The sequence below is a fragment of the Haematobia irritans genome, chromosome 5 (genome assembly GCF_050003625.1).
Source record: "Haematobia irritans isolate KBUSLIRL chromosome 5, ASM5000362v1, whole genome shotgun sequence".
In the NCBI taxonomy this organism is placed as follows: domain Eukaryota; kingdom Metazoa; phylum Arthropoda; class Insecta; order Diptera; family Muscidae; genus Haematobia; species Haematobia irritans.
Window position 1 is genome coordinate 99,664,157 of NC_134401.1, and position 64,574 is coordinate 99,728,730.

General features: G+C 35.7%; 1 protein-coding gene across 1 annotated transcript; it reads left to right on the forward strand.

Moving 5' to 3' along the window:
• The first annotated feature begins 7,774 nt into the window (after positions 1 to 7,774).
• On the forward strand, positions 7,775 to 46,882 carry LOC142238790 (nose resistant to fluoxetine protein 6-like). The gene is made up of 11 exons (XM_075310513.1): positions 7,775 to 7,906; positions 14,671 to 15,129; positions 15,320 to 15,466; positions 24,816 to 25,188; positions 25,253 to 25,418; positions 30,604 to 30,683; positions 38,724 to 38,837; positions 42,587 to 42,924; positions 42,995 to 43,125; positions 46,520 to 46,628; positions 46,696 to 46,882. Exons 2-11 carry the CDS (start codon positions 14,691 to 14,693, stop codon positions 46,755 to 46,757), a joined length of 1,959 nt encoding a protein of 652 aa, XP_075166628.1. The 5' UTR covers positions 7,775 to 7,906; positions 14,671 to 14,690; the 3' UTR covers positions 46,758 to 46,882.
• The last annotated feature ends 17,692 nt before the right edge of the window (positions 46,883 to 64,574 follow it).

Consider the following 64,574-nt stretch of genomic DNA (forward strand, 5'->3'; position numbering starts at 1 on the left):
GGAAATTGTTTCCACAGCCAAGAATCTTGGTGTAGTATTGAATAGTAACTTGTCTTGGGGGGATCATATAAACTACATTGTTGGTCAGGCATATGCGAAATTAAGAACCTTATGGCACATACAGCGATTTACGCCGCTCAAGAAAAGGGTTATCTTAGAGTTATGTCTTGCCAGGATTGTTGTATGGAAGTGAACTATTTTCGGGTTGCGATGCCGGAAGCAGACGGAAGTTGAATGTCGTTTACAATAATATTGTGAGATACGTTTATGGATTGAGGCGCTTTGACCATATCACCAGACACAGGGAACTTCTTTATGATGTGTCATTCGATAACTTGTTGAGAATCCGACAACTTTCGTTTCTTCATAGAATTATTTATACGCGTGAACCTAGGTACCTATATGAGAGGCTTCGCTTCGCGAGGTTTAACAGGGGTAGGAAATTAGTTTCTTTACGGCATCGAAGTCTGGTTTCAACTTGGCATTTCTTCACACATGCGATAAGTGTCTGGAATGTACTCCCTCATAACATACAACGAAACAACAACACATTAGATTTTAAAAACATATTATTTTCCCATTATTCAAATTTATTATCAAACTAATCTTAACAGCATATGCTATATTTTCTTTTCCTTTTGTCTTAATAATTATAATCATTTAATAATTATGTTTGCACTTAATTTGTATAGCCACCACCATAGAATGGTGACGGGGGTATAATAAGTTTGTCATTCCGTTTGTAACACATCGAAATATCGATTTTCGACTATATAAAGTATTTATATTCTTGATCAGGGAGAAATTCTAAGACGATATAACGGTGTCCGTCTGTCTGTCTGTTGTAATCACGCTACAGTCTTCAATAATGAAGCAATCGTCCTGAAATTTTGCCCAAATTCGTCTTTTGTCTGCAAGCAGGTCAAGTTCGAAGATGGGCTATATAGGTCCAGGTTTTAATATAGTCCCCATATAAACCGATCTCCCGATTTGGGGTCTTGGGCTTATAGAAATCGAAGTTGTTATCCAATTTGCCTGAAATTTGAAATCCAGAGGTATTTTATGACCATAAAGAGGTGTGCCAAAAATGGTGAGTATCGGTCCATGTTTTGGTATAGCCCCCGTATAGACCGATCTCCCGATTTTACTTCTTGGGCTTATAGAAACCGCAGTTTTTATTCAATTTACCTGAAATTGGAAATCTGGAGGTATTGTAGGACCACAAATACGTGTGCCAAAAATTGTGAGTATCGGTCCATGTTTTGGTATGGTCTCCATATAAAACGACCTCCCGATTTGGGGTCTTGGGCTTATAGAAACCGTAGTTTTTATCCAATTTGTCTGAAATTGGAAATCTAGAGGTATTTTAGGACCATAGAGAGGTGTGCCGAAAATGGTGAGTATCGGTCCATATTTTGATATAGCCCCCATAAGAACGGTCTCCCGATTTAACCCCTTGGGTTTCTATAAACCGTAGTTTTTATCTGATTTGCCTGAAATTGTAAATATTCTGGTATTTTAGGCTCACAAAAACGTGTATCGGATTAAGTTTTTATCGGTCCATTTGGTAATGCCTCCATATAGGCCGACTTCACTTCTTGAGGGTGTAGAAGGCGCACTGATTATGAAAATTGCTTGAAACTCAATGTAAAATTTCCAGATTTTACTTCTACAGATTTAAGATTTCAAAACAAGACGTTATTTTATAATTTCCTTGCACACTTACAAGAGATGTTAATGATTCCTCTAAAACTCGAACAAGTATATACGGCCGTAAGTTCGGCCAGGCCGAAGCTTATGTACCCTCCATCATGGATTGCGTAGAAACTTCATCTAAACACTGCCATCCACAATCGAATTACTTAAGTTGCGGTAACGCTTGCCGATGGCAAGGTATCTTAAAACCTCCTAACACCATCTTCTAAATTGTATGTAAGTCCATACGTGGTATATATTAAATCAAAAAAGATCGATCCAATACGTATATAATTCAGTTTGACAAAGTAGACATAAAATTTTGACAAAATTTTCTACAGAAATAAAATTTTAACAAAATTTTCACAAAATTTTCTATAGAAATAAAAATTTTGACAAAATTTTCTATAGAAAGAAAATTTTGACAAAAATTTCTACAGAAATAAAATTTTGACAAAATTTTCTATATAAATAAAATTTTGACAAAATTTTCTATAGAAATAAAATTTTGGTAGATTATTTTTGGCTCTAGTGGCAACCATGATTATGAACCGATATCGACCAATTTTTGTTTGATTGGACCAATTTTGGTATGGTTGTTAGCGACCATATACTAACACCACGTGCCTAATTTGAACCGGATCGGATGAATTTTGCTCCTCCAAGAGGCTCCGGAGGTCAAATCTGGAGAATGTTTTATATGGGGGCTATATATAATTATGGACCGATATGGACCAATTCTGGCACGGTTGTTAAAGATCATATACTAACACCATGTTCCAAATTACAACCGGATTGGATGAAAATTGCTTCTCTTGGAGACTTCGCAAGCCAAATCTGGGGATCGGTTTGTATGGGGGCTATATATAATTATGAACCGATGTGGACCAATTTTTGCATGGTTGTTAGAGACCATATGCCAATATCATGTCCCAAATTTCAGGCGGGTCAGATGAAATTTGCTTCTCTTTGAGGATCCGCAACCCAAATCTGGGGATCGGTTTATATGGGCGCCATATATAATTATGGACCGATGTGGACCAATTTTTGCACGGTAGTTAGAGACCATATACCAATACAGTATACCAAATTTCAGCCGGATCGGATGCAATTTGCTCCTCTTTGAGGCTTCGCAAGCCAAATCTGGAGATCGGTTTATATGGGGTCTATATATAATTATGGACCGATGTGGACCAATTTTTGCATGGTTGTTAGAGACCATATACCAACATCATGTACCAAATTTTAGCCGGATCGGATGAAATTTGCTTTGAGGTTCCGCAATCCAAATCTGGGGATCGGTTTATATGGGGGCTATATATAATTATGGACCGATGTGGACCAATTTTTGCATGATTGTTAGAGACCATATACCAACACCATGTACCAAATTTCAGCCGGATCGGATGAAATATGCTTCTCTTAGATGCTCCACAAGCCAAATCTGGGGATCGGTTTATATGGGGGCTGTATATAATTAAGGACCGATATGGACCAATTTTTGCATGGTTGTCAGAGACCATATACCAACATCATGTACCAAATTACAGCCGGATCGGATGAAATTTTCTTCTCTTTGAGGCTCCGCAAGCCAAATCTGGGGATCAGTTTTTATGGGGGCTATATATAATTATGGACCGATGTGGACCAATTTTTGCATGGTTGTTAGAAACCATATACCAACACCATATACCAAATTTCAGCCGGATGGGATGAAATATGCTTCTGTTAGAGGCTCCACAAGCCAAATCTGAGGGTCCCTTTATATGGGGGCTATACGTAAAAGTGGACCGATATGGCCCATTTTCAATACCATCTGACCTACATCGATAGCAACTACTTGTGCCAAGTTTCAAGTCGATAGCTTGTTTCGTTCGGAAGTTAGCGTGATTTCAACAGACGGACGGACGGACGGACGGACGGACATGCTTAGATCGACTCAGAATTTCACCACGACACAGAAAAGTGAATGAAGATGCAATTAACCGGTCCACTTCTACGTATAGCCCCCATATAAAGGGACCCTCAGATTTGGCTTGTGGAGCCTCTAACAGAAGCATATTTCATCCGATCCGGCTGAAATTTGGTATATGGTGTTGGTATATGGTCTCTAACAACCATGCAAAAATTGGTCCATATCGGTCCTTAATTATATATAGCCCCCATATAAACCGATCCCCAGATTTGGCTTGTGGAGCATCTAAGAGAAGCATATTTCATCCGATCCGGCTGAAATTTGGTACATGGTGTTGGTATATGGTCTCTAACAATCATGCAAAAATTGGTCCACATCGGTCCATAATTATATATAGCCCCCATATAAACCGATCCCCAGATTTGGATTGCGGAACCTCAAAGAGAAGCAAATTTCATCCGATCCGGCTAAAATTTGGTACATGATGTTGGTATATGGTCTCTAACAACCACGCAGAAATTGGTGCACATCGGTCCATAATTATATATAGACCCCATATAAACCGATCTCCAGATATATATAGCCCCCATCTCCATAATTATATATAGCCCCCATAAAAACTGATCCCCAGATTTGGCTTGCGGAGCCTCAACGAGAAGAAAATTTCATCCGATCCGGCTGAAATTTGGTATATGGTGTTGGTATATGGTCTCTAACAACCATGCAAAAATTGGTCCATATCGGTCCTTAATTATATATAGCCCCCATATAAACCGATCCCCAGATTTGGCTTGTGGAGCATCTAAGAGAAGCATATTTCATCCGATCCGGCTGAAATTTGGTATATGGTGTTGGTATATGGTCTCTAACAATCATGCAAAAATTGGTCCACATCGGTCCATAATTATATATAGCCCCCATATAAACCGATCCCCAGATTTGGGTTGCGGAGCCTCAAAGAGAAGCAAATTTCATCCAATCCTCCTGAAATTTGGGACATGATATTGGTATATAGTCTCTAACAACCATGCAAAAATTGGTCCACATCGGTCGATAATTATATATAGACCCCATATAAACCGATCTCCAGATTTGGCTTGCGAAGCCTCAAAGAGGAGCAAATTGCATCCGATCCAGCTGAAATTTGGTACATGGTATTGGTATATGGTCTTTAACAACCGTGCAAAAATTGGTCCACATCGGTCCATAATTATATATGGCGCCCATATAAACCGATCCCCAGATTTGGGTTGCGGAGCCTCAAAGAGAAGCAAATTTCATTCGATCCGCCTGAAATTTGGGACATGATATTGGTATATGGTCTCTAACAACCATGCAAAAATTGGTCCACATCGGTTCATAATTATATATAGCCCCCATATAAACCGATCCCCAGATTTGGCTTGCGAAGTCTCCAAGAGAAGCAATTTTCATCCAATCCGGTTGTAATTGGGAACATGGTGTTAGTATATGATCTTTAACAACCGTGCCAGAATTGGTCCATATCGGTCCTTAATTATATATAGCCCCCATATAAAACATTCTCCAGATTTGACCTCCGGAGCCTCTTGGAGGAGCAAAATTCATCCGATCCGGTTCAAATTAGGCACGTGGTGTTAGTATATGGTCGCTAACAACCATACCAAAATTGGTCCAATCACACAAAAATTGGTCGATATCGGTTCATAATCATGGTTGCCACTAGAGCCAAAAATAATCTACCAAAATTTTATTTCTATAGAAAATTTTGTCAAAATTTTATTTCTATAGAAAATTTTGTCAAAATTTTATTTCTGTAGAAATTTTTGTCAAAATTTTCTTTCTATAGAAAATTTTGTCAAAATTTTTATTTCTATAGAAAATTTTGTGAAAATTTTGTTAAAATTTTATTTCTGTAGAAAATTTTGTCAAAATTTTATGTCTACTTTGTCAAACTGAATTATATACGTATTGGATCGATCTTTTTTGATTTAATATATACCACGTATGGTCTTACATACAATTTAGAAGATGGTGTTAGGAGGTTTTAAGATACCTTGCCATCGGCAAGCGTTACCGCAACTTAAGTAATTCGATTGTGGATGGCAGTGTTTAGATGAAGTTTCTACGCAATCCATGATGGAGGGTACATAAGCTTCGGCCTGGCCGAACTTACGGCCGTATATACTTGTTTTTTTTTTTTTAATTCAGCACATCTAAAATCCATAAGAAAAGTCATATATTATCAACTGTACATTTCCGGTGTAAACTAGTGTTATTAATGAAATAAACTTTCAATAAAAAAATATCGAGGTCGCTTTATATGGGGTCTATATACAATTATGAACAGATATGGACCAATTTTTGTGTGAGTGTAGATCGGTTTTTCTGAGGGGTATCCTATACCTATACACCGATATGGTTATTATAGCACAATGTACCTAATTTCAACTGAATCGGATGAAATTTGCTCCTCCAAGCGGCTCCAAAACCAAATCTGGGGATCGGTTTATATGGGGGCTATATATGATTATGGACCGATATGAACCAATTTTGGCTTGGTTGTTAAATATCATGTACTAACATCACGTACCAAATTTCAACCGGTTCGGATGAATTTTGCTTCTCCAAAAGGCTCCGAAGGTCAAATCTGGGAACCGGTTTATATGGGGGCTATGTATAATTAAGGACCGATATGGACCAATTTTTGCATGGTTCTTAGAGACCATATACCAACACCACGTACCAAGTTTCAAACGCATCGGATGAATTTTGCTCTTCCAAGAGATTCCGTAGTTCAAATCTGGGGATCCGTTTATATGGGGGCCATATATAATTATTAACCGATATGGACCAATTCTTGCATGGTTTTTAAAGACCAAATACTAACACCACGTACCAAATTTCAACCGGATCGGATAAATTTTGTTCATCCAAGAGACTCGGCAGGTCAAATCTGGGCATCGTTTTATATGGGGGCTATATATAATTATGGATCAATATGGACCAACTCTTGCATGGTTGTTAGAGACCATATACTAACAACCGGATCGGATTAAATTTGCTTTTCTAAGAGGCTCCGCAAGCCAAATCTGGGGTCGGTTTATATGGGGGCTATACGTAAAAGTGGTCCAATATGGCCCATTTCCAATACCATCCGATATACATCAATAACAACTACTTATGCCAAGTTTCAAGTCGATAGCTTGTTTCGTTCGAAAGTTAGCGTGATTTCAACAGACGGACGGAGAAGGTTAGATCGACTCAGAATTTCACCACGACCCAGAATATATATACTTTATGGGGTCTTATAGCAATATTTCGATGTGTTACAAACGGAATGACAAAGCCAATGTAGCCCCCATCCTATGGTGGATGGTATAAAAACATCGTATTCAGATATAGCCCCCTCTATATTAATATGTATCGAACGATGTTCAAGATTCAATTGCGGTAGTACACCAATTCTCTGGGATAGTTATCGTCGTCCAATTTCATTTTTTCCTGCTTGGTTAGATAATAATTTAATGAGATGAAAACATGATTATGTAAGTGTGTGCTTAATAAAGATTATTGACCAATTAGTTTTGTAAATGGAATACTGGAATACCCTAGAAATTAATTACACTAATTTACACTGAAAATGTACACTTGATGAGAGTCGACTTTTCTTCTGTATTTTGATCTGCTGAATTCGAAAAAAAATGTTTAAAAATTTTTTATGGAACAGTTTTTGAGATATCCCGTTATTTTTAGTTTTTCGCTCTTTTTTCACTAAACAAATTATATCTCGAGTTAGAAATGTCCGATTATATCGTTTTTCATACTTAAATTAAAGGTATTAAGATAATAATCGTTTACAATTGGATCTGTGATAAGTTAAGTGGTTAAAAAAATATCTATGAAAAGACCAAAAACAAAAAATATTTCTCTCCATGGTCATATAGACTCGAGATATAATTTGTTTAGTGAAAAAAGAGCGAAAAACTAAAAATAACGGGATATCTCAAAAACTGTTCCATAAAAAACTTTGTTAAATTTTTTTTCGAATTCAGAAGATCAAAATACATAAGAAAAGTTGACTCTCATCAAGTGTACATGATTTTTTTTTTGTAAACTAGTGTTATTTAATTATTAATATATTATTATGCAGTGCCCTTAGAAAGAACAGATGCAATTGTGATAGTTTATTTTGTCAGTTCGATTTTAAATGTTTACCTAGACACAATGGGAAGCGCATTCGTCTTTAAAAAATTGAATATCAAGCTTTTCTATTATTAGTGTTATTCAACTATTGTAACACAGAGAACGTTGATGGTAAGTAAATGCCTCTAAAAAGGGAAAGAAGGAGCTAAAGTCACCACGTGGTTAGGGTTCTGGACCCTCAGAATCACCTTTTGGGTCGATTTAGCCCTTTGTAGTCGTCCGTCCGTCTGTCGATCTATTTATTGTTTCCAAGATCTAAAAAATCTTACTATTTTCACACAGAAAGAAATATTGTGGTGTCGCCAAAGATGTCATTTCCTTAAAATACGAATGCGAATTTTGCTTAGTAAAATTTTTCTCTGATAAAGTTTTTCCTTATCATTTTTATGTTAGCCTGATATCAATGCAGGCTGGTTCAATGTCCAAATCATTTAAACTAGAAATTATTACAATATTTATTCGAGCTTATTGGACAGGAAGATTAAGGGAATTGGCATCATTAAGTTACTGAAAAGAAAATGCCAGATACCCATCTCGCAAGCCTGACTATACATATATGTTTCAGTGTTGGCCACTACACATTTCCATAGTCTTTAGCGAGATCTGGCCGGGTGAGATGATTCAATTTGGTTCTTTTATGTTAATTTCTTATGAAATTTACATACGAGAATTATTCTTCCCAAATTTAACCATTTTTCACCCGCACTGTGCATCATCTTTTCGTATAACTTTACAATAGTGTAGTAACAAATCGAAATCTAAAAATAAGATTGAGGGATTGTAAAGTTATGCGAAAAGATGATGCACAGTGCGGGTGAAAAATGGTTAAATTTAGGAAGAACCCTTTCAATGAAATCGTTTTGTCCTGAGAATTAAGTGACTCTACTTAAAAGTGGGTATATTTACCTGAAAGAAAATGACTTTAATAACTCAGAAAAATTCTTCAAAATTAATTAAATCGTCTTTAAATTTATTGACCGTTTAAAAATAGGAGGTGTTTTTCAATACCTTATTTTAAAGCGGGTTTTATACCCACCACCATAAAATGGTGACGGGGGTGTAATAAGTTTGTCATTCCGTTTGTAACACATCGAAATATCGATTTCCGACTATATAAAGTATATATATTCTTGATCAGGGAGAAATTCTAAGACGATATAGCCATGTCCGTCTGTCTGTCTGTCTGGCTGGCTGTCTGTTGTAATCACGCTACAGTCTTCAATAATAAAGCAATCGTGCTGAAATTTCGCACAAACTCGTCTTTTGTCTGCAGCCAGGTCAAGTTCGAAGATGGGCTATATCGGTTCAAGTTTTGATATAGTCCCCATATAAACCGATCTCCCGATTTGGGGTCTTGGGCTTATAAAAACCTTAAGTATTTTAGGACCACAAAGAGATGTGCCAAAAATGGTGAGTATCGGTCCATGTTTTGGTATAGCCCCCATATAGACCGATCTTCCGATTATATTTCTAGAGCTTCTAGAATCGGTAGTTTCTATCCAATCAGCCTGAAATTTGAAATCTAGAGGTATTTTAGCACCATAAACAGGTGTGCCAAAAATGGTGACTATCGGTTGATGTTTAGGTATAGCCCTCCATATAGACCGATTTCCCGATTTTACTTCTTGGGCTTCTAGAATCCGTAGTTATTATCCAATTTGGTTGAAATTTGAAATCTAGGGGTATTTTAGGACCATAAAGAGGTGTGCTAAAAATTGTGAGTATCGGTCCAGGTTTTGGTATATCCCCCATATAGACCGATCTCCCGATATGGGGTCTTGGGCTTATAGAATCCGTAGTTTTTATCCAATTTGCCTGAAATTGGAAATCTAGAGGTATTTTAGAACAATAAAGAGGTGTGCCGAAAATGGTGAGTATCGATCCATGTTTTGGTATAGCCCCCATATAGACCGATCTCCAGTTTTTACTTCTTGGGCGTCTAAAATCTGTAGTTTTTATGCAATTTGCCTGAAATTAGAAATCTAGAGGTATTTTAAACCCCTAAAGAGGTGTGCTGAAAATGATGAGTATCGGACCATGTTTTTATATAGCCTCCATATAGACCGATCTCCAGATTTTATTCTTGGGCTTATAGAAACCGTAGTTTTTATCCAACTTGCCTCAAATTGGAAATCTAGAGGTATTTTAGGTCCATAAAAAGGTATGCCGAAAATGGTGAGTATAGGTACATGTTTTGATATAGCCATCAGATAGACCGATCTCCCGATATTACTTTTTGGGCTTCTAGAAACCGTAATTGTTGTCCACTTTGCCTGAAATCGAAAATCTGGAGGTTTTTAGGAATATATGTTAAATAGGTGTGCAAGAAATGATTTTATTTTTTAGGCTTCTAGAATCCATAGTTTTTATCTATTTTGCCTGAAATGAGAAATCTAGAGGTATTTTAGGACCTTAAATATGAGAGCCGAAAATGGCGTGCATTGGTCCATGTTTTGGTTTATCACCCAAATTGACCGATCTCCCGATTTTACTTCTTGGGCTTTTAGAAACCATAGTTTTTATCAAATTTACATGAAATTTTAAATCTAGAATTATTTTAGGAACACAACACTGCAAAAAATATTGTCGTGGGGTCAAAGATTTCATGTCTTTAAAGTACGAATACAAATTTTACTTAGCATAGAAGACGCATTTCTCTAAAATAAAGTTATTTTCCTTGTCCAAAAGTCGATAAACTTTTCAATGAAGTCGTATTGTCCTTATAATTAAGTGATTTGACTTAAAAATGGGTATCTTAACATGAAAGAAAAAATTTATAGGCTTGACTTTAATAATTCAGAAAAATTCTTTAAATTTAATGAAATTGTCTTTAAATTTGTTGTCTTTTTGCATCTTGACTACAAAGCAAAAAATCGTTCAAATATAGGACATGTTTTTCAAAACTTTATTTTAAAGAAGTTTTTTACTTCAAACATAGCATAATTTCTACTGGAAGTCGAGCCCTAATTTGGAAAATAAAGTTGCCGTTAACTCGTTTTTAAAGGACTTTGATAGCATATGAAGAAAAAAAGCTGAGAAAGCGAAAAATTAAAATTTGCTTCCTAGAAGCAAGTACACAAAACCTAAATTTAAAAGAGAATTGTGTCTTAAAAGTATCCTTACTTGTATTCTCCGCTTCTTTGGCTCGGAATCAATACCAAATTTTTTAAAGTAAAGACAAAATCTTTGGAACCAAGTATGCTTTTTTTCAGTGAAAGAGGTGTGCCGAAAATGGTGAATATCGGTCCATGTGCATTGATAATGAAAATTGCTTGAAACCGAATTATAGCTTTTACTTCTGGTAATCATTTAAATAATGGGGGTAAAAATCTGCAGATGTTAGATTTCAAATCAAGGCGTTTTTTCATTGTTTTCTTGTACACTTGCACACGATGATTATGATTCCTCTAAAACTCAAATAAATATGGTTCTTATAAATCCAGAATCTGTACACTTCGGGAAGTGTACTGGTTGAACTGATCTGCTTGTCATCAAGTCCCCCTGAAATTTTCACAGGAAACTATAATATTTGATTCATGGTGGTGGGTATTTAAGATTCGGCCCGGCCGAACTTACTGCTTTATTTACTTGTTTTACTTGAAACGGAGAATAATTTCTATTTGAAGTCGGGTCTGAATTTGGAAATTTAAGTTGTCGTTAACAAATTTTTAAAGGACTTCAATAGCAGATGAAGAACAAAGCAGAAAAAAACGAATAAATTAAGTACATGCCGAAAATGAGATTCATTGCTGAAGCTTCGCGCGATTAACTTTCTTGACAGAGCACCTTTAGCAAATAAGTTTTTTAAGGACTTATGCAAAAATATTTTGCCAAAATTATTGTACCATGAAAACTGATACCGGTTCAAAACTATATACACAAAAGGTACTAAATCATTCGCAGAGGTACTAAATAATTCGCAGAGGTACTACTGTACTGTCCAGCGTGAAAAAGTATTGAAAAACAAGTAAGTAAAGTCTAAAGTCGGGCGGGGCCGACTATTTATATTATACCCGTCACCATTATGTATACCAAAATTTGTGTTACCATCTCAACTCCTTGAAATTTGTTGGGAGTTATTATCAAGGTTTATATTCCCATATACAAATATTTATATCTGAAACGATTTGGAGACTATTTTTTGTACTTATACAAAATCGCTAACACCCTGGTATGAAACACAATGTTAGTAAAGACAAGTAAGGAAAGTCTAAAGTCGGGCGGGGCCGACTATATTATACCCTGCACCACTTTGTAGATCTAAATTTTCGATACCATATCACATCCGTCAAATGTGTTGGGGGCTATATATAAAGGTTTGTCCCAAATACATAGATTTAAATATCACTAGATCTGGACAGAATTTGATAGACTTCTACAAAATCTATAGACTCAAAATTTAAGTCGGCTAATGCACTAGGGTGGAACACATTGTTAGTAAAAAAATATGGGAAACATTTAAATCTGAAGCAATTTTAAGGAAACTTCACAAAAGTTTATTTATGATTTATCGCTCGATATATATGTATTAGAAGTTTAGGAAAATTAGAGTCATTTTTACAACTTTTCGACTAAGCAGTGGCGATTTTACACGGAAAATGTTGGTATTTTGACCATTTTTGTCGAAATCAAAAAACATATATATAGGAGCTATATCTAAATCTGAACCGATTTCAACCAAATTTGGCACTCATAGCTACAATACTAATTCTATTCCCTGTGAAAAATTTCAACTAAATCGGAGTTAAAAATTGGCCTCTGTGGTCATATGAGTGTAAATCGGGCGAAAGCTATATATGGGAGATATATCGAACTCTGAACCGATTTCAACCAAATTTGGCACGCATAGCTACAATGCTAATTCTATTCCCTGTGCAAAATTTCAACTAAATCGGAGTTAAAAATTGGCCTCTGTGGTCATATGAGTGTAAATCGGGCGAAAGCTATATATGGGAGATATATCCAACTCTGTACCGATTTCAACCAAATTTGGCACGCATAGCTACAATACTAATTCTACTCCCTGTGCAAAATTTCAACTAAATCGGAGCAAACAATTGGCCTCTGTGGTCATATGAGTGTAAATCGGGCGAAAGCTATATATGGGAGATATATCTAAATCTGAACCGATTTCAACCAAATTTGGCACGTATAGCTACAATGCTAATTCTACTCCCTGTGCAAAATTTCAACTAAATCGGAGTTAAAAATTGGCCTCTGTGGTCATATGAGTGTAAATCGGGCGAAAGCTATATATGGGAGCTATATCTAAATCTGAACCGATTTGGCTGATATTTTGCAAGTTTTTCGAGACTCATAAAATATTCTGATGTACGGAATTTGAGGAAGATCGGTTGATATACACGCCAATTATGACCAGATCGGTGAAAAATATATATGGCAGCTATATCTAAATCTGAACCGATAGGGATCGTCATTGAGCCGAAACAGGACCCTATACCAAATTTTCGGACAATCGGACTAAAACTGCGAGCTGTACTTTGCACACAAAAATACACCAACAGACAGACGGACAGACCGACAGACAGACGGACATCGCTAAATCGACTCAGAATTTAATTCTATGCCGATCCCCATACTAAAAGGTTGGTCTATGATTACTCCTTCTTGGTGTTACATACAAATGCACAAACTTATTATACCCTGTACCACAGTAGTGGTGAAGGGTATAAATATGGGAAATATAAAGCTAGAGCAATTTTGATGTAATTGTACAAAATAGCATTTATGATTTATCGGGCGATACATATGTATTCGAGATATAGGACAATTTGAGTAATATTTAGAATTTTTGCTACTCAATTGTGGGTTGTATTATATTATTCGGGCGATATTTCCACAAGTTGGAGCTTTATTTAAAATGCGACCATTCTGTGGAAAGTTTGGCATTACAGTGTATAGGATATAACTACGATATGGGGAAATCATCACAGAATTTTGTGTAAAATGTGGGTATTTTGGCCATACATTTCGATGATTTTGTGCACATATTGTTAGCACTGTAAAATATTAGACTAAGCCAAGTTTGAGTAAGAACGGTTGATAAATAATGATTTTATGACCTAATTTGGCAAAATCGAGCGATACATATATACTAGAGAGCTATATCGAAATCTGAACCGATTTCGATAAAATTTTGCAGACTTAATTTCGATGATTTTGTGCACATATTGTTAGCACTGTAAAATATTAGACTAAGCCAAGTTTGAGTAAGAACGGTTGATAAATAATGATTTTATGACCTAATTTGGCAAAATCGAGCGATACATATATATATATAAGAGCTATATCGAAATCAGAACCGATTTCGATAAAATTTTGCAGACTTAAAGGGTGATGCAAAAGATTACTTTGTGCCACATTTGACGACGATCGGTTAGTAAAAAAGTGCAACGTAACCCCATTTGTCGAAATCGGGCGATACATATACAGCTGCGGGAGCTATATCTAAATTTGATCCGATTTCTTCCAAATTCAATAGCGTTCGTCCTTGTGCCCAAAAAAATGTCTGTACCAAATTTCATCAAAATCGGTTAAAAATTGCGACCGGAATCCTGTGAACAACAAATACATGGACAGACGGACGGACGGACACCAAACGCTAGATCGACTTAGGAGGTGATTCTGAGTCGATCGGTATATATTTTATGGGTTCTAAAATCAATATTTCTGTTAGGCACATTTTTTGGCAGATCAAACTTATTATAGCCTGACCACTATGTGGTTTAGGGTATAAATAGTCAATTAAAATTTAATTCAATAAATTTCGTGATTAAAAAAATATATAATTAAAATATAGCTTATTGTAGAATTATAGATATGATTGTAACCATTACTCTATTGATTATTTTCAGTTTCCCAATACCACCACAACATGCCCCTTTTATATGAAATGGACGACTATAAAGCATGCATGCAACAACCATCTAATACATATTGTCTGATTTATATGGAAATTCGATCAGATAATGATTCGACTTTATTGCATGAAATCAAGAAACACTACAATGCTTCTGTCTTCCATTTCCGCTATGATCAATTATATCGCGGTATGTGTACATCTAATATTAAAAGAAATCTCAAAAGTATTGCCACACATCAACAAGCTTCCGATTATCGCGCTACGCTATTAGAAACGGATAATATGCAATGGAATCGAAAGCTTTTTAAAATTTCCCAAAATCAAAAGTCGATTTCTCAATATCATCACCTTATACATACCCATTTAGATTCGGAAATGCAAAACAAATTCAATGTAAGTGTGAAGACTTTTGTTAGATACTGTGAAAACCCAGAGGAGCCCATAGAGAAAGGTAAGACGCGATAAAATAACAGGGTTAATGTCATGTCTACAATACACATGATGAGTGAGCCTACTTTAAGCTATTCTAAATGTCTAATCAATCCGAACACACCACTCAGTTCACACTAAGTTCAAAGCAGTAACAAATTATAACAAAAGTTTTCTCTATATTTTGGTTTCTGTTCCCATAATTCCAACAGGTTTTGGATACTCGTTTACTCTATATTTGTTGATAACCATTGTTGGTTTGAATTTATTTTCAACAATTTATGATTTTCACGCGAAATCACGTAATACCGAGAATGCCAAAAATCACAATTATTACGATAAGGACCACAAAACTAATGGTAAGTTGTTTATAATTTCTACTAAATATTTTTTTAAATCTATATATACAAAATTCAATCTATGTTTGTTTATTTGTTTGTTTGTTTATTTGTATGTTCCGAGTTGGTTCCAAAACGGCTGAACCGATTTACTTGAAACTTTCAGAGATCGTAGGGGGCGTTCATGTGGTGAAAATAGGGTACCTCATTTTTTGACACCTGGTCGCGGAGGGGGACCTCCCCTTTGTCGGTCTTTTTGAAAATTGGACCAAAGTTGACCGATTTGCTTGAAATTTTCATTGAAGGTTGGGGTTGGCATCTAGACAAAGATCCGCTACTTTATATTTCGATATTTGGTGGGGGAGGGGGACCTCCCCTTTGTTCGACTTTTTTTAAAGTACAGTGAAAAAACTAAAATTCTCTAAATTATCTGAGAGTTACAGAGAACATGCGGTGAGGTTATGGAATTAATATGGTGTACCTGATGATTTCATATGTGGACGGGGAGGGGGACCTCCCCTTGCCCTATTTTTTGAAACTTGGAATAAAATTATGCGATTTGCTTGAAATTTTCATTGAATGTTGGGGTTGGCATCTAGGCAAAAATCCGCTACATTATTTTTCGATATTTGGTCGGGGAGGAGGACCACCTATTTGCCCGACTTTTTTTTTAAAGTACAGTGAAAACAAAACTAAACTCCCCCGACTGGAATTTTACGGAAAAAATGGGTGAGGTTATGAAATTTATATCAGGTTCCTGATTTTTTAATATTTGGTCGGGGAAAAATAAAAGGGCATAGGGAGACATCCGCTTCTCTTAAGTATGTTACATACAGAGAAACTATTAAACTTTACCAAATTTACAGAGGACTGGGGAGAGGTTACGATAATAATAATAATAGTTGATACCTGATTTTGTGATATTTGAACGGCCTCTCCCCTTTAGGCTTTTAATTTGCTTGACATTTTCTGGGACGTTTACAAAAGATACGCTACATCACTTTTCGATATTTGGTCGGGGAGGAGGTCCTCCTCCAAAACTGCAAAAAAAAACAAAAATTCTTAAGTTTTCTTGAAATTTACAAAAGCAGTGAGGGAAGGTTATGAACGAAGAGGCAACCTTCCTTGCCCCACACTTGAAGGAAAGTTTCAAGAATATTCAGGGAAGGTTAGGGGTGCTATTCACTACGGTGTTTGTCGATATTGTATCGGGGAAAGTGACGTCCCTTTAAAACAATAGAGCAAAATTTAAACATCTCCGATCTACTTGAAATTTACAGGGAACCTGGAAGGAGGTGATTAAATTTATACATGATTTTTAAATTAGTATATGATTTTTCGATATCTGGTTGGGGAAAGGGAAAATTGGAATAAACTTTGTCGATTTACTTCGATAGAATTTATAGGGAGTAGTTGCGAAATTAATATAGGGTACGTGATAGTCCGATATCAGGTCAGAGTGGAGCGAAGGTGGGGAGAGAGTTCCCTTTTGTCGGTTTTTTCTCTTAAATTAAAAGTGGAGGGTTGTCCGTAAATGGGAACTCGGTACATAATTTTATGATTTTTGCACAGGCTTCTGCCAGACTTCTTTTTAGTAAAGACCTTAAATTTACATGAAATTGGCAGCCAACGTAGAGGGTGCATTATTTTCCAACATTTTAGCAAATGTTAATGTGGTAAAATTTTTTACTACTTTTGCATTTTCCGATTTATTGGATGGGAAACAGTAAATCTTTGTATGTTATTATAATATAGTGCTTAATTTTCAGATATGTTGAGGAGAAGGATACCTTTCCTTGACAAACCACTTAAAAATGACAAACCACTAAAAAATATAGAAGATTGTCCAACTACTTGAATACAGAACATTATTAAAAAAATTTGGAGGAAAGAACCGTTTTTAAGAACCGTTTTACATATGCAAGTAGTCCGATTTTTCGAAAAAGCAAGTAGTCCGATTTGTTTGAAAGAATTCAAATCTTTTCGAATTTGTTTTCAGCACGAAGGATGTGAATGACTAAGTTCACGCAAAATGTTCCTACAAATACGCTTCGGAAGGCGCAGCGAAGCGGGCCGGGTTACGCTAGTATATTATAAAAACCAGGTCAATTTCCCATAAGATTCTACTTATAGAGACTACACCAGATTGTTCTTTGAAATTTAGAGGGATATTAAACATATCGCGTAAGCGTGCAAGAAAATGATGAAGTTACGCCTCGAATTGAAGTCTATATTCTATAAATTTTACCATCAGCACGAGAATTAAAATCTAGAAAATTTACTTTCAGTTTCGAGCAATTTGGATGACCAATGCGTCTTCTCTTTCCTCAACAAGTGAAACCGGGTGATCGGTTTATTAAGAGCCTTTAACAAAAATGGGCCGATAAGAACTGAATTTTTGGACCTACAATAGCTCTAGATTGCAAATTTTAGGCAAACCGTATAAAAGCTTCGATTTCTAAAAGCTCAAAAGTCAACTCGGGAGACCGGTCTATATGGGGGCTATACCACAACATTGACCGTTACACACGATATTCGGTGTACATATTTTCGAATCTAAAATACCTCCACATATCCATTTTCAGGGAAATCTGATAAAAATTGGGTTGTATAGACGCTCACGAAGTCAAATCGGGAGATCGGTCTATATGTGGACTATACCAAAAAATGGACCGATACACACCATTTTCGAAACAGATATTTATGGTCCTAAAATACATGTAGATTATCAATTTCCAGAAAAAACTACGGTTTCTAGAAACCCAAGGTCCCAAAACGTTAAAATGGATGCTATATCAAAAAAAGATGGACCTGCCTTCAAACAAAAAACGAATCTGTGCCAAACTTCAGGACGACATCGCCATTAATGAAAATTATAGCGTGATTGCAACAGACAGACAAACGGATATGGTTACTCGTCTTTAAATTTCTCACTGATCAAGAAAGACGGGATGTGTTACAAACGGATCGACAAACTTATTACACCCCCATTACCATTCTATGGTGGTGGGTATAATAGGTTCGAGCTGGTAATAACACAGCAAAAAATGCGTCGCCAAAAAAAGTAGTGAAAATGTTATTTTTGGAGCCGAAAGTGGTGCCAAATTGACGCAGAAGCGATGAATATAACATGGACTTGTCATAGGACGGATGTACACCATTTCAACAGCCGCTGCTCTGAATTTGCATCACTTCTTAAGATGTGAGGGGAATTCAGTGTTTTGGATGTGAATTAGGAAATTTTGTGGTATGTGATATTTAACTAATAAATATTTTGTAATTTTTTTTTTATGATTTTTAATGCATTACGAGGGCAGTTCGGAAACTTCTTAGCCTACCTCAAAAAGCGCTGTATAAAAAACAGAAAAAAGTTAAAAAGTTAATTGTTTTGGAAACTTCCATCTCTGTTATGAACACATGTTAAATTTTGTTTCGAACTGGCAACTCCTTCATATAGAAACAAAAAAGACGCATCCGCAATTTTTTTACAATGGAAAAATTAGACATGCGTGTTGTCATTAAATATTTACATAAAAAAGGTTTATCGGAACAAGAAATTCATAATGATATGGTGAATGTGTTAGGTGAAAATGCTCCTTCAAATGCAACAGTAAAAAATTCGGTTGCTAAATTTAAACGTGGTCGTACAAGCATTGAAGATGAACCACTCAGTGGACGTCCAAGAACAACAGAAATTGTAGCCAAAGTTCATGATATGGTATTAAATGATCGACGAATAAAAGTGCGTGAAATTGCTAATATCATGGGCATCTCAAATGATCGAGTCCATTTAATTTTGCGTGAAGAACTACAGATGAATAAGCTTTCAGCAAGATGGGTGCCACATTTGTTAACAGTCGATCAAAAACGCATAAGAATGAACAATTCTCAAATTTGCTTGGATCGTTTTAAGCGAAATAAAATGGATTTTAAGCCTACCCAATAAACACAAGATGAGCGTTTTTCAAATGCAACAACTTTTCAGTTTGAGGGTAAATATAATTTTCAACATAAATTCAACTTGACTTGAAATAGCTCATCTTCAATACATCTTCAAATTGTTTGCGAATTACTTCCAATTTGCCAAAATGTTGACGAAATCTTTGAAAAGGTGTTGAAGATAATATGAGAAACTTTGACAAAACACTACCCTAAAATGCAACGAAAAAACCATGTGGTTTTCAATACTTATTTGTGCAACGAAGTTCGTGGTCAATTGCAAGAAATAAAAAAAAAATGGAAAATTTTAGACAAATAACCAAATAGTTTATAAAAATACGTAAGTGAAAATAATAAATGAAATAAAACTTTAAGGAAGTCACTAAATGTATATCTCTTTGCAGAAAACTAAAATTATGGATTCTACGTTCTTGAAAACATTAAAACGCTGACCGATGAAAAAATGGTGGACAATTAACTGGAACTGCTTCAAATAGTTTATAATACTTGGTACGTCAATATGAAAAATTAAATCAACACTTTAGAGAAGTCACTAAATTTAAATCTCTTTGCAGAAAACTAAAATCTTTGGATGCAACATTCTTACAAACATTAAGAAGCTGACCAATGAAAAATGAGTGGCTTATCGACAAGAAAAAGTTTCGAGAAATATTACAAATGCAACCAATTAAAATTGTTAAAAACAACAAATTGTTGAAATCAACAACTTCTGGATGAAAATGTGCATCACATCGTCAGTTTAATTCATATGCTATTATCAGTTTAAAATGGATATTTTGTGAATTCGTTCTGCTGGAAATCAATTCTAACACGCGGTCCAGTACGTTCCTAATTTCAAATTGCCCGCATGTTAATAAATTTTAATGCTGTTTTATGACACCAAAAGGAAGGAAAACGAATTATCAATGCAAAAGTGTTTACTAATAATGTTTAAGATATTTAAAGTTTTGTTGTGTTTTTTTGTTTTTTGTTCTTATTTGTTGATATGTTTAATAAGATTATTATTTATCAATTGGTATTGTAGTGTATTATGTAGTGTAGTGTATTATTATATATTTTATTTTTATGAAAATGAATAAATTATACAAAATTAATAGAATTTTGGCTTTGACTTTCAATTTGAAGTGGGGATATCATTCATACAAATTTAGGTTGAAAAGTATTTGCAACGATGTTAATTTTGAATTTGACTCGCATCGAAAATTGTTTGACAAATTATTGAGTAGCGATGCATTTCAATTTGAGGATAACACTTGAGATATTATTGCTAATGTGTTGAATTTCACTGTTGAGGGTAATGTCTGTTTTTTGTTGAGAACGGGATTTTCTCAACAATTTCTCAACATGAATATTACCCTAATCCTTTGAAAAAATGTTTGAAAAATTGTTGAAATTTAGCATTTTTCAAACGTTTGTGTTTATTGGGTAGTTTCATAACTGTTGATGAGACGTGGATCCACCACTATACTCCAGAGACAAAAGAACAATCCAAACAATGGGCTGAAGCTGGAGGAAGTGCCCCAAAGAAGGCAAAAACAATTCAATCGGCTGGTAAGGTTATGACAACGGTTTTTTGGGACTTCAAAGGTATTTTATTGATTGATTTATTTATTGCAAAAGGCTAAAACAATAAATTCAGAGTACTATTGCAACCTTTTGGATCAATTAAATGTACAAATTCGAGAAAAACGTCCTGGCTTCAACGCAAAAAAATATTTTTTCATCGAGACAACGCACCAACGCACACGAGTGTTTTAAAAATGGCAAAAATCAACGAATTAAAGTACGAGTTGCTTGACCACCCTCCTTATTCTCCTGATTTAGATCCCAGTGACTTTTAACAGGTTGGCTGATAAGTCCCCGGTCTAACAAAGAAAAACACATTTTTGTCAAAATTCGTTTTTATTATTCAACATAGTTCCCTTCAAGAGCGATACAACGATTATATTTAACGACCTTCCAATTTTTTGATACCATTTTGGTAGTACTCCTTCAGTTTTGCCTCAAAATAGGCTTCAGTTTCGGCGATCACCTCTTCATTGCAGCCAATTTTTTCCCTGCGAGCATCCTTTTGAGGTCTGAGAACAAAAAAAAGTCACTAGGGGCCAGATCTGGAGAAAACGGTGGGTGGGGAAGCCACCGTGGTGCAATGGGAGCCACCGTGGTGCAATGGTTAGCATGCCCGCCTTGCATACACAGGGTCGTGGGTTCGATTCCTACTACGACCGAACACCAAAAAGTTTTTCAGCGGTGGATTATCCCACCTCAGTAATGCTGGTGACATTTCTGAGGGTTTCAAAGCTTCTCTAAGTGGTTTCACTGGAATGTGGAACGCCGTTCGGACTCGGCTATAAAAAGGAGGTCCCTTGTCATTGAGCTTAACATGGAATCGGGCAGCACTCAGTGATAAGAGAGAAGTTCACCACTGTGGTATCACAATGGACTGAATAGTCTAAGTGAGCCTGATACATCGGGCTGCCACATAACCTAACCTAACTGGGTGGGGAAGCAATTCGAAACCCAATTCATGAATTTTGCCATCGTTCTCAATGACTTGTGGCACGGTGCGTTGTCTTAGTGGAACAACACTTTTTTCTTCTTCATATGGGGCCGTTTTGCCGCGATTTCGACCTTCAAACGCTCCAATAACGCCATATAATAGTCACTGTTTATGGTTTTTCCCTTCTCCAGATAATCGATAAAAATTATTCCATGCGCATCCAAAAAAAAAGAGGCCATTACTTTGCCAGCGGACTTTTGAGTCTTTCCACGCTTCGGAGACGGTTCATCGGTCGCTGACCACTCAGCCGACTGTTGATTGTACTCAGGAGTGTAGTGATGGAGCCATTTTTCATCCATTGTCACATATCGACGGAAAAACTCGGGTGTATTACGAGTTAACAGCTACAAACACCGCTCAGAATCATCAACACGTTGTTGTTTTTGGCTCGCGTGGCACCCATTTTGCATAGAGCCTCCGCATATCCAAATATTGATGAATGATTTGACCAACACGTTCCTTTGATATCTTTAAGGCCTCTGCTATCTCGATCAACTTCATTTTACGGTCATTCTAAATCATTTTATGGATTTTTTTGATGTTTTCGTCGGTAACCACCTCTTTCGGGCGTCCACTGCGTCCACCGTCCACCGTCCTCCGTGCTCATTTCACCACGCTTGAATTTTGCATACCAATCTGTTATTGTTGATTTCCCTGGGGCAGAGTCCGGAAACTCATTATTAAGCCAAGCTTTTGCTTCCACCGTATTTTTTCCCTTCAGAGAACAGTATTTTATCAAAATACGAAATTCCTTTTTTTCCATTTTTTTCACAATAACAAAAGACGCTCTATCTCACAAGCTAATTGACTTACAGACGTAAAATTTTGACACGAATCATTTGAAGGTTGGTACTATATAAAAATAATATGCATTTAATACTAGCGACGCCATCTATGTGTCAGACCGGGGGCGTATCAGCCAACCTGTTACTTGTTCCCAAATCTAAAAAAATTTCCTTGCTGGCAAGCGTTTTACCTCAAATGAAGATGCAATTACAGTTGTAAACCACTATTTGGAAGACCTTGAGGAAAACTATTTTAATCAAGGGATAGAATTGCTAGAAAAGCGTTGGACTGTTTTGAAGTTTCAGGAGATTATATTGAAAAATAAAAATATTTTTGAAAAACTAACTATTCTCTTTCATTGATAGTCTAAGAAGTTTCCGAACCGCTCTTGTATAACGCTTGTCTGGAACTTTTGTCATCAAATCTTTTCAAAAATTCGAAATTTTTATACACTCAAAAAAGGTGAACCCTATATTTCACTAAAGCCAATTTAACTTTATTTCAGTTCATGGAATTATTATGTTTGGAAAAAATTTCTTTTATTCTAATAATTTTTTGGTGGGTTCACTGTAATTTTTTCTGGTGGGTTCACTGTGTTTTAATTTTTTTCGGCTAAATTTAAATAATTTCTAACATTTTAATAATTCTTAATCAGTTTTTAACCTATGTGAAACAGAAAAAATAATTTTACCATTAAAAATATGAAAAAAAGCGAGTTATAAAGAAATTGGCTCAAATGAACTTCCTGTGTAGTTAAAATAAAGAACATCTTTGGGAGAGCATTTTTGGAAGTTCTTTTAAAGTTGTGCCTTGAGAAGAACTTCCAATTTTTTTTTCTGGGAAGTGATGAATATAAAATGTGAGAAAATTTTTCTTATTTTAATTTTTTCTTGCTTACTTTAATGGCGTGAACTAAAAATGAGAAAATAAAAATTAAGTACACAAATTTATTAGATATGAAAATTCTTCCAAAATGTGAAATTTTATTAAAGAACAGAAAATTATTTTTAATAAATTTTGTACCACGTTGCAATTACAAAATTTTTTTAGTTAAAATTTTCTAATATAAACCTAAATTTTTTTTCATGCTGTATTCGCTTTTTTCTGGGTGAACCAACAAAAATATTTTTTTTTTGCAATAAAAATAAGTTAAGCTTTAGTTTAATACGGACTGTTTTCTATGTATACCCATATCATGAATTCTATATTTGTGGTCTTGGGCTTTTAGCATTGGCCTTTCACAAGATCTCGATGGCCAATTGCGAGGGATAGCACAGGCCGGATACTTTCCCCTAAGAGTAATTTTTTTTCGATGCTCACGAAAAAGTCTTTACTCCGAAATTTTAGACCAACGTACATCGTTTGGAATTTTTTCTTATCGTGGTTAGAAAACGTTACTTTGGAAGAAAATTACACAGAAAAAAATCCGTAGTTAACCTTACGCTACGAAGCTATAGGAACTATAGCTTCCAATTAGTTTAAAATTTTAATTTTAAGTTAATTGTAAACAAATAATAAATAAATAAATATTTTGTTCGAAATTTTGCACAGTTGAATGAAATCTTACTTTCTTTAAGTATGTCTCAAACATTTTAGGTACTAATCGTAGGTATAAAGTTCAATGACCGTACACATAAGTTCAATAGGAATTAAAACAACAGAAAATTTCCGTACGATTCCCAAAAATAGTAGGAATGAACTACTGTATAGTTCAAATGGTCATGATTTGGAGCCAATGATTTTTTCTTTACTTTTAGATCATTTTGTCTTCTATTGGAGGGTGTAATTTCGTGAACTAAAGTTAAAAAGTACAACAAGGCATTAAGTTTTCCTGCTCATAATAACGCTTTGTGGAAATCTCAAAATTTAGAGTACAATTTAGTTCAATTTTCCCTCGAGGTAGTTCATTCTTTCTATAAAACAGTTTATTTTTTTTAAATTAAGCGTGAAAGTTATTTAACCGTAGGGGTAATCAAGCAAATATTGTACTAATAGTTTTAATCCCTTAGCTTATCGGGACAAAACAATCCAAACCTAAAATTATTTACCTCTCTGCCATTTCAGGTAAAAAATTGTTAACTGCCTTCTCTTTGGTTCGTAATTATCGACGCATAGTAGCGCCTAACGTTAGTACAGTGGGTAAAGATTTGAGTTTCATCGATGGTGTAAGAACTTTACTTTCATTTACTATTGTCTGCGAACATCTTGTATTTACAATAGCCATGCCAATTTCAAATTCCAGCTCGGTGGAAAATTTTTATACTAAAGCTCTGCCTCGTTGGTTACTTAATATGATGGTATGCATTGAAATATTTTTCCTTTTAAGTGGCTTGTTTCTAAGTATAAAATTTCACAAAAATGAATATGTAACAGCTAAGACAAGCATGAAGGAATGTTTCTATATTTATATGCGTATGATGATTTCCCGATATCTCAGGTGAGGACAATTAATGCCTCTATTATCAATGAAACTGAAGTTATTTGTCTTTTATGTTATGCAGATATATTCCATCTTTATTGTTGTTAATAGTGGTCTCGGCTAACACTTACATTCATCTACATAATGGGCCGTTGTGGAGAAACATTTTTGAGCCCCATGCCATATTGTGTAGCGACTATTGGTTGATAAATCTCTTAATGATCAATAATTTCAATGTGAATAAAATGGTAAGTTCATGTTAACCGAGGTAACTCAATATTTATATAAGACAACCCTGTAAATATCGCTTATATCGAGTTTGATTTAGATATACATACCCTCCAAAAACAAGTTAGTAAAGTCTAAAGTCGGGTGTGGCCGACTATACTATACCCTTCACCACTATCACCATCTAAATCAGAAGCGATTTGGATAAAATTCGACACAGTTAGATATAATGTTAAATCTTTCTTCTGTGTAAAATAAAATCAATTGCCATAAACTTCCGTTGAAATGGGTGTAAAATATTTTCCCAAATCAGGCGTACATATATGGGAGCTATATCCAAATTTATACCAATTTGAACTAAATTTGGTACACAATGCTAAAATATTAATTCTACTCTCATGGCAAAATTTCAAGTAAATCGAAATGAAAATTTGGTCTCCGGTTGTTATAGCAGGTTGGCTGATAAGTCCCCGGTCTGACACATAGATGGTGTCGCTAGTATTAAATGCATATTATTTTTACTAACCTTCAAATGATTCGTGTCAAAATTTGACGTCTGTAAGTCAATTAGTTTGTGAGATAGAGCGTATTTTGTGAAGCAACTTTTGTTATTGTGAAAAAAAAATGGAAAAAAAGGAATTTCGTGTTTTGATAAAATACTGTTTTCTGAAGGGAAAAAATACGGTGGAAGCAAAAACTTGGCTTGATAATAAGTTTCCGGACTCTGCTTCAGGGAAATCAACAATAATTGATTGGTATGCAAAATTCAAGCGTGGTGAAATGAGCACGGAGGACGCCCGAAAGAGGTGGTTACCGACGAAAACATCAAAAAAAACCCACAAAATGATTTTGAATGACCGTAAAATGAAGTTGATCGAGATAGCAGAGACCTTAAAGATATCAAAGGAACGTGTTGGTCATATCATTCATCAATATTTGGATATGCGGAAGTTCTGTGCAAAATGGGTGCCGCGCGAGCTCACATTTGACCAAAAACAACAACGTGTTGATGATTCTGAGCGGTGTTTGCAGCTGTTAATTCGTAATACACCCGAGTTTTTCCGTCGATATGTGACAATGGATGAAACATGGCTCCATCACTACACTCCGACTGAGTCCAATCGACAGTCGGCTGAGTGGACAGCGACCGGTGAACCGTCTCCGAAGCGTGGAAAGACTCAAAAGTCCGCTGGCAAAGTAATGGCCTCCGTTTTTTGGGATGCGCATGGAAATATTTTTATCGATTATCTGGAGAAGAGAAAAACCATCAACAGTGACTATTATATGGCGTTATTGGAGCGTTTGAAGGTCGAAATCGCGGCAAAACGGCCCCATATGAAGAAGAAACAAATATAAACGGCCGTAAGTTCGGCCAGGCCGAATCTTATGTACCCTCCACCATGGATTGCGTAGAAACTTCTACGAAAGACTGTCATCCACAATCAAATTACTTGGGTTGTGGTATCTTAAATCGTTTTCTAAATTGTGAGTTAGTCCATACGTGGTATACATTAGACAAAAAAAGTATGTGTAGGTAAGTCTACAAATAATTACGAATCGATATGGACTTTTGCACGGCACGTAGGGAGCCAGAATTAAAATATGGGGGCTATATACAATTATTGATATGGATCTGAGGTCTATATATAACTATAGACCGATATGGACCTAGTTAGCCATGGTTGTTAACGGCCATATACTAGCACAATGTACCAAATTTCAACTGACTCGGATGAAATTTGCTCCTCCAAGAGGCTCCAAAACCAAATCTCGGGATCGGCTTATATGGGGGCTATATGTGATTATGGACTGATATGGACCACTTTTGGCATGGTTGTTAAATATCATATACTACTACCACGTACAAAATTTCAACCAGATCGGATAAATTTTGCTTCTCCAAAAGGCACCGGAGATCAAATCTGGGGATCGGTTTCTATGGGTGCTATATATGATTATGGACTGATATGAACCAATTCCTGCATGGTTGTTGGATACCATATACTAACATCACGTACCAAATTTCAACCGAATCTGATGAATTTTGCTCTTCCAAGGGGCTCTGGAGGTCAAATCTGGGGATCGGTTTATATGGGGGCTATATATAATTATGGACCGATTTCGACCAATTTTTGCATGGAAGTTTGAGGCCATATATTAACACCACTTACCAAATTTCAACTGAATCAGATGCATTTTGGTCTTCCAAGAGGCTCCGGATGTCAAATCTGGTGATCGGTTTATATGGGGGCTATATATAATTATGGACCGATGTGGATCAATTTCTGCATGGTTGTTAGAGACCATATACTAACGCCATGTATAAAATTTCAGCTGGATCGGATGAAATTTGTTTCTCTTAGAGCAATCGCAAGCCAAATCGGGGGATCGGTTTATATGGGGGCTATATATAATTATGGACCAATGTGGACCAGTTTTTGCATGGTTGTTAGAGACCATATACTAACACCATGTACCAAATTTCAGCCGGATCGGATGAAATTTGCTTCTCTTAGAGGCCTCGCAAACCAAATTTGGGGGTCCGTTTATATGGGGGCTATACGTAAAAGTGGACCGATTTGGCCGATTTGCAATACCATCCGACCTACATAAATAACGGTGGGAGCCACCGTGGTGCAATGGTTAGCATGCCCGCCTTGCATACACAAGGTCGTGGGTTCGATTCCTGCTACGACCGAACACCAAAAAGTTATTCAGCGGTGGATTATCCCACCTCAGTAATGCTGGTGACATTTCTGAGGGTTTCAAAACTTCTCTAAGTGGTTTCACTGCAATGTGGAACGCCGTTCGGACTCGGCTATAAAAAGGAGGTCCCTTGTCATTGAGCTTAACATGGAATCGGGCAGCACTCAGTGATAAGAGAGAAGTTCACCACTGTGGTATCACAATGGACTGAATAGTCTAAGTGAGCCTGATACATCGGGCTGCCACATAACCTAACCTAACCTAACCTACATCAATAACAACTACTTGTGACAAGTTTCAAGTCGATAGCTTGTTTCGTTCGGAAGTTAGCGTGATTTCAACAGACGGACGGACGGGACGGACATGCTCAGATCGATTCAGAATTTCACCACGACCCAGAATATATGGGGTCTTAGAGCAATATTTCGATGTGTTACAAATGGAATGACAAAGTTAATATACCCCCCATCTTATGGTGGAGGGTATAAAAAGTGTTGTTCCACCAAGACAACGCACCGTGCCACAAGTCATTGAGAACGATGGCAAAAATGCATGACTTGGGCTTCGCATTGCTTCCCCACCCACCGTATTCTACAGATCTTGCCCCCAGTGACTTCTTTCTCTCAGACCTCAAAAGGATGCTCGCAGGGAAAAAATTGGTTGCAATGAAGAGGTGATCGCCGAAACTGAGACCTATTTTGAGGCAAAACCGAAGGAGTACTACCAAAATGGTATTAAAAAATTGGATGGTCGTTATAATCGTTGTATGGCTCTTGAAGGGAACTATGTTGAATAATAAAAGCGAATTTTGACAAAAAAAATGTGTTTTTCTTTGTTAGACCGGGGACTTATCAGCCAACCTGTTATGCATCTAAATCAGGCGAAAGATATATACTGAAGCTATATCTTATTCTGAACCGATTTTAACAAAATTTTGCATGGAGAGATATAACATTAATTCTACTCCCTGTGTATAACCTCATATTAATCGGAGTAAAACTTTGGCCTCTATGGTCACATGAGTCTAAATCGGGCAAAAGACATATATGGGATCTATATCTAAATCTGAACCGATTTCAACCAAATTTAGCAAGGATTGGAAGAATGTCAATTCTACTCTCTGTGCGGGAGCCACCGTGGTGCAATGGTTAGCATGCCCGCCTTGCATACACAAGGTCGTGGGTTCGATTCCTGCTTCGACCGAACACCAAAAAGTTTTTCAGCGGTTTATCCCACCTCAGTAATGCGGGTGACATTTCTGAGGGTTTCAAAGCTTCTCTAAGTGGTTTCACTACAATGTGGAACGCCGTTCGCACTCGGCGTTCCACATTGCCGAGTCATTGAGCTTAACATGGAATCGGGCAGCACTCAGTGATAAGAGAGAAGTTCAACAATGTGGTATCACAATGGACTGAATAGTCTAAGTGAGCCTGATATATCGGGCTGCCACCTAACCTACTCTCTGTGCAAAATTTTACGTGAATCGGTGTTAAACTTTGGCCTCTGCGGTCACTCATATGACCTAATACCAAATCGGGTGAAATATTTTGTATATTTTTCGAGACTCATAAAATATTCGGATGTATGGAATTTGAAAAAGATCGGTTTATAAACACGCCAATTATGAGCAAATCGGTGATAAATATATATGATAGCTATATCTAAATCTGAACCGATTTTTTCCCCAAATCAATAGCGATTGTCTTGGTCCGGAAAAAATACAATATACCAAATCGAACGAGCGGACTTAAACTGCGACGTGTACTTTGCACACATGGACATAGCTAAATCAACCCAGAATTCAACTCAGAAAGACGATCGGTATACTAAACGATGGGTCTCTGACTTTTCCTTCGTGGCGTTACATACAAAGTAGTGGTAAAGCGTATAAAAATTTGAAGTTGTTCTAAAGGCACAACTTTAAAAGCACTTCCAAAAATGTCCTCCCAAAGATGTTCTTTATTTTAACTACACACGATGTTCTTCTAATTCAATTTTTTATAACTCGCTGTTTTCATATTTCTATACTCCCCATTATAGAATGGTGAAATGTTTGTCATTCCATTTGGTACACATCGAAATATCGTTTTCCGATTATATAAAGTATATACAGTCTTGATCAGCGAGAACTTCTAAGACGATATAACCATGTCCATCAGTCCGTCTGTCTGTTTGTGTCTGTTGGCACAGATTCGTTTTTTGTTTGCAGGCTGATCAAGTTCGAAGATGGGCTATATTGGTAAAGGTTTAGACATGCCCCATATAAACAGACCTACCGATTTGGGTTCATGGGCTTCTGGTAACCGTCGTTTTTGTCCGATTTGCCTGAAATACGAAATCTAGAGGTATTTTAGAACCATAAAAAGGTGTGCCGAAAATGGCGTGTATCGGTCCATGTTTTAGTAAAGCCCCCATATATACCGTTATCCCGATATTACTTCTTGAACTTATGTAGGTTATGCAAACATCTGAGATAAAGATTATGGTTTTTCTTTACAGTGCTGGGGTCATACTTGGTACATTGGAGCTGACTTTCAGTTATATGCCATTTTCCTGGGAATCCTCATTCTGTCGGTCAAGTAAGTTTCGCATAAAGGTGTTTTCCAAAAAGAGCTGTTATTTTCAATGACCCTGTATTTCGGTAGCTGCCATTTTTTAAACTTTTATTCTTTGAATAGAAACCACGCCATTGCCATAGCGAAAATCTTGCAGTTACATTTTGGTGTCGTCGGACCATAATACACACCTTTTTTAGAAAAATTCAAGCTGTTGGAACAAATTGGTGATGTGAAGATCAAAACACGTGCACTTCGTTCAAGAACAATTGGAAAACTGATGTTTCCTGTACACTTGGGGCTTAAGGCTTATAAAATTCAGTCAAAACTAGTATATAACTTCAAATTTTATCGACATGCTTAATCCTTTCCAGAAAATTTTGCGAATTTTGGGAATGTTTCAGACTATCGTACAAATTATTTATTAGGCAAAATATCACAAAAATGTTTAATTCACATGCAAATTCAGTGCAACAGTTGCTGAAATGGTGGACACCTGTGCTATGACGCGCCAATTTCGCACCATTTCCTGATCAAAAAAAAAAAAAACATTTTCACTACCTTTTTGGCAACGCTTTTTTTGCTGGACGGCTAATGCTCTGGGGTGGAACACAATGTTAATAAAAAACAAGTATAAACGGCCGTAAGTTCGGCCAGGCCGAATCTTAGGTACCCTCCACCATGGATTGCGTAAAAACTTCTGCGAAAGACTGTCATCCACAATCGAATTACTTGGGTTGTGTTATCTTAAATCGTTTTCTAAATTGTGAGTCAGTCCACACGTGGTATATATTAGACAAAAAGGTATGTAAGTCTACAAATAATTACGAATCGATATGGACTTTTGCACGGTACGTAGGGAGACAGAATTGAAATATGGGGGTCGCTTATATGGGGGCTATATACAATTATGAACTTGATATGGACCAATTTTTGTGTGATTGGGGATCGATTTATCTGAGGGCTATATATAACTATAGACCGATATGGACCTAGTTAGGCATATGGACCTCTTAGGCCATATACACTAATAGAAAAATTGCGTTCCACAATCGTGAACGGACGGTAACAAAATGAAACGGAAACGTTCACAAAAAATCAAAACGGAATGTTCACGATTTTGTCCACGGGCGTTCACGATTCATGAACGGCATTCATTTTTCTTTTTCCATGAAAATTCTTAAAATAATCGGTAGACGTTGTTATGACAATTCCGCCGGTGGTGCAATGAGCTAAAGCGTTTCTTAACTCGTATGGTGCACACAACACAGGTTCGAGTCACGGTAGCGGAAATCTTTTTTTTAATTTTGTTTATAAATTCGTAACCATTACGTTTTCAGATCATGAACGCTCGTTGTTGTTTTGACAACGGATAGTGTCATTTTAACGTTGTCAGATTGACCCCGTCAGTTCTCAGTTTGACAACACATGTGTGTTGATTCACTTTCATGAACGAAACGTTTTGAAATGACAACGCCGTTCATGATTTTTTCTATGGGTGTACTAGCACAATGTACCAAATTTCAACTGACTCGGAGGAAATTTACTCCTCCAAGAGGCTCCAAAACCAAATCTCGGGATCGGTTTATATGGGGGCTATATATGATTATGGACCACTTTTGGCATGGTTGTTAAATATATATACTACCACCACGTACCAAATTTCAACCAGATCGGATGAATTTTGCTTCTCCACAAGGCACCGGAGGTGAAATCTGGGGATCGGTTTATATGGGGGCTATATATAATTATGGACTGATATGAACCAATTCCTGCATGGTTGTTGGATACCATATACAACATCACGTACCAAATTTCATCCGAATCCGATGAAGTTTGCTCTTCCCAGGGGCTCCGGAGGTCAAATCTGGGGATCGGTTTATATGGGGGCTATACATAATTATGGACCGATTTTGACCAATTTTTGCATGGGTGTTTGATGCCATATATTAACACCACGTACCAAATATGAACTGAATCAGATGAATTTTGGTCTTCCAAGAGGGTCCAGAGGTCAAATCTGGCGATCGGTTTATATGGAGCTATATATAATTATGCACCGATATGGACCAGTTTTTGCATGGTCATTAGAGACAATATACTAACACCATGTACCAAATTTCAGCCGGATAGGATGAAATTTGCTTCTCTTAGAGGCTCCGCAAGCCAAATCTGGGGATCGGTTTATACGGGGGCTATATATAATTATGGACCGATATGGACCAATTTTTGCATGGTTGTTAATGACCATATACTAACACAATGTACCAAATTTCAGCCGGATCGGATGAAATTTGCTTCTCTTAGAGGCTCCGAAAGCCAAATCGGGGGATCGGTTTATATGGGGGCTATATATAATTATGGACCGATGTGGACCAATTTTTGCATGGTTATTAGAGACCATATACTAACACCATGTACCAAATTTCAGCCGGATCGGATGAAATTTGCTGCTCTTAGAGAGTCTGCAAGCCAAATTTGGGGGTCCGTTTATATGGGGGCTATACGTAAAAGTGGACCGATATGGCCCATTTGCAATACCATCCGACCTACATCAATAACAACTACATGTGCCAAGTTTCAAGTCGATAGCTTGTTTCGTTCGGAAATTAGCGTGATTTCAACAGACGGACGGACGGACGGACATGCTCAGATCGACTCAGAATTTCACCACGACCCAGAATATATATACTTTATGGGGTCTTAGAGCAATATTTCGATGTGTTACAAACGGAATGACAAAGTTAATATACCCCCCATCCATGGTGGAGGGTATAACAAGTGTACTCACTTCGTCGGGCGGGGCCGACTATATCATACCCTAAACCATCCCTACTGGATTCGTAGACATTGTTTGTGGGGTATCACATTTTCACATTTAAGAACATAGAGGAGTACATGTTTATGGGAGTCTTGCCACAACCTGAGCAGAAATGTTCGGAGCTATAGTTGATTTTGCTCCTACAGAGTTAGTATGCTACTAATACTGAGTCCATCATTAAAAAAAACAAGTATATACGGCCGTAAGTTCGGCCAGGCCGAATCTTATGTACCCTCCACCATGGATTGCGTAGGAACTTCTACTAAAGGCTGTCATCCACAATCGAATTACTTGGGTTGCGATAACACTTGCCGATGGCAAGGTATCGTAAAACTTTTTAACACTGTCTTCTAAATTGTAAGTTAGCCCATACGGGGTATATATTAAACAAAACAAGGCCGATTAAATACGTATATAATCTAGTTTGACAAAATTTTCTATAGAAATAAAATTTTGACAAAATTTTCTATAGAAACGAAACCTTGACAAAATTTTCTATAGAAATAAAATTTTGACAAAATTTTCTATAGAAATAAAAATTTGACAAAATTTTCTATAGAAATAAAAACTTGACAAAATTTTCTATAGAAATAAAATGTTGACAAAATTTTCTATGGAAGTAAAATGTTGACAAAATTTTCTACAGCAATACAATTTTAACAAAAATTTCTATAGAAATAAAATGTTGACAAAATTTTGTATAGAAATGAAATTTTGACATTGGACCGTTATGGACCAATTTTTGCATGGTTGTTAGAGACCATATACTAACACCATGTACCAAATTTCAACTGGATCGGATGAATTTTGCTCTTCCAAGAGGCTCCGGAGGTCAAATCTGGGGATCGGTTTATATGGGGGCTATATATAATTATGGACCGATATGGACCAATTTTTGCATGGTTATTAGAGGCCGTAAACTAACATCAGGTACCAAATTTCAACCGGATCGGATGAATTTTGCCCCTCCAAGAGGCTCCGGTGGTCAAATCTGGGGATCGGTTTATATGGGGGCTATATATAATTATGGACCGATATGGACCAATTTTTGCATGGTTGTTAAAAACCGTATACTAAGACCACGTACTAAATTTCAACCGGATCGGATGAATTTTGCTCCTCCAAGAGGCTCCGGTGGTCAAATATGGAGAATGTTTTATATGGGGGCTATATATAATTATGGACCGATATGGACCAATTCTGGCACGGTTGTTAAAGATCATATACTAACACCATGTTCCAAATTACAACCGGATTGGATGAAATTTGCTTCTCTTGGAGACTTCGCAAGCCAAATATGGGGATCGGTTTATATGGGGGCTATGTATAATTATGAACCGATGTGGACCAATTGTTGCATGGTTGGTAGAGACCATATATTAATATCATGTACCGAATTTCAGGGGGATCGGATGAAATTTGCTTCTCTTTGAGGCTCCGCAACCCAAATCTGGGGATCGGTTTATATGAGCGCCATATATAATTATGGACCGATGTGGACCAATTTTTGCACGGTTGTTAGAGACCACATACCAATACCATGTACCAAATTTCAGCCGGATCGGATGCAATTTGCTCCTCTTTGAGGCTTCGCAAGCCAAATCTGGAGATCGGTTTATATGGGGTATATATATAATTATGGACCGATGTGGACCAATTTTTGCATGGTTGTTAGAGACCATATGCCAACATCATGTACCAAATTTCAGCCGGATCGGATGAAATTTGCTTCTTTTTGAGGCTCCGCAAGCCAAATCTGGGGATCGGTTTATATGGGGGCTATATATAATTATGGACCGATGTGGACTAATTTTTGCATGATTGTTAGATACCACATACCAACACCATGTACCAAATTTCAGCCGGATCGGATGAAATATGCTTCTCTTAGAGGCTCAACAAGCCAAATCTGGGGATCGGTTTATATGGGGGCTATATATAATTATGGACCGATGTGGACCAATTTTTGCATGGTTGTTAGAGACCATATACCAACACCATATACCAAATTTCAGCCGGATCGGATGAAATATGCTTCTGTTAGAGGCTCCACAAGCCAAATCTGAAGGTCCCTTTATATGGAGGCTATACGTAAAAGTGGACCGATATGGCCCATTTTCAATACCATCCGACCTACATCGATAACAATTACTTGTGCCAAGATTCAAGTCGATAGCTTGTTTCGTTCGGAAGTTAGCGTGATTTCAACAGACGGACGGACGGACGGACGGACGGACGGACGGACGGACGGACATGCTTAGATCGACTCAGAATTTCACCACGACCCAGAATATATATACTTTATGGGGTCTTAGAGCAATATTTCGATGTGTTACAAACGGAATGACAAAGTTAATATACCCCCATCCTATGATGGAGGGTATAAAAACAGGAAATCGCTCAATTAGTTGTGGGTAATAAATCCAAATTGGTAAAAATCGTTCAATATTATTTTGTAAGAGCTACATGTAAGTCCAAATACGATCGACTAGTACATCAAAATTTGATATTTGAGTAACATTGGTTAATAAATCAGAGTATTATGGCTAAGTTAGGGAAAATCGAGCGATGCATATATATGGGACCTATATCTAAATCTGAACCAATTTGTATAATATTTTGCAGGTAACATATGATTGATACCACAGACGGTTAACTTGTGCAAAATTTGAGTACGATCAGTTAATAAATGATGCCTCTATGGTCAAAAATAAGATTATTAGGGCGAAATTTGGCAAAATCGGGCGATAAATATACTTGGGAGCTATATCTAAATCTGAACCGATTTCGATGACATTTTGTACATTCAGTTAGTGCTGAAGAAGATTACATTTAAATTTGAGTACAATCGGTTGATAAATAAGAGTTTTACGTCCAAATTTGGCAAAATCGGGCGTTACATATATACGGAGGCTATAGCTAAATCTGAACCGATTTCGATGATTTTTTGCACTATTGTTAGCACTATAAAAGATTAGACTGAGCCAAGTTTGAGTAAGATCGGGACATATATGGCAAAATCGGGCGATACATATATATGAGAGCTATATCTAAATCTGAATCGATTTCGATAAAATTTTGCATACTTAAAGGGAAGGATGCAAAATATTACCTTGTGCCAAATTTGACGACGATCGGTGAGTAATAAAGCGCAACGTGACCCCATTTGTCGAAATCGGGTGATACATATATATGGGAGCTAAATTAAATTTGATCCGATTTCTTCCAAATTCAATAGCGTTCGTCCTTGTGCCCAAAAAACACTCTGTACAAAATTTCATCAAAATCGGTTAATAATTGCGACCGGATTCCTGCGAACTACAAATACATGGACAGACGGACGGACACCAAGCGCTAGATCGACTCAGGAGGTGATTCTGAGTCGATCGGTATATATTTTATGAGGTCCAAAATCAATATTTCTGGTAGGCACATTGTTTGGCAGATCAAAGTTATTATACCCTAACCACTATGTGGTTTAGGGTATAAATATGGGAGACATTTAAATCTGTAGCAATATTTAGGCAACTTCTCAAAAGTGTATTTATAATTTATCAGTAGATACATATGTAGTAGAAATATAAAAAAATGTAATTAATTTCTAAAAGTTTTCGACTTAGCAGTGGTGATTTTACAATGAAAAAGCAGGTATTTTGGGCATTTTTGTCGAAATCGGAAGAACATATATATTGGAGCTACATCTAAATCTGAACCGATTTCAACCACAATTGGCATTTATCTCAAGAAAATTAATTCTACTCCCAGTGCAAAGTTTCAAGTAAATCAAAGCACAATTTTGGCTTATGTGTTTATATGCATGTAAATCGGGTGAAAAATATATTATATAGGACCTATATCTAAATCTGAACCGATTTTTACAAAATTTAGCATGCATAGTACGATTGTTAATTATACTCCCTATGCAAAATTTTACGTAAATCAGAGTGAAACTATGGCCTCTGGGATCATATGAGTGTGAATCAGGCGAAAGATATATACGGGAGCTATATCTAAATCTGATCCGATTTCAACCATATTTGGCGGTCAAAGTAATATTATTATTTCTACTCCTTGTGCAAGATTTAAAGCAAATCATGGAAAAACTCTAGTTTCTGGGGTCATATGAGATATATATGGGAGCTATATCTAAATCTGATACGATTTTTCCAAAATCAATAGAGTTTCATTCTGACCCAAAAACATTATTGTGCAAAATTAGACTTTGATCACAAAAATGTGTATACAAACAGACGTCTATTTCTGGGTGTTGCACATATGCACTAACTTATAATACCCGGTTCCACAGCGTGGCGCAGGGTATAATAAATTCCATTATTTCTCGCACCATTGCTCATTATCGTGATCAAAGAATAAAGCCGCCGATTTTAGCTGCCGCCGAACATTTTTGCCAGTCGACGCCGCCACCGAATATGTCATCAAGCTGTTATGATAATTTTTCAAAAATTTTTCTCAAAAAAAAAAATGGAATTAAATAGAAATTTGATGATCGTAAGATTGGTTGTACAACTACACATTCTTATGATAACTCCGTCGGCGGTATGGGGCAGACAATCCAGGTTCGAGTTAAGGTTGCGTTTTTTTATAAGTTCGTAACCATTACATTTTGAGATCATGAACGTAATTGAGTTCAAAGGTTTCTCAAAGTAAATTTATCTTAATTACATGAAATTTCCAAAACATGAAATTTTATTAAACAGTTAGTTAATAATTTTTGTCAAATTGAAGAAAATTTATTAAAAATTAATTTTTTCTTAATTTTTAATAAAATTTCTTCAATTTGATAAAAATTACTAAAATTTTAGTTAAAATTTTCTAATATCAACCTAATTTTTTTCTGGGTGTAGTTGTTACTAATATAGGTCAGATGCTATTGCAAATGGGGTATAAACCGATCCCCAAATTTGATTCCCGCATGTAGGGGCGATCCCCAAATTTGCTCATCGCATGTAGGGGCATTTAAGGATATTATTGATCACGAATATACAAATAAAATAATTTTGGTCCATCCGCTAGACCACAAAGTACAAAAATATAACAGCAAACAGGGAATACCGATTTAAGTAGAATTTTTTTTTATGTGAGTACGAAACAAACATTTGATCACTTATCGCAAACAATTATATTTTTCTTTGAATACCATGATAACACTCTTATTGGAAACCACTTTATTAACCCTTTATAGACTTCTAAAATTAATACTGTAAATTCTCTGTACATTTCAGATTTCCCCAATATAAAAAAATCATATACACATCAATTGGTATAGTAGGAATAGCATTACCTAGCATAATGAGCCACATTAAAAAATTAGACGCCATGCCTTCAGTCAGACCCGAGTAAGTTATCTTATAGCCCATTCACATTAGGCTCAAAATCTACTAAAAGTGGGTTTTATCCCTTTTATATAAGGCAAATGTCAATTAATATCTAGTTAAAATGGATTTTGGAAGTGTAATGTGAATGAGATTTTAGTAACCCAGCAAAAAAATTGGATGTTGTTCCACAAACATTTCTTTTTAAGAGCATACCGTGATCTTCCATTAATTTTTTCCGCTTCCTATGAAGTTCTTTTGGATCAGTCTTAGAAACTACCCCAGCAAAAAAAAAATTGGAAGTTGTTCTAAAGGCACAATTACTTTAACTACAAAGGAAGTTATTTCGATTCAATTTTTTAAAACTCGTTTTTTATATTTTTAATGGATAATTTTAACCTTTTGTTTTTTGCTTCAAATAGGTTAAAAACAGAGCAAAAATTTTTTAGAAAAAAAATGTTAAATTCATTCTAGAAAAGTTCCGAAGTTTTGAAAAAATTTGAGGTCAAAAGTTTCGGAGAAGCGTTAGAATGCATTAAAAAGCATAAAAAATACAAAACTTATTTATTTGGCAAAATATCTCAAAATTTTTTAATTAATATTCAAAACACTAAATTCAGATCACATCCTAAGAAGTGATGAAAATTCAGTGCATGTTAAATTCATAGCCATGAATTTAACATGTCTGTGAAAAGCCATGTCAAATGCATTGCTTCTACTCCAAGTTTGCACCAAAAAGAATAATTTCACTACTGTTTTTGATATTTGATCAAAAATATTTGCCGCTGGTGAGATTTGAATCCGTGTTCTTTATTTATTTATTCATACTAATAAAGAACATCTCGAGCAGTAGTTATAATGTTATGCCTTGGTTTCATAATACGATCATATCAAAAACATTTGAATTGACATTTCGATTCATCGTATTCAGTGGCGTTTGCGGCTGAGTGTGCTAAGGCGTTCTGTTATGGTGCCAACTGACCAAAGTTCAATCCCGGCAGAAGTTAAAAAGTTTTTCAAATCGTAGAAATTAGATAATAAAAGTGTAATAAAAAACAAGTATATACGGCCGTAAGTTCGGCCAGGCCGAATCTTATGTACCCTCCACCATGGTTCTACGAAAGACTGTCATCCACAAATTTCAACTCACTCGGATGAAATTTGCTTCTCCAAGAGGCTCCAAAATCAAATCTCGGGATCGGTTTATATGGGGGCTATAAATGATTATGGACTAATATGGACCACTTTTGGCATGGTTGTTAAATATCATATACTACCACCACGTACCAAATTTCAACCAAATCGGATGAATTTTGCTTCTCCAAAAGGCACCGGAGTTCATATCTGGCGATCGGTTTATACGGGAGCTATATATAATTATGGACTGATAGGAACCAATTCCTACATGGTTGTTGGATACCATATACTAACATGACGTACCAAATTTCAACCGAATGGGAAGAATTTTGCTCTTCCAAGGTGCTCCGGGGGTCAAATCTGGTGATCGGTTTATATGGGGGCTATATATAATTATGGACCGATATGGACCAATTTTTGCATGGCTATTAGAGACCATATACTAACATCATGTACCAAATTTCAGTCGGATCGGATGAAATTTGCTTCTCTTAGAGGTTCCGCAAGCCAAATCGGGGGATCGGTTTATATGGGGGCTATATATATTTATGGACCGATGTGAACCAATTTTTGAATGGTTGTTAGAGACCATATACTAACACCATGTACCAAATTTCATCCGGATCTCTTAGAGGCCTCGCAAGCCAAATTTGGGAGTCCTTTTATATGGGGGCTATACGTAAAAGTGGACCGATATGGCCCATTTGCAATACCATCCGACCTACATCAATAAAAACTATTTGTGCCAAGTTTCAAGTCGATAGCTTGTTTCGTTAGCGTGATTTCAACAGACGGACGGACGGACATGCTCAGATCGACTCAGAATTTCACCACGACCCAGAATATATATACTTTATGGGGTCTTAGAGCAATATTTCGATGTGTTACAAACGGAATGACAAAGTTAATATACCCCCCATCCTATGGTGGAGGGTATAACAAGTAAGGAAAGTCTAAAGTCGGGCGGGGCCGACTATATTATACCCTGCACCACTTTGTAGATCTAAATTTTCGATACCATAATACATCTGTCAAATGTGTTGGGTGCTATATATAAAGCTTTGTCCCAAACACATACATTTAAATATCACTCGATTTGGACAGAATTTGATAGACCTTTACAAAATCTATAGACTCAAAATTTAAGTTGGCTAATGCACTAGGGTGGAACACAATGTTAGTAAAAAATATGGGAAACATTTAAATCTGAAGCAATTTTAAGGAAACTTCGCATAATTTAATTTATGATTTATCGCTCGATATATATGTATTAGAAGTTGAGGGAAATTAGAGTCATTTTTACAACTTTTCGACTAAGCAGTGGCGATTTTACAAGGAAAATGTTGGTATTTTGACCATTTTTGTCGAAATCAGAAAAACATATATATGGGAGCTATATCTAAATTTGAACCGATTTCAACCAAATTTGGCACGCATAGCTACAATGCTAATTCTACTCCCTGTGCAAAATTTCAACTAGATCGGAGTTAAAAATTGGCTTCTGTGGTCATATGAGTGTAAATCGGGGGAAAGCTATATATGGGAGATATATCTAAATCTGAACCGATTTCAACCAAATTTGGCACGCATAGTTACAATGCTAATTCTACTCCCTATGCAAAATTTCAACTAAATCGGAGCAAAAATTTGGCCTCTGTGGGCAAATGAGTGTAAATCGGGCGTAAGCTATATATGGGAGCTATATCTAAATCTGAACCGATTTGGCTGATATTTTGCAAGTTTTTCGAGACTCATAAAATATTCGGATGTACGGAAGTTGATATACACGCCAATTATGACCAGATCGGTGAAAAATATATATGGCAACTATATCTAAATCTGAACCTATTTTTTTCCAAAATCAATAGGGATCGTCTTTGAGCCGAAACAGGACCCTATACCAAATTTTAGGACAATCGGACTAAAACTGCGAGCTGTACTTTGCACACAAAAATACACAAACATGAAAATGCAACGTTTATAACCTAGAAAATAAATTTGTATTACCACCACGGTTGCCACAGTTGGTAGAATTGTACCAAAAGTAGTAATTTTGTTAAATCTCTATAGAAATAAAATTTTGGAAAAAGTTTCTATAAACAATTTTTTTTATATGGGAGCTATATCTAAATTTGATCCGATTTCTCCCAAATTCAATAGCGTTCGTTCTTGTGCCCAAAAAACTACCTGTACCAAATTTCATCAAAATTAATAATTACGACCGGAATCCTGTGAACAACAAATACATTGACAGACGGACGGACACCAAGCGCTAGATCGACTCAGTAGGTGATTCTGAGTCGATCGGTATATATTTTATGGGGTCTAAAATCAATATTTCTGGTAGGCACATTTTTTGGCCGATCAAACTTATTATACCTTGACCACTATGTGGTTTAGGGTATAAAAATGAACTTCCAAGGCAAACTTCTAAAGCAATGCGACTGATCCAAAAAGTGCGGAGTGCTTCCATCCTACGAAAAGCCCAAGTAAAATTCGTTGCGGATGATCCAAGTTTACACTATTTTCGAATCACATATTGGGGATCCAAACTACTTTTTTGGAAGCTCTTTTTTTGCTGGGAACTTAGTGAATAGTTTAAATAGCAAGTCCATGTAATATAAATCGCTTTATAGGACTTTTCGACACATGTACTGGAAAAATATTGAAACCGCAGAGGTATTATATCTAAGTACTTATAGTAATCTGACTGGCTTTTTTGTTGGCATCATATGTGGTGAATTGTATTTCAAGTATCTAAAACAAGATAAATATAAGCGATTTGTCGCGAACATATTAGAATCAGCGCCACTGTATGGCCTCTTGGTCATATCTGTCATATGGAGCTTAGGATCAAAACTTTTCTTCGAAGAGCATACTATTTGGACGGCCCTATATCCCCTTTTACACAAACATCTAACAGTGGCAATTGTGGCCATCATTGTGATTTTGAGAAATATGTCTCGCATAGGAGGTATTTGTTTTGGTTTTCGTTTTTCTACAAAATCTAACTACAAAAAAATACTACATGTTTTTACTTCAAGGATTCTTAGCTTGGCCCATTTTTCGTGTAATTGCACGGATTTCTTACCAAATATATCTGTGGCATTTGCTCATTATGTTTATGATCTATGGAAGTTATACCGAGCCGATGAATGTATCATTTTTATTTCTGGTAAGTATTAACGTATAATAATCTTAATCTATTCAATAACAGGTTAATCGAAAAGTCCACAGCCTGAATTGTAACAAGTGAGGAAAGTCTAAAGTCTTGGCAGGGCCGACTATATTATACCCTTCACCAGTATGTATTTCAATATTTTTGATACCATCTTAACACCTTAAAATTTGTTAGGAACTATATAAAGGTTTATATTCCTATATACACTGAAAAAAATATTGTCGTGAGATTAAAGATTTCATGTCTTTAAAATACGAATGCAAATTTTGCTTTGCATAGAAGACACATTTCTCTAATATAAAGAGTTTTCCTTGTCCAAAAGCCGATAAACTTTTCAATGAAGTCGTATGGTCCTTATAATAAGTTATTTCTCTTAAATATGAGTGTAAATATATGGGAGCTAAAGGGTGATTTGTTAAGAGCTTGATAACTTTTAAAAAAAAAAAACGCATAAAATTTGCAAAATCTCATCGGTTCTTTATTTGAAACGTTAGATTGGTCCATGACATTTACTTTTTGAAGATAATTTCATTTAAATGTTGACCGCGGCTGCGTCTTAGGTGGTCCATTCGGAAAGTCCAATTTTGGGCAACTTTTTCGAGCATTTCGGCCGGAATAGCCCGAATTTCTTCGGAAATGTTGTCTTCCAAAGCTGGAATAGTTGCTGGCTTATTTCTGTAGACTTTAGACTTGACGTAGCCCCACAAAAAATAGTCTAAAGGCGTCAAATCGCATGATCTTGGTGGCCAACTTACCGGTCCATTTCTTGAGATGAATTGTTCTCCGAAGTTTTCCCTCAAAATGGCCATATAATCGCGAGCTGTGTGGCATGTAGCGCCATCTTGTTGAAACCACATGTCAACCAAGTTCAGTTCTTCCATTTTTGGCAACAAAAAGTTTGTTAGCATCGAACGATAGCGATCGCCATTCACCGTAACGTTGCGTCCAACAGCATCTTTGAAAAAATACGGTCCAATGATTCCACCAGCGTACAAACCACACCAAACAGTGCATTTTTCGGGATGCATGGGCAGTTCTTGAACGGCTTCTGGTTGCTCTTCACTCCAAATGCGGCAATTTTGCTTATTTACGTAGCCATTCAACCAGAAATGAGCCTCATCGCTGAACAAAATTTGTCGATAAAAAAGCGGATTTTCTGCCAACTTTTCTAGGGCCCATTCACTGAAAATTCGACGTTGTGGCAGATCGTTCGGCTATTCATGATGAAATGTCAAAGCATACTGAGCATCTTTCTCTTTGACACCATGTCTGAAATCCCACGTGATCTGTCAAATACTAATGCATGAAAATCCTAACCTCAAAAGAATCACCCTTTATATCTAAATCTGAACCGATTTCAATAAAATTTGGCACTCTTGACTACAGTACTAATTTTACTTCTTGTGAAAAATTTTCAGCAAATTGGGGTAAAACTCTGGCTTCTGGGGCCATATAAGTCCATATCGGGCGAAAACATATATATTTTCAGTTTTAGTTAGGTTAGGTTAGGTTAGGTTATGTGCCAAATTTGAAGTCGATTGGACTCAAACTGCGACCTAGACTTTGATTACAAAAATGTGTTCACGGACAGACGGACATGGCTATATCGACTCAGGAGCCCACCCTGAGCATTTTTGCCAAAGACACAATGTGTCTATCTCGTCTCCTTCTGGGTGTCGCGAACATAGGCACTAACTTATAATACCCTGTTCCACAGTGTGGCGCAGGGTATTAATATTTGAAATATTTAAATTGCATAAAATTTCGCAAATCTGCATTTATGATTTATAGGACGATATATACTAATTAGAGTAGACGTAAATTTGAATCATTTTTGAGAGTTTTCGACTTAACAGTGACGATTTTACAAGGAACATGTGGGTATTTTGGCCATCTTTGCTAAAATCGGAATATGGGGGCTTTGTCTAATTCTAAGCCGACTTTGATAAAATTTGGCACACATTGCTAAAATTTTAATTGAACTCTCAGCGCAAAACTTCAAAATTTTCGAAATGAAACTTTGGCCTCCGTGGTCATCAGAGATGGTCTGTATCAAACTTTTTTAGGTTTGAGACTGTCGCAAAGTTGTAAACGTCACACACACGTCGTAAATGTAGAAAAAGTAACAAAAGTCGCAAACTCAAAATACTTTAGTCGCGTCAGCTACGCAGCAAATTCGATGATATGCAAGATGATTGTATGTGCGAAGAAGTTTCAATTCTTAGGAATGTTCACAATTTTCGGTTTCAGTCCCCACATTTTCCCTATTGGCTTTTGCACGAGTACATGGTAACCGTGGATTTTCTCGCCCTTTCTTAGCTTTAAGTTCAGTCTCCTGTCCAATATAACCACAAGGTATTTTGCACACTCACCAACGGGAATTTCGATATCACCTAAGAAAATAGGCTTGACCGTGGGAAAACTTTCACAAATTTCTGCAGAAACTCACAGCGAATGCTGTCAAACTAAATTAAAAAAATGTTCAGGATTTCTTCTAATCAAAATTAGGTTTTTTACAGTAGGTTTACGACTTTTGCGACATACGTATTATACCGTCGCAAATGTATGTCGCAAAAGTCACAGTTTGTGACATGCCAACCCTGGTGGTCATATGAATCTAAATCGGGCGAAAGATGTATATGGGAGTTATATCTAAATCTGAACCGATTTTAAACAAATTTGGCATGTGTTGCAAAAATGTTAGTTATATATATATATATATATATATATATATATATATATATATATATATATATATATATATATATATATATATATATATATATATATATATATATATATATATATATATATATATATATATATATATATATATATATATATATATATATATATATATATATATATATATATATATATATATATATATATATATATATATATATATATATATATATATATATATATATATATATATATATATATATATATAACTTGCAAAACTCACGAATATCGTTATTTTATGTTCTGAAATTCGCTGAAGTTCCCTAACGTGAACATTTTCGCTAACATGAACTCTCTTGGTTTTAATTAGTTCACGTTAACGCCAGTGCACTGTATTATTGTTTTCCATATATTGTTCTATATTGTTTCAATTTAATATTGTTTTCTAAACACGGAAAAAAATTGTTTATGTCTTCAATCACAAAATTAATTGATCCAATTAATTTTGAATTGAAATTTCTTCAATCACAAAAATGATAGTATCAATCATCATAGTTAAATTAAAAATTTAATTGGTCCAATTAAAAAATTCATTGATATAATTAATTTTGTGATTGACTTTTGTTTTAATTAAAAAATCGATTAAATTGTTAGTTGAATCAATTATAATTTAAAAAAACATTCCAATATTTTTTCTGTGTAGTTGAAACTTCTTGGAACCACATATATTCTGGCCGTGATAGCATCATTTTTCATAGCTTTAATGGTGGATTACCCGTTTGCCCAAATAGTCGATATATTCGATTTAAAACGTGAGATAATTTCATTGATTGTGTATTGAATAATGTATTAAATATTTGTATATCCTTTTTATTTCAGGAAAATCGAAAACATTTCAAGAAACATCAATCGATTGCGATACTAATAAGGTTGATTCTTAAGAGATTTGCTATGCTAATATTTGTATTATTTTAAGGATGGTGCTAAGTTAATGTTTCACTAGTCGAAACCAATATTGCAAGTACAAAATAAGAATAAAGATATGGATTTTCTTTGAAACCCCTAACATATTTTGATGGGAATGGTCTAAATTAGCATTTCAAGCGTCAACATTTTGGATTATATTGGTTTTTCAAGGTAAAAGTTGCCTACAAATATACAGACGAAAATTTGGCCTTGTCTAATCTTATGTACGCAACATTATGGTTTGAGGGTAAAGTCTTCTTCGAAAGTCTTCAGTTCACAATCGCATTATTGCCCAGCAAAAACTCTCATTACCCGATAATGTTGTAGGTAATCCTAATCAAACAGAAGTAACCACTTATTAAAATTGGAATTGCAGAGTATCTTTTCAATGGGTCTTTTTGATGGTATTAACTACAGAAAAAAGTGTCTTCGAAACTAAAGGAAAAAATGTTCAACAAGTTAGTTTAGCCAATTTATTTCCATTCAGTTAAATTTTTGTGTGAAATAATAAAATTTACTTGTTCCAGTAAAAAAATCCTAAACTGAAAGCAATTAGGAATAGTTCGTTAACTAGAATAAGACATGGCATTTTACTAATACTGTTTTCTTCGCTGGGTATAAGAATTTACTACTGAAAAAGAAAATATTACTCGCTGATAACAAAACGTTCGTAAAAATAAACAAAAACCGAACTAAAACCAAGTTTTCTCAAATTTAGAAAGATTTCTTATAAAATGATATTTCTGACTTCCTTTATTATAGAAAGCTTATCATACATACGAATAACACTTGGCATAGAAAAATATTTTAGTTCATTCGTACTAAGAAGTATTCAATCCTTTCAAAACTTAAGGAAACACACTTGTTAGAATATAGGAAAATTTCCTATATTTCTTTTACCTACCTGTAATCGATACCTGTCATCGATGTAATCGACGTGTTTGCGCGTGGGTTGTTTTTTTAGTTGGAATCGCGTTGTTATGGTATACGGAGAGATTGTTAAAAATAATATTGTAAAATAATATAATAAAAAAACAAATAAAATATATAAAATACAGTAGAATTCATTTATAGCGACCTCGGTTATAACGACCGTCTGCTTATAACGACGGATTTTCAAAGCAAGTTTGGTTCTTAATAGTTTGTACATGCGCAAGCATTCGCTTAGAACGTCTCCGGTTTTAGCAACCATCTGCTTTTAACGACCAATTTGCACGTCTGCTTTGGAATGGACATTCGTTTATAACGACGATATAAGTTCTGTGTACTAATTTTTATTTTTTTCATTCCATTTTTTGTCGTCAGGCAATACTAAATAAAGAAACATATACTGCAGGGAATCACAGAATTTGTTTTCGACTATCCCAAACAGAGGTGCAAATGACAAAGAAGAATTATTCAAACCAGTTTGGGATGAGTTAGAGTTCAAACCAGGACTGGGATAAGTTCGTAAATGTCGATGACAACGTCGTGACATCAGAAGAGCCATCATTGAGAGAAATAGTGGAGAACACAAAAGAAAATGATGAAACTCACAGCGATAATGAACAAGATGACGAAGATGAGCCAATCAAAATTCCAACTAGGACAGAAACCTTGAGTGCAGTGCACACATTAAAACAGTATTTACGATTTGGGGGTTCTGATATATCAGAGAGTTTATATAAAGGGTGATTCTTTTGAGGTTAGGATTTTCATGCATTAGTATTTGACAGATCACGTGGGATTTCAGACATGGTGTCAAAGAGAAAGATGCTCAGTATGCTTTGACATTTCATCATGAATAGACTTACTAACGAGCCACAACGTCGAATTTTCAGTGAATGGGCCCTAGAAAAGTTGGCAGAAAATCCGCTTTTTTATCGACAAATTTTGTTCAGCGATGAGGCTCATTTCTGGTTGAATGGCTACGTAAATAAGCAAAATTGCCGCATTTGGAGTGAAGAGCAACCAGAAGCCGTTCAAGAACTGCCCATGCATCCCGAAAAATGCACTGTTTGGTGTGGTTTGTACGCTGGTGGAATCATTGGATCGCAACGTTACGGTGAATGGCGATCGCTATCGTTCGATGCTAACAAACTTTTTGTTGCCAAAAATGGAAGAACTGAACTTGGTTGACATGTGGTTTCAACAAGATGGCGCTACATGCCACACAGCTCGCGATTCTATGGCCATTTTGAGGGAAAACTTCGGAGAACAATTCATCTCAAGAAATGGACCGGTAAGTTGGCCACCAAGATCATGCGATTTGACGCCTTTAGACTATTTTTTGTGGGGCTACGTCAAGTCTAAAGTCTACAGAAATAAGCCAGCAACTATTCCAGCTTTGGAAGACAACATTTCCGAAGAAATTCGGGCTATTCCGGCCGAAATGCTCGGAAAAGTTGCCCAAAATTGGACTTTCCGAATGGACCACCTAAGACGCAGCCGCGGTCAACATTTAAATGAAATTATCTTCAAAAAGTAAATGTCATGGACCAATCTAACGTTTCAAATAAAGAACCGATGAGATTTTGCAAATTTTATGCGTTTTTTTTTTTAAAAAAGTTATCAAGCTCTTAACAAATCACCCTTTAGTTCCGTTGAAATTATTGAAAGTAAATTATTTAAAGAAATCCTTGTAAATAGAAAACAAACCACAATTCTAAACTATTTGCAATCTCAATAAATATAAATATACATGATAAAAAAAAAACTTAAAAATATTGTGTACACTTATTTGGATACAACGACGTTCGGTTATAACGACGTATAATTTCGGTCCCTTGGCGGTCGCTATAACCGAATTCTACTGTATTTGTTATTTTAAATTAGTGAAAAAATGTTCGTTTTTTGAAAATTGGTTTATAAAAAAGAAAACACCAGCAGAATAACAACCCCTTCATTCGACTTCATTTTGGAATCTTCAATTATGAGGTAATATTCAGTGATGCAAACCTTTTTTGAAAAAATTGGTTTAGGATTTTTTTTTTGTTTATATTTGTAGGTATTGAAATGTCAAATGTTCGATGGGAGAATTGCAAGGGTTGTAACGACACCAAGCAAATATGGCCCCATTTCAACTTAAACCACACACTAGATATGCTAATGTTCTCGAGACATCAGATATCACTCCTGATATCTGCTATAACGGGCCGCTGCCTGATAGGCGATTTTGCAAAATCTATTGGCGCGAGGTATAATGACTATTGTATGAGCTGTCATGATGCGGAGGAAAAAGAATCAATTAAACACCTCTTGTGTGAGTGTCCTGCATTTTGTGTAAAGCGCAAGCAACTTTTAGGAGCATATAGCTTCAGATTATTGGCGGATCTGGAAAACGTTAACTTAAGCAGTCTGCTAATGTTTTTGGAACAATCTGGTTGGTTCAGCGAAGAAAAGTAATCGAGAAGGTTCAGCGGTTAAAACTAGAAGTTCCCATATGTAATAGGTACTTTTAGTTAATGCGGTATCACAATGGACTGAATAGTCTAAGTGAGCCTGAATATTAATCGGGCTGCCACTTTAACCTAACCTAACCTAACCTAACCTAGGTATTGAAATTGTAAAAGGTGGACAAAATTGCTAGGCAGCAACTTATTCAAAGTGAAAGGTACTAGAAGAAGAAAAAAATGTGTTTTAATATTTCAAGGCCAGACGATGCTGTTGATTCTAAATAAATATATTTAATATATTAATAATACATAAAATTGTATTTAAAAACGAAGGTAAGCAGTTCTAAATTTGAAGTAAAAAGTTTACCACAAATATGTAAGATTTGTCCAAATGAATGAAAAAAGCTCAATAAAATCATTCCATATATGAATTCAATTCAGTTAAATTTTTTCATTCTGTAGTATAGTGGTACATAAATATAGGAAAATGTTAATTAATATATGAAATGCGTTCTACCTAATTTCTACGAAAATCATATCGTTCAATCAAATAAAAATGTCTTTGGCGCTATACGAAGGTCAACTTTCTTCACAATGAGTTCATTTTAACTTAAAGAAGGGGTCACTTTTTTCTGGGTGTAAGCGTACCCAATAAGGACTGTGGTTACAGGGTACAATAAGTTTGTAAGTTTGTTTGGTATGTAAAGCCTAGAAGGACCAGCCTGAGACCCATCGTTTGGTATTCCGATCGCCTTAAGACCGGTTTCTCAATGTCTTGTTATTATTTATCCTACCCAGGTCTACGGAGTCCGAAGATTTTGATGGGGTCGGAGTCGTAAAAATTTTGCTCGACTTCGACTCCAGGCAAATCAATTTTAAAAACACTTTGTAACTAAACAAATATTTAGGCCAATTGGATTGCATCGAATCCTTAAACCGATCAATAAACAGTATGATTGCAACTTCCATTGATGGAGAACACACAGAGTTTTCTAGAAAATGAACTGGATCAATCTATGGCCATTAAGATACCACCATGAAATTTTATTTGAAAAATTTGGAAACATTGGTCTTGATATGGACCAATTTTTGTGTGTTTGGGGATAGAATTTTTCTGAGGGCTATATATAACTATAGACCGATATGGACCTAGTTAGGCATGGTGTTTAACGGCCATATACTAGCACAATGTACCAAATTTCAACTGACTCGGATGAAATTTGCTCCTCCAAGAGGCTCCAAAACCAAATCTCGGGATCGGTTTATATGGGGGATATATATGATTATGGACTGATATGGACCACTTTTGGCATTGCTGTTAAATATCATATACTACCATCACGTACCAAATTTCAACCAGATCGGATGACCAGATCTCCAAAAGGCACCGGAGGTCAAATCTGGGGATCGGTTTATATGGGGGCTATATATAAATATGGACTGATATGAACCAATTCCTGCATGGTTGTTGGATACTATATACTGACATCACGTACCAAATTTAAACTGAATCGGATGAATTTTGCTCTTCCAAGGGGCTCCGGAGGTCAAATCTGGGGATCGGTTTATATGGGGGCTATATATAATTATGGACCGATTTCGACCAATTTTTGCATGGGTGTTTGAGGCCATATATTAACACCACGTACCAAATATCAACTGAATCAGATGAATTTTTCGTCTTCCAAGAGGCTTCGTAGGTCAAATCTGGTGATCGGTTTATATGGGGTCATTAGAGACCATATACTAACACCATGTACCAAATTTCAGCCGGATCGGATGAAATTTGCTTCTCTTAGAGGCTCCGCAAGCCAAATCGGGGGATCGGTTTATGTGGGGGCTATATATAATTATGGACCGATGTGGACCAATTTTTGCATAGTTGTTAGATACCATATACTTACACAATGTACCAAATTTCAGCCAGATCGGATGAAATTTGCTTCTCTTAGAGGCTCCGCAAGCCAAATCGGGGGATCGGTTTATGTGGGGGCTATATATAATTATGGACCGATGTGGACCAATTTGTGCATGGTTGTTAGAGATATATGCTGACACCATGTAACAAATTTCAGCCGGATCGGATGAAATTTGTTCTCTTAGAATCCCCGCAAGCCAAATTTGGGGATCCGTTTATATGGGGGCTATACGTAAAAGTGGACCGATATGGCCCATTTGCAATACCATCCGACCTACATGAATAACAACTACTTGTGCAACGTTTCAAGTCGATGGCTTGTTTCGTTCGGAAGTTAGCGTGATTTCAACAGACGGACGGACATGCTCAGATCGACTCAGAATTTCACCACGACCCAGAATATGGGGTCTTAGAGCAATATTTCGATGTGTTACAAACGGAATAACAAAGTTAATATACCCCCATCCTATGGTGGAGTGTATAAAAATGTTTATCAATTTAGATTAGCCATTTTATTTCCATTAAGGTAAATTTTTGTTGGAAATAATAAAATTTACTTCTTTCAGTAAAAAAAATCATAACTGAAAGCAGTTAGGAATAGTTCATTAACAAAATAAGGCGTGGAATTTTACTAATACTGTTTTCTTCGCTGGGTATAAGAATTTACTACTGAACAAGAAAAATTTATTCACTTATAACAAAGCATTCGTAAAAATAAACAAAAACCGAACTACATCCAAGTTTCCTCAAATTTAGTAAAATTTCTTATAACATAAAACGATAATTCTGACTTCCTTTATTATAGAAAGCTTATCATACATACGAATAACACTTGGCATAGAAAAATATATTAGTTCATTCGTACTAAGAAGTATTCAATGCTCTTAAAACTTAAGGAGACACACTTGTTAGAATATAGGAAATTTTCCAATATTTCTTTTATCTACCTGTAATCGATACCTGTCATCGATGTAATCGATATGTTTGCGCGTGGGTTGTTTTTTAGTTGGAATTGCGTTGTTATGGTATACGGAGAGATTGTTATAAAATAATATAATAAATAACAAATAAAATATTTGTTATTTTAAATTAGTGAGAAAATTTTTCGTTTTTATACCCTGCTCCACACTGTGGAACAGGGTATTATAAGTTAGTGCATATGTTTGCAACACCCAGAAGGAGACGAGATAGACACATGGTGTCTTTGGCAAAAATGCTCAGGGTGGGTTCCTGAGTCGATATAGCGATGTCCGTCTGTCCGTCTGTCCGTGAACACATTTTTGTAATCAAAGTCTAGGTCGCAGTTTTACTGCAATCGACTTCAAATTTGGCACAAGTATGTGTTTTGGCTCAGAATAGATCCCTATTGATTTTGGAAGAAATCGGTTCAGATTTAGATATAGCTCCCATATATATATTTCGCCCGATATGGACTTATATGGCCCCAGAAGCCAGATTTTTACCCTAATTTACTTAAAATTTTGCACAAGAAGAACAATTAGTACTATAGTCAAGTGTGCAAAATTTTATTGAAATCGGTTCAGATTTAGATATAGCTCCCATATATATCTTTCGCCCGATATGGACTAATATGGTCCTAAAAGCTAAAGTTTTTACCCAATTTGGTTGAAATTTTGCACAGGGAGTAGATTTAGCATTCTAGCTATGCGTGCCAAATTTCATTGAAATCGGTTCAGATTTATATATAGCTCCCATATATAGCTTTCGCCCGATTTACACTCATATGACCACAGAGGCCAATTTTTTGCTCCGATTTAGTTGAAATTTTGCACAAGGAGTAGATTTAGCATTGTAGCTATGTGTGCCAAATTTGGTTGAAATCGGTTCAGATTTAGATATAGCTTCCATATATATCTTTCGCCCGATATGCACTTATATGGACCCAGAAGACAGAGTTTTATCCCGATTAGCTTGAAATTTTGCACAAGGAGCACAATTGGTAGTATAGTCATGTGTGCCAAATTTTATTGAAATCGGTTCAGATTTAGATATAGCTTCCATATATATTTTTCGCCCGATATGGACTTATATGGCCCAGAAGCCTGAGTTTTGGCCCAATTTGGTTGAAATTTTGCACAGGGAGTAGATTTAGCATTCTAGATATGCGTGCCAAATTTGGTTGAAATCGGTTAAGATTTAGATATAGTTCCCATATATATGTTTTTCTGATTTCGACAAAAATGGTCAAAATACCAACATTTTCCTTGTAAAATCGCCACTGCTTAGTCGAAAAGTTGTAAGACTCACTCTAATTTTCCTAAACTTGTAATACATATATATCGAGCGATAAATCATAAATAAACTTTTGCGAAGTTTCCTTAAAATTGCTTCAGATTTAAATGGTTCCCATATTTTTATACCCTGCTCCACACTGTGGAACAGGGTATTATAAGTTAGTGCATATGTTTGCAACACCCAGAAGGAGACGAGATAGACACATGGTGTCTTTGGCAAAAATGCTCAGGGTGGGTTCCTGAGTCGATATAGCGATGTCCGTCTGTCCGTCTGTCCGTGAACACATTTTTGTAATCAAAGTCTAGGTCGCAGTTTTACTGCAATCGACTTCAAATTTGGCACAAGTATGTGTTTTGGCTCAGAATAGATCCCTATTGATTTTGGAAGAAATCGGTTCAGATTTAGATATAGCTCCCATATATATATTTCGCCCGATATGGACTTATATGGCCCCAGAAGCCAGATTTTTACCCTAATTTACTTAAAATTTTGCACAAGAAGAACAATTAGTACTATAGTCAAGTGTGCTAAATTTTATTGAAATCGGTTCAGATTTAGATATAGCTCCCATATATATCTTTCGCCCGATATGGACTAATATGGTCCTAAAAGCTAAAATTTTTACCCAATTTGGTTGAAATTTTGCACAGGGAGTAGATTTAGCATTCTAGCTATGCGTGCCAAATTTGGTTGAAATCGGTTCAGATTTAGATATAGCTTCCATATATATCTTTCGCCCGATATGCACTTATATGGACCCAGAAGACAGAGTTTTATCCCGATTAGCTTGAAATTTTGCACAAGGAGCACAATTGGTAGTATAGTCATGTGTGCCAAATTTTATTGAAATCGGTTCAGATTTAGATATAGCTTCCATATATATTTTTCGCCCGATATGGACTTATATGGCCCAGAAGCCTGAGTTTTGGCCCAATTTGGTTGAAATTTTGCACAGGGAGTAGATTTAGCATTCTAGATATGCGTGCCAAATTTGGTTGAAATCGGTTAAGATTTAGATATAGTTCCCATATATATGTTTTTCTGATTTCGACAAAAATGGTCAAAATACCAACATTTTCCTTGTAAAATCGCCACTGCTTAGTCGAAAAGTTGTAAGACTCACTCTAATTTTCCTAAACTTGTAATACATATATATCGAGCGATAAATCATAAATAAACTTTTGCGAAGTTTCCTTAAAATTGCTTCAGATTTAAATGGTTCCCATATTTTTTTTTACTAAAATTGTGTTCCACCCTAGTGCATTAGCCAACATAAATTTTGAGTCTATAGATTTTGTAAAAGTCTATCAAATTCTGTCCAAATCAAGTGATATTTAAATGTATGTATTTGGGGCGAACCTTTATATAGCACCCAACACATTTGACGGATGTGATATGGTATCGAAAATTTAGATCTACAAAGTGGTGCAGGGTATAATATAGTCGGCACCGCCCGACTTTAGACTTTCTTACTTGTTTTTTTCAAAATTATTGAACATAAATAACAAACAATAAGTCTATCAATGTTCATGATGGTGTATAAAAAAGAAAATACCAACAGAATAACAACCCCTTCATTCGTCTTCATTTTGGAATCTTCAGTTATCAGGTAACATTCATACAGTGACGCTAACCTTTTGTGAAAAAATTGGTTTATGATTTGTTATATTTGTACACTCATAGAAAAAAGTCTGCTAAAAACAGCAGTCGATGTCTGCTGTTATATTTTTGTACTTCAGGACCTAATGAACAACAAATTATAAAATTTTTAGGTTATAAATTTTTCCTCAAAGCCTATTTAAGAACCAAAAGTAGTTTTTGGTATATTTTTGCACTGTAATATACTTACAAGCTCCTAAATACGATCAGCAAACATTTTGTTTGTTGTTTTGCCTCAATTCGATAAATATTCAGATGTTTGGTCAAATACTATAGATATTCATAAAATATTGTTTTAATTATGTTAAAACAATATATGTCAGTTGACATTTTTATTTGTTTCAGCCAAAATAAAACATGTTTTGCTGTAATCGAGCTTAAAAAATAGCAGGAAATGTTTGCTATTTCAGCAAACAGTTACTGCTGTCCCTTTTTCAGCGGACTTTCTGCTGTTTTAGCAGACTTTTCTGCTGTCCCTACTAACAAATTTCTTTGGGTGTAGGTATTGAAATTGTAAAAGGAGGATAAAATCGCATTACGTTTTATAGTTGGTAACATTACATGTAAATTGGAAATAGTGGAATAATAAACTAATGACCTGTTCCTGTATATCGAACGAAAGCTTTCTTTCGTATTCCAAACGAAAGAAAATTGATTTTTGTTCTTTTATTTCGAAAGGCAAGTCACTTCATATTTTGTTGTCGAGTAATAAACGAACATATACAATAAGTGTCAAGAAAAAAGTAAAAGCATTGTTAACATTTGAATGAATTCTCAGGCCAAAAATTTAAAAATACTCATTTTTAATAATCAATGTAATCTCATACAAACGAATCGAACTTTCAAAAATAGAAAAACCCAAATTCATTCGAATTCGAGTGACTGTTTTTCTTTCGAACTGGTTTTCGTTCGATATACAGTAACAGGGCATAATATTTCAAGGCCACTCGATGCTGTTTATTCTTAATAAATATATTTAATATAAAGGGTGATTCTTTTGAGGTTAGGATTTTCATGCATTAGTATTTGACAGATCACGTGGGATTTCAGACATGGTGTCAAAGAGAAAGATGCTCAGTATGCTTTGACATTTCATCATGAATAGACTTACGATCTGCCACAACGTCGAATTTTCTGTGAATGGGCCCTAGAAAAGTTGGCAGAAAATCCGCTTTTTTATCGACAAATTTTGTTCAGCGATGAGGCTCATTTCTGGTTGAATGGCTACGTAAATAAGCAAAATTGCCGCATTTGGAGTGAAGAGCAACCAGAAGCCGTTCAAGAACTGCCCATGCATCCCGAAAAATGCACTGTTTGGTGTGGTTTGTACGCTGGTGGAATCATTGGACCGTATTTTTTCAAAGATGCTGTTGGACGCAACGTTACGGTGAATGGCGATCGCTATCGTTCGATGCTAACAAACTTTTTGTTGCCAAAAATGGAAGAACTGAACTTGGTTGACATGTGGTTTCAACAAGATGGCGCTACATGCCACACAGCTCGCGATTCTATGGCCATTTTGAGGGAAAACTTCGGAGAACAATTCATCTCAAGAAATGGACCGGTAAGTTGGCCACCAAGATCATGCGATTTGACGCCTTTAGACTATTTTTTGTGGGGCTACGTCAAGTCTAAAGTCTACAGAAATAAGCCAGCAACTATTCCAGCTTTGGAAGACAACATTTCCGAAGAAATTCGGGCTATTCCGGCCGAAATGCTCGAAAAAGTTGCCCAAAATTGGACTTTCCGAATGGACCACCTAAGACGCAGCCGCGGTTAACATTTAAATGAAATTATCTTCAAAAAGTAAATGTCATGGACCAATCTAACGTTTCAAATAAAGAACCGATGAGATTTTGCAAATTTTATGCGTTTTTTTTTTAAAAAAAGTTATCAAGCTCTTAACAAATCACCCTTTATTAATAAAACATGTCTTTTATTGAGGAAAAATTATATAAATAAATAAAACTGTATTAAAAACGAAAGTAAGCAGTACTAATTTTGAAGTAAAAGGTTTACCACAAATACGTAAGATTTGTCCAAATGAATGAAAAAAGTTCAACAAGTATATACGGCCGTAAGTTCGGCCAGGCCGAAGCTTATGTACCCTCCACCATGGATTGCGTAGAAACTGAAGACTGTCATCCACAATCGAATTACTTGGGTTGCGGTAACACTTGCCGATGGCAGGGTGTCTTAAAACTTCCTAACACCGTAATATATACCACATAGTCCATACGTGGTATATATTAAACTAAAAAAGGCCGACTAAATACGTATATAATTAAGTTTAAAGTTTATATAGAAATAAAATTTTGACAACATTTTCTATAGAAGTAAAGTTTGGAAAAATTTTTCTATAGAATTAAATTTGGAAAAAATTTTCTATAGAAATAAAATTTTGACAAAATTTTCTACAGAAATAAAATTTTGACAAAATTTTCTATAGAAATAACATTTTGACAATGTTTTCTATAAAAATAAAATTTCGATAGATTATTTTTGGCTCGAATTATGAACCAATATGGACCAATTATGAACCAATATGGACCAATTTTTGTGTGATTGGGGATCGGCTATATATAACTATATACCGATACGGACAAATTTTGGCATGGTTATTAGCGGCATTATACTAACACAACGTTGCAAATTTCAACCGGATCGGATGAATTTTGCTCCACTAAAAGGCTCCAGAGATCAAATCTGGGGTACGGTTTATATGGGGGCTATATATAATTATTGACCGATATGGACCAATTCTTGCGTGTTTGTTAGAGACCACATTCTAACACCATGTTCAAATTTCAACCGGATTGGATGAATTTTGCTACTCCAAGAGGCTCCGGAGGTCAAATCTGGGGATCGGTTTATATAGGGGTATGTATAATTATGGACCGATATGGACCAATTTTGGCATGGTTGTTAGAGACAATATACTAACACCACGTACCAAATTTCAATCGGATCGGATGACTTTTGCCCCTCTAAGAGGCTTCGGAGTTTAAATCTGGGGATCGGTTTATATGGGGACTATATATAATTATGGGCCGATGTTCACCAATTTTTTCATGGTCATTAGAGAACATATACCAACACCATGTACCAAATTTCAGCCGGATCGGATGAAATTTGGTTCTCTTAGAGGCTCCGCAAGCCAAATCGGGGGATGGGTTTATATGGGGGCTATATGTAATTATGGATCGATATGGACCAATTTCTGCATGGTTGTTAGAGACCACATAGTAACACCATGTACCAAATTTCAGCCGGATCGGATGAAATTTGCTTCTCTTAGAGGAATCGCAAGCCAAATTTGGGGGTCCGTTTATATGGGGGCTATACGTAAAAGTGGACCGATATGGACCAATTTTTGCATGGTTGTTAGAAAGCATATACTAACACCATGTACCAAATTTCAGCCGGATGGGTTGAAATTTGCTTCTCTTAGAGCAATCGCAATCCAAATTTTGGGGGTCCGTTTATATGGGGCCTATACGTAAAAGTGGACCGATATGGCCCATTTGCAATACCATCCGACCTACATCGATAACAACTACTTGTGCCAAGTTTCAAGTCGATAGCTTGTTTCGTTCGGAAGTTAGCGTGATTTCAACAGACGGACGGACGACGGACGGACATGCTCAGATCGACTAAGAATTTCACCACGACCCAGAATATATATATACTTTATAGGGTCTTAGAGCAATATTTCGATGTGTTACAAACGGAATGACAAAGTTAATATACCCCCATCCAATGGTGGAGGGTATAATAAAATCATTCCATATATGAATTAAATTTTTTCTTTCTGTACTATAGTGGTACATAAATGTAGGAAAATGTTAACTAATATATGGAATGCATTCTACCTAATTTATACGAAACTCACACCGTTCAAACAAATAAAAATGTCTTTGGCGCTATACGAACTTCAACTTTCTTCACAATGAGTTCATTTTAACTGTTCACTTTTTTCTGGGTGTACTCATAATTGAGATATCTGTCAACCTATATTCTCCAAACTTCGTACATCGGAGTGTTTTGTAAGTCTCCGATAACTTGCAAAATATCTGCCAAGTCGGTTCAGATTTAGATCCCTGCCAGCATTTCAAAGTTCCATTTCACCCTCATCGCTACCACAGACTCGTATGATGTATAATGTACATGAAAGTATTTTGCCATCACTACTGTTAGAACTTGATAGAATAAGAGAGGTAGTCTCTGTTCTACAAAAACAACATTTTCTATGTTCTAAATGTCAAAAGCAAGTTGCCTGTTATCAATCACAAGTGGTTACTCTAACAACAATGAAGAAGAGTTTGTTTGTTTATGTTATTCAGTAACTAGAACTGTAAGTACATTTTAATATAATATTATTACCAGAAAATCATTACAGTATAATATATAATAACTCAGATTTATATCTTTATAATAGATTTATATCTTCAGTATATGATTCATTAACAAATTCAAAGAAAATATGTAAACAACGCCTATTGAACTGCTATACAGGCAGTCCATACTGTATTGTTGAAATCAAGTTTGTTGTGCAAGGAATAACAAGAAGGATTATAAAAGACAACAGCAGCAAGACAGCTAGTATTCTAATTTGGTTACCTATACCATGGATTACCAGTCAACATAGTTAACATCTTCGGCCTAGCGACATAACGTTTTCAAAACCAAGTGGTCTCATACATCCTGCAAGATTATGGAAGATTAAGGAAACATTTTATTGATGCCAATAGAGTTTTATTTTTATCATACTTTTTGAAAGGAACAAAATGTAACAGACTTAAAAAATCCGTAAATTTAAATAATATGGAAATAATAAATACAGTTCAATGACATTGTTAAACATAGTATTCTATGTCCTTTTTAAGTATAGTTCTAATTGGAAAAATAAATGTTGCACTGAGTAAGACTATGAGTTTGGGTCAATTAATCTGATCTATAGGATCAAAGACCATATTGTACAGTTTTCTTTTGATTCAACAATTGTTGTTTAGCCTTTTAAATTCTAAGCTTTTTATTGAGGCTTTTAATGCGAAAAAATATGCGACACTTAAAAAAGAACATTTTTACATTTTCTGGAAGATCTATTCCACAACTCATTTTAAAAAGCCGTTTTAGTATATTTTTTTCATGGTCAATGTAGTTTCCGTTCATATTATGAAATATCGCATCGAGTTTCCTTATATCGTCAAGAAATTGTGAAGATGGTTTTTTCAGACAACCCTTTGAGACTTGGTCTATCCAAGTGAAAGAATTTTCCTTACTTTCGTATTCGTCAAGACCAAGTTTACGGATAATATAGCCAGCAATATATTGTAAGGCGTCGTCTTTCAAGTCGCCGCTGTCATGTATTTCAGAAAACATCTTAGATTCGTCTTCGGCCAACAAACCATCTTCGGCAGGTCCAAAAGAAATTATTTGTGAAGAATATGATTCGTCTTCGTCTTCATCGCAAATATCGTGTTCTACAATTTTAGCAGAAGCAGGAGTGACTTCGGTAGATTCTGTTGAGGAAAACCATTTAGTAGAGTCGACGTCAACATTACCCGTCCCTTCAAGGTGTTCGGTATTTCGTGCTGGAAAGAAGAAGCCATTAACAAAATTTTTTTTTAATGTAAAGATTTACCTAGTATATATTTCCTCATTCTATACTTAAATTCTTTTGGAGTTGGGTGATCATAAAGACCTCCCTTGCTTCTTAAGGCTCCAAAAAAATGCTCGATTACATCCTGATTTAGCCGGTAGGTTAAAATGTAGTCCATTTTATACCTTTCTTGAACATATTCATGTAGCATTAATAAAGCATTGTTGGTCATTATAATTTTTTGCTGAAATAGTTCAAGTCTCTGCCTTTTAGGAATCAATGGAGAAGACATGGCCTCATTCATCTCTAACAATATTTGTTTCTGGTTTTCGATAGTTTTTCCAAATGGTTCCTAATATAAAGTATATGTAGTTTAAAACATGTATGAACGGCTGTAAGTTCGGATGTGTTGAAGGAATGTGTCTTAACCATGGATTTGAATAATTGGGCTTTATGTATTTCTTCTCATACTATTTTCTACGAAGTCGTTTTTCTCAAAATAAGGTGGGTACTAAGTTTGTGTTTGCGAACTTAGTACCGGCCTTAAGAACAAATTATGTAAAACAGAAACTTGTCGAACTTTGCATATCTTTAATCTCATTTAAATATTTATAAAGACTATGTGCAGCGAGCCCTATGGTTCAAATCTATAAGAAAGAAATATGTTCATGTGTCAGGGTAATAGACAATTTGTATTAATGGATATTTATAAGTTGACACACATAAAAAACGGGAGACTCATGATATATACCTTGCCAATATAGTTGAACGTTTTTATATTTGAATTAAGAACATCAAACTAATTATTAACAAGTTGAAAGAATTTGGCCGTTTCAAGTGGTTTGTACACATCCATACCATAAGTATGACACCTTATAATTGCGTTTGCGGTGGTGTTGGAGAAGAGTTGAGCTGCTAATTTGACCTTTTGCCTCCCTAAGTTTATAAATTTTTATTAAAATCAAACGGTTTCGAGATTGATGCTAAATGATGTAAGGAGGACAATTTTGTTATGTACATACAATAGAACGTCATTGATGAGATTACATCTGAGTTATTATCGGAGTTAGTTCTAATAACGATCTAAATAGATCCGAATAATAATTTTTATACCCTTCACCACTGTGGTACAGGGTATAATAAGTTTGTGCATTTGTATGTTGTATGTAAAACATGTTGTCCAAATCGCGTCAGATTTAAATATAAGTATATGCGAATATAAACCTATATATAGTTCCCAACAAATTGGAGATGGTACTAAAAATTTGGTCTACACAGTGGTGAAGGGTATAATATAGTCAGCCCCTCCCGACTCTAGACTTTCCTTAAGGTGAGTATTAAGTTCGATTTTAGCCGCTAAATTTGTCATTTTTCAGGGTTACTTTTCTTTAATAATTAATTTTAAAGAAAATAAACTTTCTAAATTGTTGCTTTTGATGATTCCCCATCAAGTTATAAACAAATTTGTCCAAAAAAGTTATAATTTTATTCTGCTTTTACTGATTTATTTTCGATTTTAGCGGCTAAACTCGAACTTAATACCCACCTTTACTTGTTATAGTTGCACTTGAATAGAACAACGTATTTCGACTTGGGAAAACATGTTATATTTTTACACATGTCAACCTTTTTAATATGTAATGTCTTATTGAAGTACTCACCAGGCCCCTTTACAGAAATGTGATCTCCTGTAATTTTATAAGAAATGGAAATATCGCTCATAGCGGTATGCCTCAATAGGTCTTCTATGGTTTCTACTGTTAAATGGTGGCTTTTCCACATTAGACCACTATCTAAATAATGGTTTCTTAATAGCTTCAATAAATGCGGAGTATCTGCGAAGGTAAAAATTTTGGCTCCTTCAATGACTGGATTTTGAAACCACGGTCGATCTAAATATAAATATTTCTTATTATCATGCATATAAGCCGGGACTATGTTCGATTTTCGATTTGAAAATAAATTTGCTTTCACGGTTACTATTATTATAATAATTGAAAATACAAATGAAAACAAAGTCAAAAAATCTATATGATAAAGACCGTATGAATCAATTAAGTAAAGTTATCTGCATTAGAATTAGTTATATTATTGAAGTAACCGCGAAAATTTCAATCCGAAAGCGGAACTTAGTACTGGCTTTATTTTTTATAGGAGCCCTCTTACCTTTTGAAACACCTAGGCTATTCCACAAAGATTGATTAGTTGCCCCCAAATCGCACACAGTTGCAACTACAGTGTAACCAACGGTTTCTAACTCTTTTATTATTGAAAATAACGTTGATTTATCCATTCTGCAGTCATATTGGAAAAAAACGGGTTGTTTCCACGATTTTCGTAGACCACGAGCGATTACAACCTGCACGTAGTTTGCAGGCTTTCTCACGAAGTCTCCTGGTGCTTCATACTCGTACGTTTCGGCTACCTTCATCTCATCGAAAGCGAGTACACATATTCTGTCTTCCTTAGACAAATCTGCGTGATTTTTCATGAAGTCCATAGAGGTCCTCATAATTCCTTCGCATATGTCGATCTTTCTTGCCCAACGCTGCAATGTTGAAACGCCAGGCAGGGGGAAACCTTTATTGTACAAATGTCTATATGCCCGAGGACCAGCGGCATGTAAGCAGATGGCATTTGAAATGTCAGGCCACTGCCATTTAAGCGCTCCTGGCGAAATTAGTTTTCTTATCTGACCCTCTGTGAAAAGTGAGCGCATACATGAAACTAATTTATCACTCTCGGCCAGCTTTATTTTCAAATCTGTAACTTCAAGTTGCAATTTTTTAGCAAGGTTTTTAAAATGTGCAAGCTGTTTCATCGTTTCTTGATAAAGTTCTATTGGTCTACAAATACAACGAATTTTAATTTACATTGTACCATTTAGGATATATAACCATTTGTTCTTACTCGGTTTGTGTATCAGAATTTTTTAATTCAATTCCTTGACCAGGGTTGAACTGTCTGTGGAGAGAAAAGTTGG

Coding starts and splice junctions, on each gene's coding strand:
- LOC142238790 (XM_075310513.1), top strand. CDS start 14,691: ATGCCCCTTTTATATGAAATGGACGACTATAAAGCATGCATGCAACAA. Junction 42,925..42,994: donor AAATATGTCTCGCATAGGAG/GTATTTGTTTTG, acceptor TTTTACTTCAAG/GATTCTTAGCTTGGCCCATT. Junction 46,629..46,695: donor CGATATATTCGATTTAAAAC/GTGAGATAATTT, acceptor TTTTTATTTCAG/GAAAATCGAAAACATTTCAA.